Below are 72,089 nucleotides of genomic sequence, written 5' to 3'. Positions count from 1 at the left end.
ATTGTATATTTTCCTTTAGAGCCAATGGTGAGAGCTTTTTTGGGAGCCATAAAGATTAGCATGACCAAGACCTTTTTCTTCCATATGCTTTTCACTCCTTCAAAAAATCCAACAGTCTGTAAGTCTGGACTTCCCCTTCAGAGGGTGTGTTGATTTTTCTTTTCCTGTTTGTGCAGCAGTCCATCTGTTTCTTGATAATGCTTCTACTCCTTTTCCTGGCAGGTTTATTAATTTGAAGTTTCATAGATGTCAGATCCTCAAATCCTTCTGATATTTGGCCACATCCCAGTAACCCAATGGGGATGCAAAGAAATGATAGAATACTATTAGTAGCAAGGGTATTTTATTCTTAAAATTCTACCTAGAGTTCTGCCTAAGGTGCAGCTGAAGAACCTGACAATTTGCTGCTGTTCATTTATTGTATTCAGTCCACAACCTATTCTGTCTGCACTTTGATTTGATTCAGAGCTTCTGCTGAGAAAGACTAGAGTGAGATCCAAATTACAAAATTTATAATAAAAAACACAATGCATAAAAAAAAATTTCATCTTTCTGATCTTACCTTATATTTTCCCAGTTCTGGCCCCCAGATGTTCTTCACATATTTCTTCTTTGATATGTTTTAGGAAAGGATCTATTGTTTTTGTGATGATATGAAGGAACCAATGATCTAGGTGTTCTTAAAGTAGCGTAGGTTTAATATAACACTTCTTTCTCAATTCTTCATTATAAGGACTCTTTTACTAGCAGTTTGTCTGACCAAAAAATAAAAATATAGGGCTTGCAGATATTTGTGAGATCATGCGCGTTACTGCAAAAGAAAAAATGAGTGCTTCTCCATGTTCATATTCTAGTAGTTAATCTATTTGTGAATGAAGTGTCAGCAATGATGAGGGTCTCTTTCTCAGACATGTTGGAGAAATGTGCATCACACTCATTTTGTGTTCATATTGTTCTTCTCGTTGTGTTTCTCAGCCCAGACAGTTGTTCTCAGCTATTTGGTAAACCCAAGGGAAACTTGGATTCCCTCTTCTCAGTGGAGAAGAATACATTAAGTTTATTTTCAGCATAGTTTGGCACACCTTTTGAGTTACATGTCCTACAAGTCCTGAAACGTGCCTTGCCAATTTACCCAGGTAACCATGACATGCAGAATCTCCCTGGATTTTAAAATTTACTCACATGGTGGGTGATTCTTCTCCTACCTTCCCAGGCTGGGTGAGCCCCTTGAGGGAGCTCCTGTTTGGCACCACAGCAAAATAGCACCCATGAACCAATGAGTTGTGCAGGTTTCCATGAACACAGGTCATTTTGCCATGCTGGAAACTACAACACAGATTCACAGAATCATGACTTCGGCTGGAAAAGACTTCTAAAGATTATCTAGTCCAACCCTACTCTCTTGAGAGTTCATGTTAAGGAAGAATAGATTTGATTCTTTTATTGACCCTTTAATATATAAGAAAATAATGTATTTGAGGAATACAGTTTCTTGCCTATATCATACAATTGTCCTGTTTTTCTGCTTCAAAGAAAGGCTAGATTTTCTCACAGCTGCTTTCTGTAATGGAAAGGCTCAGATTTTAGAGAACTGTTTTCTTTTTCCTTTGCTGTAGTTAAATTACTCAAATTGACACCTTTCAGAATATATTTCTCCTATTTGAGTGTCCTGTGGTAGTTCTTTGTTTCGTGTGTGAGCATTAGCCCAGATTTACTGTAGACATTTTAACAAAGAGTAGGCAGCTGTAGCTGTGCCTTTCTAATGTCAAACAATCTCTGTCAGCATGCCTGTTCTTCCTGTATAGATTATTTTAGTTTGTGTTTGGTTTTCTGTGGAGCCACAAGGGATATAACACTATCCCACCTGCAATGTCTAAACCCTTACATAGTCGAGTTTCTCAATGTGCCTGTAGAAAACCAAAACATGCAAATCCCATATTGGAAGGCTAGCACAAATAAGGTTGGTTTCCACAGCACAGCTTTGAATAATTCTAAGTATTCCTGTCATGTTGCATTTTACATAACATTGCCATTATACACGGAATTCATTTAGACATCTCAGAGGTGAACATAATGGATGTCATGATGAGGAATTAGAAACCATTAGGAATGCTTGCTGGCCCTAGTGAGATCAGAAATACAAAGAATCAATTAATAGCTCTGCCAGTCAGTCTATCGTGCAGATCTCAGTAAGGGAGATAAAGCTTTTTTGTCCAGGTAACAATCACACCTCCTCTGGGACAGCCTGATAAAAATTCTGCTTACATTTTTCTTCTTAAATGAACTATATGTTTCACATGTTTGCTTTCTCATTACTTTACTAATTAAATTTTAAAAACCAAACCTACTTAAAAAAAGCAAAACCACACACAACCCTCCCCCTCAAACAATCAAATTTTCCTCTAGAGAAGGTTTCCCCAGTCTGCACATGGCTTCTGGTGAGTTGGTGGGTTTTTGCTTTTGCTGAGGGTCAGGCTTCTCTTGAGACCTGAGGCCAAGTGGGAAGAAGGAGCAGGACTTCTGCTTTTCTATAATTTTCTCTGCTAAATCTGAAGTTCTCATGATTTGTGGATCCCAGCTCTGTAAACAGACAGAATTTATGCTTGCAGGAGAGGTAGCAGTTCCTGCCCCTGCTCTGATGCAGGCGAGTGGGATCACAGAGCTGGGAGATAACTTCCCGCAGAGCCAAGTCAGCAGCCAGGAGGTACCAGGAGCCTGTTTTTTCTGGGGAAAATAGGATTCTAGTCCCTGCAGGGAACAGGACATTTAGCTGAGTGCTGAGGTCAGCAGGAGCTGAGAAACAGAAGCAGGTACTTTTCAGAGAGATGAGAGGCTGCAATCACAGCTGACTCCCAGGAGAGGCCCTTCCAAAGCACCTGTATGATGGCACCTACAGCACTATTCCCCAAATGAGTGGTGGCACTGCAAAGTAAAAAACTCCAATTCACATCCTGAAAGAGGTAGTACCCACATAATGGCTTCCTAAAAACACCTTGTTCTCTATACTCTGATTCATACACTGCTTCTTGTTTAAAATGAAAGGCAAGTTAATGATAAACCATGAAAAAGAAGTGAAATGGTGTGAGTGATTTATGTTTCCAAAGCAAATGGTGACTTTTTATACACATAGGAACCTCAAAGTATTCCATACAGATTTTAAAAGGATTTGGGTCTGTATATAGATATTGAAGTGGCTGTGCTATCCTCTCTCCCTTCCTCTGGCCATGCATAATATTTCCACAGTTGAAAAGCATCTTGAAGTGATATCCAGAAGCTTGACATCTGTGATGATCTCTGATTCAGGCAGGTTGTCCTTCCAAATCAGGGTTTCTCAGCAGGGTAAGATGGTTCTGCAAATCTTGTCATGGTATTGAAAGCTGTAAGTAATAAAAGCTAAGCTGTGAGGCAGAGACTGTTCAGAGGATGGATGTTTTATATTTTTTTGTTTAATCTGATATGCTGAATTGAATGGAGCTCAGAATTGTGCCCTTATAAATCACACCAGGGCACCAGTTGCCCCAGCTGCTGGCAGGTGACACCTAATGCTGGTGCAGTGGTTAGGCTGGTCCCTTCCTGATGCTGCAGTGATGTTCACACCACTGGTAAGTAATTTTGTGCAATCAAATGTCATTTTGAAATTAAGCAGGAAGGTAAATTTAGCTTTAAGCTGGAAAAAAATTCATATTGCCTTGAGTGCATAGATTTTTTTAGAATAGGATTTAAAAAAAGTAGGTCAGTATGCTTCACAAATATTCGTGTAGTTCCCCTGCAGAACCTTTCATAGCAGTCTTTTTTAAGGAACTTTATCAATTTTTTCATATTGGATGGTGATTTTTGTAGTTATCACTTAGAAGAATTCATAAACATTCACGGCAATCAATAGGAAAACTCATTTCAATGCCCACTCTTTGGTAAATGGTCACTTGCTAGTATAGGAAAGGGAAATATGTATTTTAATATTGTTTGTTGGCTTTCAAATAATCACCCTGGTAATATTTGAAGGTGACTTTCAAATCTTTATATAGCAGTGGATTTTGTATGTTCTTTTGGTGATTAATCTTGAGGATCTATATGAAAACATCAATAGCTATTCTTCAGCCTTTTACTGAAAACTTTTTCCTCCTTTTTACTGTAGGTATGAAAGATTGACCTAAATAACTCCTTCATGGGAAACTGTAGAATGTGAGACATGCAGTGCCCATTGCAGCATTTCTTAGGTATTCTGAATTGAATCAAATAAGCCTCAAAGACCAAAATAATCAGATATGATCTTAGCCCAAATAATAAAATGAAAATGAACTCTAACTACATAATCAAATGTCTTGCCAAGACCATTATAATAAGAAATACTTTTGCTTTGAATGATATATTTAATTCTAAAATACTTTCACTTAGAATATTCCAGTGGTGAGTATCCTAGATTCCACCTTAAAACTTTCATTTTATCTTTCTCTATGTAGGTTATAGAGTGAACAGCACTTGGATCAGAAGTCTCACTGTGCATATGAATCTGAGGGGGATATTTTCACTGCTCATACATGGGTTTTGAGGCAATGATTTAAAAAGGGATGGGATTTTTCCTGTGTCCTCTATGGGCAGTTACTATAATTGCCATGAATTTGGCCAGGTGTAGCTAAATAATGTTTCAGGCAAAGAACTAAGAGCAAAGCTTTTTACACAATAATTTCCTGGGTGAGGTTCAACAAAATGAAAACTCATCAGAAACCCTGCTGGGATTCCATCAGCAAGCATTTATTTGCAGTTGCTGGTACACCTGCTTACACAGTAATAATACACCAGTGAGTTAAGTCTCTATGCCAATGCAAATTAGCTTTATTTTGAATCAAGCACTAGATTTTAAAACATATGATGAAAAAAAACCAAAAAAAACCCAAACCAACTCTTTTGCAATGCCACTAGATGCATGCAGGAGACTGATGGGACTCAACAAAAACCTCCAAAACCTGCACATTTATTCTGGCCTTTTCTTCTGCTGCTGTTTTGAATGTTGATATATCCCATAAGAGTACCTAGTCTATTTATAGGATGTATCTGGAACATATGTTTTCCTCCTCTGTTATAACTAGATTTTCTTTAGCCGGAGCCTTGCCATCTGTGATATTTTTTTTTTCAAAGTTAGTCCTGTATTTCAGCCTGGGGACATATTGTTCAAAGTGGCCTTCTCTGTTTATTTAATACTCTCTCCCCTTACCCTCAGATGGACTGTGATTTTCATAAGAGCAGTATGTCCTGTGTGTGCTTGTGTGTTTGGTGGTGCAGTTGTTAATCTAAAAAGGGATCTAACATCAACAATTAATTTCTCAGCACCATGGACTGATTTCTGGTGTTTGAACCCTAACTACTTAAAAAAAAAAAATCAGAATAAAATAGGAGCTAATTAAAACATAAAAAAAACCTTATTTTGTGTACTGGCATTATCAAGGTATCATGGGAGAATCAGCTGCCCAAATCTCACTGAAATTCATCCTCCTCTACAGTCCTTTGAAAATCTCAACCTGTGCCAACAAGCAGTCAGCGATCACAATGAGGTGGGGGATTTTGAACCTGAATAGAATAGCAAGAATTCAGATGTCAAGCTATGTAACAACAATAGAGATCTAAATTTTATCCTGTATTTCAGTCTCCAGCACGTTTCAAATTTATTCAAACATTCTTTTCCCTTAAGTGCTTTTCCTTTGTTTCCAGGAACTAAGCACAGATCCACCCCGGATTGTGCCAGCATAGCTATTTCAGTCAGGAGTGTGAAGGCAAAGCTGTGGTGACAGAAGAGCAAGCAAGACACTTGTTCTGGCACAGAGGCCCCTGGCATCTTGTGTGAGCACACACGGAGGGTAACAAATGCTCAGGAAGCATCAAGCTCACACAGAGCTCAGTCAGAGTGAGAAAAGCCCTTTTTGCAGAGGAAGCTGAGTGCTGGTGCATTAGCAGGACTCTGTCATGCATCCCCACGAGTCTGTGGGGTAAAATCACAGAGCTCTGTCATCACCCCTAGGTTTTGAAGCCCATGTTTTTTGCTCCACAGACACCAGTTCATTCCAGAATGGCTCTTGAAGGAATCCAGGTTTGTTCCAGTGACAGGCTGGGTCACTCTTCAAGAGCACTTCTTTGCTGGATAATACAGATGAGGCTGTCAGGTTTTACTCTCTCTTCTCAAGCTTCCAATACCGTCCTTGCAGACTCTACACTCAGGTATTTATTTTTTTCTCATGAAAGTATCCTGCATTACTTGTTTAAAAAAAAGAAAAAAAACCCACAAAAATCCCTGAGACAACAAAAAATCCCAAGATGACCTTGCTTTAGCAGGGGTTTGAACTAACTGATTTCAAGAGGTCCCTTCCAGCCCCAACTATTCTTCGATTCTGTGCCATGCTCTCTCTACCCACATATAAAGGTGTCTAATAGAACAATAAAACTGCTGTTCTATCCACTCTGGAATGTTTTTTTCTATTGGTGGCAGGACTAGTGTAGGGTTAGGCACAGTATGGATTTGAAGGCAATATAAGCATTGGATGCAAAGTGATACCAGCTCTCTGACTTCAGGAGAAGTGAAGAGACATTCCTCTCCCATTTTCCTTTGTGGTGCTCCTCAAGCTGTGACAGCTTGTCACTATTCATTTCTACTTTGTAAAGGTAAAGTTTTCAGATGCTGAGGATGTGTGTTTTGTACTGCTTTTTTTAGTCCTACTAGGAAGCTGCAATTGGCCTCAGTGCTGATTACTCATGTCAAAGAATGCCAGATCTGGACTTCAATTTATACTCAAAATCTGCCCACTGAAAAATAATTTGTCCATAGCTAAATAAATAGAAGGATTTGCAGTGTATGTGCAGACAGATTTTTAATTTTTTTTTGTGGCACAGGGCTGCCTATGTCATCAGGAAACCAAGTGAACCACAGGACAATTCGTGTTTTGACCTGGTTTCATTTTATGCTGCTGTCAGAAAGTTCTTGATTCCATGGGAAAACCATTATCATCACCTCATGGCAACAATGCACTGGAGCAATTTCTCCTTGCCGGGGCTATAAGCTTCCCTTATTTGGCAGACTGTGGTAGAGTTTTCCCTCTGCACACCAAGATACTGAATAGCAAGTAATGACCCAGTATAGTATCACTTGTAGTCAGCAGGTTGGATCCTGTGTTAAAATCTAGCAAGCCAAAATAATAATTTTTAAGACACTGGAAATCCCTTGGTTGGGTCAAATTCTTCAGGGGAGCAGCATGCTTGGCTTCCATCCTGCCTTTCCCCCAAGTGCATTACTCAAGCAACAGGAATATTTTTAGCTTAGGAGATACATGATCATAAACATTTTGACAATAAGAAGCAAACATTGTTCAAAAATGTCTTCGACTGTATTGGTTGTCTCCAGATAAAATTTTCCAGGCTTTTTTGTTTCCCATGGAAGGTATGCATGCACCATAGAGCATGTATCCATAAAAGGTGAGCTCCTGAGGGTGATTGTGGCTCCATTGTGCTTCTCAGGACACCTGTTTGGTAAAATCCCTGTATGATTTGTTTCTTTGTTCTTGCCTTTTATTGTACACATTTTCAGTATTCACTAAAACTTTATTGCCATAACTGGTAAATAGCTGGTTTAAGTAAAATATTTGTATTCAACTCATTAAATAAATTAGTTTGACAACACAGTAAATTCATCATCTTTCACTGTATTTGGGGATGTTAGCTATGGAAAAATGTTAGCACTCACATGCTGCATTTCCACTAATGAATGGACCTAAGGACAAGATAGCTGACAGCTGGATCTAAGCTTTTTGGAGGTTGTCACCAGCAGATATAAAATAGCCAGCTTGGTGAAAATAAAAATAAAAAAATCTTTTTCATGCTCATTGTTCAAATATGAGTGGAACAGTTCATCCCAGCATTGTTTGCAAAGAGTAGGATTGTCAGAAAAATTACTAACACAGCTGGAAAGCCAAAGGTAGAATGGACAAAGGTTGAGCGAGTTCCTCCCAAGTAAGAAGCAAAGAGAAAATCTACTTGGGAATCCTGCATCTCCACTGATTAGAGACGTATTTTGTTGAAGATTATAAGCTGAGCTGAATCTATTGACACAAACCTGAAAATGTTAACAAGGAAATTTTACAAGTATGTTTAGGTTAAGATTGGTTATATTTACAATAGCTGTGCTTGCCATCAAACAAGGGTGAGATCCCCATCTTAATGTAAAACACTTGTCTAGAATCAAGGCTTGACAAACCAAACAAAACAGTGGCAAAAAAATTGACAAACAAACAAAGCAACAACCCCCCTGCTACAACTGCCCCCCCAGAAAAACCAGACAGAGCCACTTGTGGGTGTGTCTGGGTTTTTTCATGCATTGGTATACCTGTATGGTCAGAATTTAAGAGGTAGGATAAAATCAAGCCAGGATCGCTGTCATCTGGATGAATGGGGAAAAACTCTTCTCTCACTGAACCCCTACCCTGATCCCAGGGTAGGGACTTGTTGACTGACAGATTGCTTGTTCCAAAAATGATTATTATGTGAAGGATGACGGTTGTAGGTTCATGAGGTGAAGGGATTCAAGGAGTCAGAGAGCAGCAACCAATGTAAACTCTTGCTTTACAACTATGGGGAAATTAGAAATGAGCTCATCCTGATCTAAAAATCAGGCACACTTTGTTATTAGGATCTGTAGGGTCGTGGCCACATTAAGGAGCCAGACAAAAAAATATCTCTAATCCAAAAGAAATATTTTCATGCTTCTGAGCCAGATTTTGGCAATAAGACTTGATGAACAGGATTTAGTTCTAGATTTGAACCAAAAAGCTCTGTATATTTTAAATACTAGGTGGGCTTTTTTAATGCTTTCTCTATTTAATGCTCTTTCAAAGAAATTTAATGGTAGTATCTGCTCAGCAAATTGCTGTCTGAAAGAGAATCCAAGGTGTGGATCTTGATGTGTTGATGAACAGAATGTATAAAAGTCTGGCATATCTGCCTGAAAAGGAGTGTGCATCAACTACAGTAACATTTAATGTTTTAAATAGCACACGAGCTATATGAAGCTAATAGCTCATTTTTAGGATCTTATAGGCAATGAAATAGTAAAAAAAAAAAACAAAACAAAAAAAAACCAACAAAAAACCAAAAACCAAAAAAAACCAAACGAACTGAAACTACTATACAGTTTTACTGCACATGTTCTGTTGATAAATGTCCTTTGTGTATAATACTTCCAAATGATTTAATGACAATATTGCTCCTGCTACAGTTTACCCTTCTGAAAAAGTTTTCTTTCCTTCACATAAGATTATTTAGCATTAGACAAGAAATAAATAATTCAAATAATCCCTTTGTTCATGTGTGTGAAAGTGTGATGGTAAAAGTAGCAAATTATCAACAGGATGACACAAATAGCTGATATTCAAATGTTTTTTTCTGAGATGTTGCATTCTCTTCAAAGCAGGAATATTGGAAACATATATTTAGAGTGAATAAATTTAACAGGGAAAAACAACCCCTAGGTGATCTGATTTTTATAAAATACATAAATAGTTTCTGAGAATTAGTAGAAACAATATGTCTTATTCCTCTGTTTCCCTTATGTAATAACATTGTGGTCCTGAGGGGTGACAAGAAAAAATAGTTTCATTTACTAGGGCTTGAATTTTAGTGGTTTTAAATCTATAATTTTGTGACTATTTTCTATTTGCAATTTTTGTCCAAGACAATAAGAAAAAGTCCATCAGCATTGTTGAATCTATACATCTTTCCATGGTTGTTTGTATTTTGCTATTCATTCTCAAGATTTCCTTCCATAAATAATTGATATTGTAGCATTAACATATTGAAATTGGTAGTAATGTTTTCCTGAGCAACTGGTCAAGTCTATGCTTTGAAATAAAAACCTCTGGATGTATATATTGACAGTGTCTACAGATACAAGTCTCATCAACCGTTACAAATACTACAAAACAACTAACCCTGTATAAAGACTTTACAAGACAGGCATTTTTGCAAGAATTGTGGTGATTTAATTCTAATTTTCTTCAAAGATGGAAGGTGCTGAGAAGTAATAATCTGAACATTCACTACTATTTCTGCATATACCTGTTGTACAACCAAATCCAGTGTTTAGATGTTGCAGAACATTTTTAATGTATTGGTGTTGTTAATCTTATTTCATAAGCCTCAGAAGTATTTAGTCTGGTAGGAAGGGAAAGGCGGTTTAAATCTATTTGCTCATCATATGATGTTTGATGGTTGTTAGCTTGTACTTACTGAGGAAACTGCATCTACAAAGGGAAGTGATGCCATGCTTGGGAACTTTGAAATAGCAAAAAGAAGAGGGGACTGGGATCTTTGTAAACCAGGAATAGAAATATAAACAAACTGTGCTGCAACATATTAAATTGTAATATTTAAATTTCCCATTGTATTTTACTGTTTAACAATCCTTTTGTGTTGCACACTACTCACACACTGAAAAATAGACAGATCATGTTCTAAAGAAATTATAATATGTATCTCTCTTTTTTTTTCTTTTTTTTTTTTTTTTTTGTCTGTGTGTGTCTGTGTGTGTCAAATAACCAGATACTATTTTTATTTTTCCAGTGCTTTAGTAAGCATTCAACTCCCTGTATGAAGAATATTGTATTGTTTATAGCTAAAATGCTATTAGATTTTAGTGAAATATTAGCTATGAGTAAGGAGTGGAGGGAACCTAATTTAATATATATATCCCAGGAATCACTTTTTATGGTTTTATATATAAAGAATCCAAGAGAACCTCAGCATAACCTCCACAAAGAAAACTCTTATTGTTATGTTTCATCATTGAGAAATGTTTATGAGTCCCATAAGACTTAACTCACATGTTTAAATAATTTGTGTAACCTTTTGGCCATGTAATTTATTTGATTTATCTGAAATGATTGTAGACAAGAAATTTCACCAGCTCTGCTTTGTTTGAGAGTCTTTTCATAAAGCAGTGGAAAGAAAATAGTTATCAAATTATGTTAGGCTTGAAATTATTGTAACCAGCCCCCACAAAAGCTGGGTAAATTATGGGGTTTTCTCCTGATTTCATCCATATTATGTATGAGGCCTAAACACTTGGTATAACTTGATATGAAGAGACAGGGTGAGGATTTGCCTGCAAAAAAAAAAAAAAAAAAAAAGAAATCACATCTTCTTTTTAAGTGAAGGAAATTTGCAACAGCACCTGCATGAATCCACAAGGAGATTGCATCAAAACTCCTTTGGGAACCCCCATGTCACGGACAGGCACAGATGCATCCATGTGCTCTCTCAAGTATGGGAGCTTCAGACTGTTTCTCAACATGGTTTTTTACACAAAGAGTTCCTGGGTAAGCCTTTTCCCTTTATGTTTACATTAAATGCTTTGGCATTAATATGCAGCCCTGTTACAATTTGGTTAATATCAATACTACCCTATACATGTACTCATCAAGCATGAATGTGGTTAGCAAGCTGTTGTATGCAGTCCTGAATATAGTCTGAAAAGTTCCCTTTCTCTGTGCTGGCACTTGAGGTGCCTGGGTATATTTTGGGTATGGCATTGCCTGCAGTACCTCCTATAGGTACTTTTTTTTTTTTTCCTCTTCAGGTGCATATGTACAAAGCAGCAAAGCAGAGAAATTTTGCAGGCATGTAACTGCAGAGTTGGCAGAATCTGACTGTCTCTGTCCTCAACAGCTCCTTGGATGAGTTTTTTACTTACATGAGAGGACAGAAGGCACTGATTAAAGGATTGCTTAGTACTAATGAAAGGCCTTAAACAAGTTAGAGAGACATCTTCCAAAAAGCAGCCCTAAATTGTAACCCTTCTTGTCAAGCCATCAAGGGAGTTTGTATAGTGCATAACTTAATTTTTCCATTCAAAAGAGCACATACAAACCAAGGGTGGTCCCAGTCCCCATTCCTTCAGGATTTCCTAAAATGTGTAAGAAAAGTGAGGACATTGCTGGAATAAAAGAATTTGGATATGATTAGTTCCAAAATCTGGTACAAAGCAGAAGCAATCTCAGTGAAGTCAGAGGAATTATTTTGATATAAAATAAGTGTGAAGAGGACTGAAGGCAGAACTGTCAAATTAGTTCTCTTTAGTCTCACAGTGATAAAAGCTTATGACTACTCATTATGCTCTGAAGAAAGATATTCCTAGTGAATTTATTAGTGTAAAGCAGGTGCTTCAATTTGTGATCTTTGCTTGGCAAACATTTTTTGCTAAAATTCCTGGAGGACTCACAGCTGAAAGAATTCATCCTGGTAATAACATACTAATGTACATGGCAATGATGATCATTTTGGATTGTTAAGAGTTTATGAGGATTAACAGGACAAATACTTCAAAAGAAGCCAGCATATTTCATCTATGGCAAATAAAATCCTTTTGCCCCTTTTAAAATGAATTATTACAAATAGGAGAATATAGGTGGTGGTACCAAACTTGGATGCTACCTTTGATTTTCTTTCACCCATAAGCACATTTTTTGCCTTGAAAACCTATCCAACTGTGTGCTTTTGTACTGTTTGCATTTCCTCCCCATCTTTTAGCACAGTCTTTCTTTGGTGTCTCTGCACATAATTGAAAGTTCCTACTCTGGTGTAGGGCACAGAAGCAGTGAAAACTCTCCTACGTACAGGGCATTTAAATTCTGCAGAGATGCTGTAGGAGGGAATAACTCATGGGGCCACGAACAGCTAGTAAAAATAGAGTAAATCTTGATATCCTCTTCTTTTGATTGGCCAGGGCAAAATACCATATAGTTTTAGTATACAGGAGAGGAAGTAAACTTTACTTCAGTTGCACTTAGAGGACAGCAGTTTGCTGTTCCTTCGTCTGCTCAGCTTTACCTTCTTATCTGAATTGTGTCTACACAGATCCACATAGATCTGTTGAAAGTGAAGCCTGATAACTAAACTAGGAGCTCAAACTTGATTTGTCTTTGGTGCATCTGTTTCGTGGTAAGTGTTTTGATGAGTGGGAATGGGAAATGTTAACACCTTGTAAGATGATTTGCTATGTGAGAAAACTCTCCTTCACAACAAGATAAATAGCAGCCCATCCAACTCTGCAACTGCTAAAGAAGTATCCCAATAGCCTGGAGAGCAGAGAGGGTAGGTTGAACTCCAGTGAGCCTAAAAATAAGGCAGGAGAGCTGACAATTTGTCACAATGCCTATGGATTACCAAAAGTTTCATTCATGGCCAAAAAGCCTTTGAGACTGAAGTGGTTATAGTTGTCTCTTAGAAGTACCTGTCAAAGACACTGAAGTCTATTTATCTTTTACTACATTTTAGGAACATCTTGAATTGTCATATTCCACCTGTTCTCACAACCACAATGTTTTTCACTAATCAAAAACCATCAGATTTGTAGCCTCAAGGCACGATCAAGGTGTCAAACAGAATTTGATTTTTACCACTATATATTCCTCTGAAGTGCAGATGACTCTGACTTGGCAGCAATATTCCATACAGAAGCAAATTCTCATGGCTCTCAGGTGCAATAAATGGTCCTCATCAGAGAGTCTGTGCAATACATCTGGACATAACATTAAGGAAGTAAGCCAGAAAGATTGCAATCACAATGTGTGTTTGATGTGAGAAGATAAGGAGATAAAAGAATATTTAAGATAACAAAGACCAGTTACACTCAGAATAAAATAGCATTTATTAATGTCATTGTGTTTTGATAATCAAATATGTCCTTATAAGTAGTACAGGTTATGCTCTTGTTCAGCTGTCTGTAAATTTTATTTTGAAAATCCAGTTAAGCCTCAACTCAATAAGCCACCTGACAAAGAGCCAGGAATTTTTTGGCTTTGACTGTTGAAAGACAGAGGGGATCTCTTCTGACAGGCTGTAGAAAATACCTGTGGTCATAGGCTATCTATCATCATAGGCTATGATACAGGACAAAGTCTTTAACTTCTAGGAGTCTTGAAAAAACCAAAGACAAGGTATGCCTCCAAATTCATTGACTGCAGCTATTTCAAAGTAATTAGACATGCACAAATTTTCTTTTAAGGTTTTTGACAACTTCCATTATTATAGCCAATTTTGATGAAAATTACTGTTGTTGAATCTTTTGTGCTTTCCACCTACTTCATAGCTCGCATAAAACCTGCAATTTGAAATTTTGAAAATCCACTGCAGTTCCCTGTCTATCACCAGTATGTTGGCAAAAAATAATTTCTGATAACAATGTATTTGCTGTAGTTGATCTTACTACTGCCTATATTCAAATTCATTAATTATTCCTTTTTCTTGACACTTAATTTCTGGAGGGTAAAATTTCATAGGAGGTGTTATTATCAGCATATTGCATTTGTTCTCTTGTTTGATATTTGTTGGTGCCATTTTCTGCCTCTTTCACGAGAATACCGGAGGTGGTATTTTGCTTCAGTTATTTGTTCATTTTTGTGCTACCTAAATGTTTAATCTTTACAGAAGAAAAAGAAATGTCTTCAAATAGCTTAATTGATAGTATAAGTGTATCTCAATAACCCTTATTCCTGTCCCTAGCATTTTGCCTGAATGTGTATTTTTGGCTATGTGCAGCAATTGAATTCCTGCTTTCATCAGAGTTTTCCAGTACGAAGTGTCTAGATGTTAATGATGGAGCACTACAGGAATCTTTCTTCCAGAAGGTATAGCCCTCAAACAGCTTTGAATCATACATTTTAATCTTTCTGGGTTCAGGTGGTCAGCAGGCTATCTATTTCAGCCCCCACGCTTCATTATCTGAACATTAGAGTAGTGCTGGAAAAAGGTAGACCCCCAATGAATCTTATGAAAATATTGTGGTGTTCAAATACATTATACTATTGGTATTAATAAGATAAAAAATTACACAGTACAAAGCACGCGATGACATTTTTCAATTCGCAAAAAAAGGCTTTCTTCAGAATATATCTAAAGGAAAATATGACAGCAGGGAAATAGATCTAAAGAGGGTTCTTTTTAAGCTTGTGAACCAAAGAATGATGGTAAAGAATGTAGAACCTGGGTTAAAATACATAGGTGAAATAGCTGCATATTTCACATAAACAGAAGAAAAGTCTGCATCAAGGTTGCCAAATGATATGTTTTTATATGGAGATGGTCTTCTAAAGGAAATTCCAGCATGTTAGAGAGGTGCAAAAGAATCAAAGAATAATTGAAGTATTTCTATTTATGAAAGTACCTAGAATTTCACTCTCTTTAGAAAAGGCTGGAGCTCTCTTTAGGGGGAGGGATCATATTGCAACAAAGAAAAAAATTGTCAGAGAACTCAAGTCAGAAAATGGAACTACACACTATAAAAAGAAATGGATTCAGTTTACCACAGCGCATATAATGCAAAAGAGAGGAAAATATGTATGGTTATTATGGTTTGAATAATGAGTTTCTGGATATTTGTATTAGGTAGCAGTAAGGTGGTGTGTAATTTGTTTCTTCTGGTGAAGGCAGAGTGGCTCTGCCACCCTGTACTGGGAACAGGGTCACTGCTGAAGCTGGAACCTTCCCCATCCATGGAAAAAGGCCAGTTCTTTAGTATGTGTTTTGACTTTGTAAATCCTGCTGTTAAAGGCAACTCATGGAGCACAAAGGCAAAATCTTCAGCATATTAGCAAAACATCCACTGTTTCAATGGCCGTAGGCCATTTCAATGGCACCAAGTCCTGTGTCACCAGCTTTCTTGCATTCTTCTGTACGACCAAGGGTGATGAAAATGTTTTCTTATGGATTGCCCTAACACAGAAAGGTTTATGGTTGAATCACTTAAACATATATTTCTTCACAATTATTCTCTAACAGTGGAAGCCTCCATGTTGAAGCCACTGGGGCATTTTTGAGAAATGTGTAAGCAATATTAAGGGAAGATGGTTATTGTCAACAGGAGTTGTGAGAGCAGCACAATGTTCTGTTTGTATATCTGTAACAGTAAATCATGCCTGACTTCAAGTAATGAGGAGACTTCTCCTAACCAGCATTTCTCCTTATACCAAATATTTATTAAGAGTTTTTCAAAACTCTTAAATCACTTAGGAGGCAAAAGTATACATATAAAATTTCAAAGCAGTTTAGGCATATTTATAAATGATATATTTTCAGCTATATGATTTGGTATTAAAATGCTACTGTTTTATCTGAAAAAGGCACCAACACTGCAGAAAAGCTAGTATTCTCCAATTATACATGAGGATAATATTTTAGTTATTGCAATCCATTCTCATTTCAATCTCTTACCTGTCCTTTCTGCTTCATACGCTAGGAGAAAAAGAAAAGACAAACAGCGCAAAAAAAGACAAAGAGCACAGAAGCTACCAGAAACTACCTTAAACAAACCTCAGGTCCCTAATTTTACTGTTCATAGGTAGGTATTCTTTTCTTCAATGGTGCAATGAAGAAAATAATGCATGTGATAAAGTAGGGGAATATTTTATGATATGCTAATAGGACTGATTCAGATAAAGAATTGTACCAAGTGGTACAGTTGCTCATATTTTAATATCCTTGGGGAGAATTTTACCAAAGCAACTTAGTCCACAGAGTTACTGCAAAATCAGATTAGCACAGTGAGGCCCTGCAAATAAGTCCTTTGCACTTCAGAGTCTACAGCAAGTACACATACTCCTACATACCAACCACGGACTGGACTGGAGACTGGACAAAAAAAGTCACTATTGGCATTAGAAATTGAAAATATTTTTTTTTTTTTTTGGATACTTGTTGAGTGGTAACATGGGAATAGCTACTAATCTCGCTGCTGTGCTGAATTGGGAGTAAAACAGGAATGGCTTTGATCAACATAAGTAATATTTTGATGTATTTGTGCATCAAAATACAGAAGTAGAGAGAAGACAGGGAGATAAATCTGCCCTGTTTGTGGATCGTAGAGAAGAAAATTCTCATGTAAAAGAGATTGTTATTGCTGCAGTTGGAGAAAGAGGGCTGTTCTCTAACACAGAAGCTGTAAAGAAACAGCCATGGAAATGGTTAGGAAGGAAACTGTTTTCCTTCTTGCTATCTAGTTCTGGGGAAATAATTAGTTTTGTGAGTTTTCTTTTTATAAATGGCTAAACTAAATACATTTCACCTAAAAAAATAATGAACTGTTGTTATATGTGATTCTTCTCAGCAGTTAAGCTACAGTGTCACATTTTTTTTTAATTGAACTATGTTGTGAAAACATGGCTTAACAAAATTCACTGGTGATATTACCATTATGGTATTGCACAATCATTTGAACAAGACAAAAATCAAAAGTAGACAAAGATAAAATCATAGTGCACTACAATACAAGTTTACTAATTATACTGATCACTTACCCAAGTTTTGCTGTTGCTAAATGGTCCCTCTGCCTCAAGGAGAACCCTGAGAGGTCTCTGAGCTCAAGGGGAGATCACTGGTGCAGCCAGACAGCTTAGCAGGGAAAGAAGAAGGCTTGCTTAGATTGTCATAATTATGGAATAAAGTGCTTGTCTTGAAGTCAGATTACATGGGGTGGAAAAGGTATGCATGAGACTCCTTGTATCCACAAGTTGCTTTGTTCCTTGATCAATGAGTCTGGGAAAAGCCACCCGCTATTTATGTGCTAATGGCGTGATCCTGTTCCAAGCTCATCTACATTGATGCTCCCTGTGTCACTCTGCTCCTGAGAGGGTTTTCAGACAACAGATTGGAACTGGAGAAGTTCTTGGCCTGGTTACAGCTCAGCCCTTTGCCTCCTTTAGATCTTATACCAAACTGCTCCTATTTTGGTTAAGGAGTTGACTGTATCCACCACAGAAGACAATATTTAACTGGTTGAGCCAAAGGACAGAAGTATCAGTAGGATGGGACATAATTTTCCTTCTGAATAGCATATTCAGACCCCAAAGGTATGGCATAAAATACTATAAACACAAAGGAAGCCAGTCAAAAGTCAGAACACTTTAGGTTTTGTTGCACCCTCTCAAACGTGGTAACAGAAAGAAGGGATAAAAGAGCTTTAACACTGATATTATATAAAATAAATGCTCTATATGTCAAGTATAAAGTTGTAACAAAAAATGTTTAGATTTCAGTGACTTGGTAAAAAATCTTTATTTTGATTTATTCCCAGACAGCTTTCAATCTGTCTGTGAACAATAAACCCATAGTATTAATAGGACACTACACAATGTGTTTTCTTCTTTATAACAGTGTAAAAGAATACAGAAGCATTTGGGGGTAAAAAATGAACTTAAGTTTTGAGTGTTTTATCTGGCTCCACTCCAAAACAAATGGAGCACATGGAGGGCAGTTACTCTGGGGTGCTGAGAATATCTGTCAGGCTTAGAGTACTGAATAGTCTTTGTTCACCTCTTAGAAGAAATAGTGCAGTGAGATTACATAGGGTATATAGGATATATTTGTATGTTATGCATGTATATTCACTGCTGGTTGTTCCAGGAGCACATTAAAAAGTGAGAAAAGCAGAAGGTGACATTATCTTATTTTCCACTGAATGTTTCTAAATTAAGTCAGCATTTCCTGAGGTACAAATTGGTGGTCATACATTTTTGAAGTTCCCACCTGTTCCAATTCTGTCTGAAGTTGATTGTGAGGCTGTTGCATATAAAACCACAAAGTAACATCTGTGGCTTCCACGATGGAAGGAGGAAAATTTCTATATTAGCCCAGTATTCATGTTTACTGTATCACTGAAGTTAAAATTTCTGTGTTATGGATTCTGAGGCAGAAACAGGTTAGTGGGCTTTAAATGAAGGTTATCTACAAGGAGAATGGGACGTTGTTCCTGACACCTCTATGCCTCTTATTGCTTTCCATGATTTTTCTAGTTGACTGCAGAGATCCCACAATGAGTGCCACTGTTGGTCTTCTGCTGTGGGCTCGAGTCTTACACCCTGATTTTTTTTCTTTTTATTGATTTTTGCTTTTCACCTCTGTGTTGTTGGGTAAGGGTGATACACTGGCTTCAGCCAGGTTGTGTTAGTGTAAAATGGGGTTGTGCTAGTGCAGCAACCTGTATGTAACATATTGCTGTCCCTGCTCAATAAAATGCATGGGCTTTGCTCTCCTTTTTAATGGCTTGTCCATTAGAATGGCCTTAATATTCTTCATGGGTCTTATTTGAGATAGTTTTAAAAATCCAAGTAGGAGAAAATGTATTCCCTTCTTGATCTGCTTTAATGGGAGTTGTGCCTGGGGATGAGAGGACAATAGATCTTCCCATGTCTGAGTGAGATTACTTCTTTGGAGATTCAGAAAGGTGATTTGTCTTTAAAATGATGTTGTTTAAAACTGCTTTGTTTATTTCTTAAATGCAGTAAACCAGAGCTGCCGGCTACATAGGAGTAACCAGAATCTTAGAAAAATACTCAGGTACTTGGAAATTATTTCTAGTAATCTTGGAATATGGGATTTACAGTTTTATGGTATGTGCAAAAAGAAAATCTTAGAGCTGTAAAGTAAGCCAGGCACAATCAGCTTCTGTCTACTTTCAAGTGTTTATTTCCTGTGTCCTTCTAGCATCTGACAATGAAATAAATTCTTAAGATTGAAAAGCAGCATCAGGGCTTAATTTTTCAGAATTAATGTAGTTTGAGTTGCTGTAAATGCATTGGAATGAACAGCAAAAAAACATAAATATTAACTAACTGCTTACTAGGATGGATCTGCTCCCATGCTCTCTCTGCCATAAAGTATCAAGCCTAGAAACCATCTTTTACTGTGGTAGCTAAGGAGGGCCTGTTGTGTTCCATTGTTTGGGAATTTTTAATGTCTGGGGTATTCAGAAGTGTTCAGGCCTCCCTTTTTGTTGTTTATTCTTTGCTCATTTGTCCCCTGTACTGGGCAAAGGTGAGGCAGCACCCTGAATCCCTTGTTTTATTCTGGAAAAACATTGAAGTGAGGATCAACATGCAGGTCCAGAGGAGGGGAATGGAGCTGGGGAAGGGCCTGGAGGACAAATCCAGTGAGGGGCAGCTTGAGGAAGCTGGTGGGGCCGAGCCTGGAGAAAAGGAGGCTCAAGGGGAACCTTATTGTTCTCTAAACCCCCTGAAAGGAGGATGGAGTCAGGTGGGGATTGGTCTCTTCTCCCAGTAATAGAACAAGGGTGAATCACCTCAGGTTGTGCCAGGGAAGATTTAGATCAGATTTTATGGAAAATTTCTTCATAGAACGGGTTGTCAAGCATTGGAAGAGTCTACCCAGGGAAGTGGTAGAGTTGCCAGCCTTGGAGGTATCTAAAGGAGGCGTAGATGTGGCACCGGGGGACGTGATTTAGTGTTGGACTTGGCACTGTTACACTTATGGTTGAACTCGATGACCTTACAGGTCGTTTCCAACCTAAATGATTCTATAATTCTGTACTTAACAAACATTCATTTTTCAGAAGAGTGCCTGATTGATTCCCTGAATATTGAACTCAAAGGAGATTGAAAGATTTCTGGAACACTGATTCCGTTAAAATACTGATTCTTAAACTCTCAGTTGTTATTACCTCCTGCTCTGAGAAGGAAGCAACTTTTGTTTAGTGAGACAAATGCAAGTGGCTACAGCACTCAGTATCATGGGGTACACACCAGTAGCTGCCCTGAATAAGATGTGGTGCAGATGCATCAAAGAGTAAGCAGACCAAATGTTAGTATTAAATAGGTAAAATATTTCCTGTGGTGAGAGAACCAGTCCCATGTCAGTAAAGGACTGCTATATACCAGCTTTGGTGGCCTTCCTTTTAAAATATTCTGTGTTAAATAAGTGATTTTTTAATCAAAGATAAAAACCAAAATGGGAAACCATTTACTTGACCAGCCAACTACTTCCAAGAAATGCATCCACCATAACAGTTTAGTGTAGTTGCTTCACAATACAGGATTGTTGTACACATTTTTTCTACCTAAAGTTTAAAGTTCCAATTTCAGTTCTGTTGGCCTGTCTAGTTTTCATTGCTTACTTTTTTATGTATTATTGTTATTCTATAATCTGTAGGGTGCAGTTAGTTTTATTCTCCAGATACCTTATCTCTACTCATTCCCCAGCCTAAACACTCTACATAAAACTTTTTTCAGACCACTTCCCCTGAGATGTAAAAATACTGTTTATAAAAAGAGCAGGGGGAGAACATAAGGTCTATCATTGTATAAATAATTTCAGCCATGACATGGGAAATATTTTTAAAAGGAAGACATACCAATAACTGAATAGATTTTGGGGGGGAAAAGTGTTTCTAATAGGAAGCTTTTAAAGCCTTAAGCCTGAAGTTAAGGGGGCAATGTTCCTGGAGCCTCATTTAGCAGCTAGTATAGAATAAGTCTCATTTCACATGCATGAAATCTACTGCTCATTCACCACATAATCGCTTTGCTAGGTGGAAAAGTCAGGATGCAGATTCCAGCCTGCCTGAAATAAGAGTCACAGAGCCCTCTCTGCGTGTGTGCGTCTTGCCTCCGTAAACCCGGCTTGTGCAGGCAGGGCTTTTGTAGCTACAAACTGAGACATCAGATGGAAGCTGACATTTTCCTCTCACACTGTCTGTGCAAATGCTAAGGCCCATGGCACAGTACTTCCCAAGCAGGTGGTACAAGGATGCCAGTAGGAGCACATCCCAAAGGCATTTCTGCAGCATGGAATAACTCACTCAACCTGCTGGAGGTTTCTAAATGAAAGATGAAGATATTCTGTTTTGGACAGCTGTTGCCACAGATTCCTATTTTGGGGTTTGTTCCATTCCATTTTAATAATTTATCAATATGGTCTGTATCATTTACGTAGCTGATGGCTTTGGAAAAAAAAAAAAAGAAAAACCCAAATGAAATTCTTCCAGTCAGCATCATTTTTGTACTAAAAAAGAATGCTCAGAGAATGATAAATTACACCTCTTTTTCTTCTACTTCTTAGTCTCCTTTGAGAATAGCAAGTGATTACTATATCACGGAGTTCTAGTTTTAAAGTCACAGTTTCAGTGTTTCTGCTAACTCACATGTTTTTCTCCAGCTACATTATTTCAGGTCTGTAGGTAGTTCTGTTTACTAAGTGCAGTGCAGCCCAGTGAAACATTATGCTGTGCTAAACTAAACTTTTCTTGTCAAAAGCCTATTTATTCATTACACTTCACTATGAACTGCATTTACAGCCGAGTATTTTAAGCCATTTTCCATTCAATAACAAAAATTTACTACTGGGGTTTTTTTTTTGTTTTTTTTTTTTTTTTTTTGGTTTTGTTTTTTTTTTTTTTTAATTTGGTTGTGATTTGTCATCTCTGGTAGAAGAATCACAAATCCAGCCAGCTAAGCCATATTTTTTCCACTGTAATACTGGTATCCTTTCTCCTTAAGGATACTTAATAGCTTTAATTATGCCCATTGTTTACTGAGGAAACAGCAGCATGACACTTAAAAAGCCCCTGTGCCTTATAGTTAAAGGACAAAGTTCATGCAGTTGATGAAGGAGACTCTGAATGCAGGTGTGAAACTTCAGTGCAGCTATTGCTTTGTTTTTACAGCTGTTGATCTTTCACACCTCTCAAGCAGACCATACTGTGCAGGAATTGATATTTAGAAAATAACTGGGCACCGTGATCAAGTATCACCACCCTTGTAATTCTTCTGCAGCATTTCAGGATGGTGTTTATGTTTTCTTTCCACTTGTTTTATATTAGGTACAAAAGGAATGAAATTGGTCTGATTATTTCAGGTGAAAAAGAGTCTTAGTGCCTGCTCTATACACGGTTATGGTTTGGTTTTTGCTTTTGTTGCTTGGGGTTTTTTTCTCCTTTTAATTTTGCTTATTATTATTCCAGTTGTGCAATTTTTGTTTCTAAGAAGATGAAATTCAGGTAATGATCTCAGAATATTTTACTCAAACCTTGATGAAGACACTTCAAAATTCCAGAAGAGAAACCTCTTTGAAATAATTAATTCCAGATCTTTACATAGCCCTGATGAATATTGTGACAATGCTAAGAATGAGATATTAGCAGCTCTGTTGCCTATTTGGTAGAGGCTTTTCTCATTAAAATGGCTCATTGCATCATTCTGGGGTGGTGCTGAGGCCAAATACAGAGTCTTCAAGACAGCATTTCATCAGAAACAGTGATGTCTAATTAGTCAAATGGGAGTAGGAAAAAAAAAAACAAGTGTGGAACCAGATAATTTTTAAATATGACATTGTATAGAAGGAAAAAAAAAAAAAAGCTGTGAGCAGGTTTCCAAACCAGACTGAAAGTGGTACTGGAGGAGGGGGAGGATGGCCCAAAAGTGGCTGTGAAGGTCACAGCCTCTGCAGTCTCTTGGGGAGAATAGGCCAACAACTGGCCCAGATTCTGTGAGGTGATTTCCATCACCCGGGTTAAGACCTGACCTGAATCTTAGTCCTGGAATTAAACAGAATATTTCCCCTCTTTCTCTGGAAGCTGAGGCTCCTTTCTCATGGCTCTAGCCATTCAAAAGTCACTGCAGAAACGAGGACAGGGTTTATTTTCTGTAATATATTACCAATAATAAGCTGCAGTTCATGAGAAAGCATAGTAGCATCTCTGGTGTAAATGATTATCAGGCAACTGGGTGCATTCTAAAATTAGACCCTAATGCTGCCAGATCTGATCTCTCTCTCTGGCTTTGGGATGTTATAAACATAATTCATAGATGTTGTAATTTTCACAGAGGGAACTAGGACACAGCTGTACATCATCACCCTGAACTCTCAGAACACTTAAGCATATACATCCCATTAAAAACACATTTTTCAGCATATCACAAGGAAAATATTCCCTGAAACTACCTTTCTCTTACAAAATTGAATGAAATTAATAATGTAAGTAGTTTTTGTGCTATTCCTTGTCCATTTTATTTTAAAGGAAGAATTAATTTGTCTTAGGGTATCCTTAAAGAAAGAAAATTATTATCATAGAAAGGATGGAATTTACCTACTCTTTCCAACAAGAAGTCTGGGTTTGATGCTTTCATTCTTATTCATGCCATAATATTTTATGTGGCTTTCTAAACTATGCAATCTTGGATATGGAAGTATCTCTACCCTAGGGGTGGTGGGCTGGTAGCTGAGGTTGAAATGAAACTTAAATCTTTTTCTCTTTCTGTAATGCACACTATTCATGCTTCATGAAACTGTGCTATTTGATGTGTCATGCTTCATTATGTTAGCAAGCTCTGTTCCTTAAAGTTAATCAAAATGCCACTGGAATTTTCTCATGTCTTTTTAGGCAAGTTTCTTTGCTGAAGGAAGATCTTTTATATCCCTCTGAAATTGTTTTTAAGAGCAATTCTGTAAGTGCTGAAGAGCATGATAAGGTCAGAGCTGTGGGATGCAGCAAGAAGGTGGCCTGGTTCTCCAGTTGTTTACACAGGTGCTCTGCTAATGTGATCCTGTTGTCCTTGGGGGCCTTGTGTCTGTCTTGGGATGAGGCTGGTTTTCAGTTATGCCACCAAAGGAGAGCTCCCCAGTTGATCTCTGCAGCTGTGGCCGATGTAGAAGGACTGCACGGATGCAGTTCCAGAGCAGGAGTAGTAGCCTTAGAAAGAAAGGACAAAGTAGTACAGTTATGCATGTTCTGGTAGAGGAATATTATTTTATAGCTTTAAGACCATAAGAATGTATTCAAACATCAAGCTTTGGTGCCTTAGAACATTACAAGTTCCCAGTGAGGAAGTTGGGGTTATATATGTCACTGATGTTTATGCATGTACTTTCCTTATTTCACTTTGTATTTACAATGCATATTTTCCCTTGAGTTATTGCTGGAACCAAAGCCCATATTTAATCAGATATAAAAAAATCTACTGATACAATTTTTATGTGAGAAAGGTTAGCTTCTGTTCTTCTGAAAGTTAAGAGGTGCTTCATTCAGTATAAATCAAATCTATGTCATCTCAAAAATCCCATTGGGCTTCTGATCTCTTTTCATTTTTTACCAAAAAGATTAATGAGGTCACCTACTACTCTGACATCACTCCTTCCTCTTCCTGCAGGAACTACAGCAGAAGAACCATTGCTGTGTGAGAGGAATTATCCCTCAATATAGTACCTGTGGATGCTGTGAAGGGCAGAAAAATCTTTCTTTGCACCAAAGCCAGAACACTAGAGAATCATAGAATGACTTAGGTTGGCAGGGACCTTAAGGACCTTCCAATCCCACTGCCATGGACTAAACCAGGTTGTTCAGGCCCTCATCCAGCCTGGTCTTGAACACTTCAACCCATCTCAAACTCATTTGTTTTTCCTGTAAACCAAACGAGTACAAATTTCCTTTTTATGAAAACACTATTTTATTTCTTTTATCTTTCAAATTATTTTTAATAGGAAATCTTTTCTATTTACATTCTCTGAGCATGAGTGTTAAATCCTTAATTCTACTTGGCTAGTAAGTCTACCTGAGGCCTAATCAATCATTAGCTTAGACTGAGACTGAAAATCTTTAGCAACAAGTATTTGGGGAGAATTTGTCAATTGAATTTGTTACTCAGTCTCATAGCCTTGCCCCAAGCAACAGCCAGGAGGGGATTTTTCCAAGGTTCCCTGTAGTTCAACAAACATTAGAAATTATTTTTCTATCAATCTTAAAGAGAGAAATGGACTTTTCTTCTAAAAGCGAACTAAAATACATATTGCCTTTCTAGTTCACTTGTTTAATAAGCTACATAAAAAACCATGCTGAAAGTCAGAGTTTGCTATTTCTGCTTCTTCATCACTGAATTTTGTCAAATACCAGAGCTCTGGATATGGCATTCATCAGCTACCTGCTGCTCCAGAACAGCAGAGGGAGCATGAAACACTTTGTTTCCTTTTAATTTCTTGGTGATGGTGAGATTAACTTGAAAATTACAGTCACAAAGGTTCTTAAAACCCATAGGTCTTCATCAAGTTATATATTTTTCTAGTTGTCTGATCAGAACTGTTCCTGATGGTATCTCTCATCTCCCAGAAAATCAAACACAACTTGCAGGTACTGCTTGTTTTCATCATGAAATCTGTCTAATCTCTTTATATTGGCTTTGACTTTTATTTTTCAGCTGAACTTTAGATACCATATCTTTTCATCACTACCCAAAGGTCCAAATAAGTGGCAAAATAGTTAGAACTGTGTGCAATTTTCTACTTCAAAATAGACTACCTTGGCTGATGTAATTCAGGACCAAGTAAGCATCACGATCTTGTCAATTCAGTTTTTATATCTTTTCTGTGCTATACAGCTATGTGTGTGTTCTGCAGCTCTTGAAATATCTTCTTCCAGCTTCACTGCCTGAGGCCACAAGTGTGCAGAGCAGTTCTGTCTCCCAAAGAATGTCAAACATAATGAAAAAATGAACTTGCAAAAGAGCTGATTTTTCTGTGTCTTCCTGCTTGTTTCTTCTGCCTGCTCTTTTTGCTTTTCCCCTGTCCTCCTAGGTTTTATTTTCTGCTTTTGGAACTGTATCCAAATCTCCCTCAGAATGAACTGCTTTTAAAAAGCTTCCTCATAATGAGGCTTGTCACACAAATGAATGGAGCATTGCTGAACGCTCACAGTGTGGCACAGGCTGACTCAACCTTTCGATGCTCGCTCTCAGAATTAGCATTCTTGGCTAACAATGCTTTTCATCCCTTCTCTTTCTGCTGCCGAAGACTGTGACCTGATATATTCAAGAAATCACACTCACAGAAATGAATGGAAAGTATGAGGATTAAAGTGAAGGTTAATCTCACAGAACAGGAGACCTTTAAAGTCAGGCTAGCTTCCTTATCCGTTGGACCTAAGCATTATAGGAGAAGCAGGAGAATGAGTGATCTTGAATTCAGTGCCAAAGGTGAAGGCAGCTTTCCTCACAATGGGCAAAGCCTGTGTGTTTTAAGGGTAACTTCAATGGAACTGCTGCTTGGCTGAGGCAAACGGGGCTGGGCCACAGCTGCACACGCTTCTGCTTCACCAGGGAGGGCAGAAGTGCTCAGCATCGGCTGAGCTACCCGTGCCCCTTCAGACCCCTGAGCACCCGAATCCTGGAGGAGAAAAGGTGTGAGACACCTGCTTTGAACTGATGGATGCTGGGAGAGTGTAGGCTAGGCTTGAAAGCCTTTCTGTCAACTCACTGAAGACATTAGAAGAAAATAGAATAAAAGAGAGCAGCCTCACTGTTGGAGTTCTGAGACCTGAACAGCTCTTGCTGGAGCTCACGCCCAAATTGCTGGTGCTGAGCAGCCCTAGGCACTGTGTCTGCCCCAGAGTGCAGTGAGTCTTACAGGTTCTGGAGAGTTTTTGAGAGAAGTCTTCTTCCCAAAGGAGACACAGTGAAGAAGGAAAAAGAGCGGGAATTTATCTGCAATCCTGAATTTCCACTTTGCAGGTAATATTAACCTTGTAAAGAAAGGAAAGAGGCAAAGGGAGGAGGGGAACAGAAAGGGAAAAAGGAAAGATTATCAAGACTTCAGCTCAGCATTGCTGAAATGTCCAGTAGAATGGAAATTAGAAATTCTTTTTTTATTTAAATAACCACAATAACTTTTCTATTTAAACCTTTAGAAATTATGTGTTACTCCCCAAGCTGATCTGGCAAATTTGCCCTTAGGCTTTCAGCCAGTTATCATGAGTGCCAGGAAAGGCCTAGTAACCCCACCTCAGCTAGGAGTCTCTGCTGTGCTATACAGGATGCATGACGTCCTCTGCTGTCAGTGTAAAAGTCTGACGGCTACACAAGATCTTTTCGTGTCTTGGCTTCTTCTGCTTAATCTTTTGCAAAAGCAAGCACTCTAGAGGCAACTGTGTACAGCAGACAGCATTACATTTCTTCCATGAAGTTTTAATCCCAGTTTGCACTGGTGACCTTGCACAATCTTTGAAAACCTTCACTGCTTCACTGATTAAGCTGATGGACTGATGTTTTTCTGCTTTCTATGCAAAAAATGCATAACACCTTGCTTGATTAGAGATACAATTGCACAGGATTATTAGCATTATGGAGTAGAAATTATGGAAGTGCAATTTATGATCATCTGGCTCCCAGACTACTGCACTTTATTAAAACAAGAGAATATTTTGGAGAAGAAAAATAGGATGCAGGATCAGGGTTGCTGATGATCTCATATTCAATTCCACTTTAGGCAAAAACAAAGCATGGAAAATTTAACCCAGAATGATTAACATTCCTGGGGTTATAAACTATACCAAAACCCAAATGCTACGGAGGAAATTATTAGACAACCTTAATTAAAAACATCACTACCAGCTCTCCACATAATAAACGCACTTGATCTGAGTGAAAGAAAATGAAGTTAATGGTGAATAAACATTGGAAATAAAAGGAAGATTTTACAACCTAGTGCTGGGGGAGGTCTTCATCCCTCCCCATAGTCCATGCAGCCCCATTTCAGCTAGTGGTGGTGGATAATCATGAAACCACTGAATTTGGGGAAGATAGATGTATCCACCCTGTTACACAGAGGAAAAAGCAAAGCAGAAATTCCCATTATCTCTAAATTAGATGAGGAAGGAGAGGGACAGAAGAGGCAGAAAGGCTGGACTCCCTGCCAGCTGGAGGAGGCAGATGAGAGGCTGGGCAGGGAGGGGAGCTGACCTGGCACCCCTGTTTGGGAGGGAGCCAAGCCTGCCTGCAGCGGTGAGCAGGAGCCCGACTGGGAGCACCAGGCAGGTGTAGCCTCAGACAGCTCCAGCCTGGCTGAAGCAGAGGTCAGGCTGAACAAATCTGATTAACTTCTCCTGAGAAGGGACAATGACAGCTGACAGGAGTGCCACAGCAGACACAATCTCCTTGGACTTCAAGAAGCCTTTTGCTGTGTCATGGCTTTGAAGGCTGGATGTTAAAACTTGTATTGCTGGACAGATTTTATTAGTTAAATCAGCATCAGAGTGAAGCAGGGATGTTGAAAGCTCATTTAGATTTCATGCTAATCACCTTGGCAGTGACCCTTTAAAATCAAAAATAGTTTTAAAATAGACTTTATCCTGCTTGCAACTCTAAGTACTGCATATACTTATCTAAGCAGAGGAGGTTGACTTTAGTCAGAAAGATGAGCTTGATAGCTTTAATTAATTCTTAAAAAAAAAGAAAAATAAAACAGATGAAAGCAGCCAGCACAAGAACTTAGAAGAAAGCCAAGATTTTCATTCTTAGGGTCTGGGTCTTGTAAGCACAAGCATCAGAGTAGATTTATTTCCATGTGTGAAAATCAATGATCTTTGTCATTGTAATTAAAACTGTACCTAAAGGTATGACTATTTCCATTGTGGGATGTTTTGCCTGCCTGTTTCAGTAAGAGTTATACCACCACTGGCAGGGAAGGTCTCAGGCTGCACATAGATTATAAAGGCACAGTGGCATTGTTCTCTTATCAAGGTTTGGGCTGCCCAAGCACATCCTGTGTCAGGACAGCATCTTGCAGCTGTTTTCACAGAATCAAATGTCCAAAACACCACTGGAAAGGAAAGGGAGCATTGAAGGTCTTTTAGTCAAAATCCCAGCACAAAGCAGGACTGTAGCCACTGTAGGATCAGGTCAGTTCTCTCTTAGTTTAGCTGGGCTGTGAAAAACTAATTTGCAGATTTGACAGCCTCCCTGTGCAATGTGCTCCTATGCTGCACGGCTGACACGGCTTTGCTGTTATTGCTTTGATTTGGGTTTTTTGTTTTGTTTTGTTTTGGTTTTTTATTATTTTAATTATTTACCTATAGTTCTTGATGTCCAGGGATCCCTGAAAATTAATTCAAAGGAGAGAAGCCTCTATAAAAACCAGACCCATCTTCGTGTATTGTTCTCTACCTCAGAAGTATGTTAAGGCTGGATTGTCAGCACTGAATAGAATTTGTTGCCTTTTGTTGATTTCATCCAGCCTATTAATATTGTTGGTGGGCTTTTCTTGGTTGGGTTGGTTTTTTATGTTGTTCCTCCTTAATTAATACAGTGCATTGTCTTGAGGCTATTTGAGGATGAAAAACAAGACTTTAATGATAAAATACAGGAAAAAAAGACAGACTACTCTTGTCAATGTCAGCAAATAAATAGCATTAATCTGTCTTCATTACTGCCATGGATGGTGTAACACAAGAGCCCAGCAGGTGGGAAGAGTAGAATGTCTTCTAACTACTCCACGAGTGCTAAGAATTAAGCTGAAACTTACACTGTAAATTTTTCTTTGATCAGCAAAGAATTATGACAGTCACTTTGTCTCCAGAAGCTTTCTGACATCTCTCCATACTGAGGGAGTGCAGAATGTCTGACCTGACCTGTTGTCACCAGTTCTCAATGGGAGGTGCCTCGCTGCCATTTGTGCCTTTGGAAACTCTGCCCCGTCTGCACTGTGGAGTGGGATGCTCATTCCAGCTGGAGTTACATCTCTTCCCTGCTATATTATTTAAAAATATGAAGTTTTAATTAGCACGTAGTTAGGTTTTAGAGTGCTTCCAAATATGTCATATCCTTAAAGGCTTTCAGCAAACGGATGTTTGGTTCCCCCCTCCCCACCTCAAAAATGAGTTATCCAAGCAATCTGTGTCAAGTGTTTTTGAGAATAAAGGTTGAACACACACAAATAGATTATGAGGAAGTGTAAATCAGAACTGTACAATTCACTTCAGTGATTTACATTATCTGAAGATATGGACTAATAATTATTGGAAGCCTACCTTTTTAAAAGCAGCTTTTTAGTCACTGTGACATCTAACCATCTGGCTCCAGTTTCCCTCGGTATGTACTTTCAGGCATAAATACTAGGAAGCTTTGTTAACTATGCAGATTACCCAGGCAGCATGCAGGGGATGGTGATAGACAAAGCTTTGTTTGCACAGCTCATTTCTTTGCAAAGTTGTCTTGGTTAAACTTCATATACCAATCAGTAATGGAATTGGTTTGCTGGTGTCTTTCCTATGGCTTTTACTACAGTTGAAGATTTTAACTGATGGGACAAGGGAAAGCATATCCTGGCTGTTGTGATCATCTGCTACAGCAGCCAGTCTCACTGTGGAGGCAACAGGAGAGATTTATTGAGTGCTTATGAGCTTGACCCCTTTTGACAGTTTATTGCTCTGGTACACCTCTGTAACATTTAGGTGTGGTCTGTTTTGGGAAGAATAATGGCTATTAAAGAACTAGCCCAAAAAACTGCACATCGTGGCCTATTTGGAACTCTGTTGTTGGAGAGTGCACATGTTGGCATTGTCTCTTCCAGGCTCACAGATCACAGCTCTGGCACCACTGGGCATCTCATTCCCAGAGCAGATGCTTTGGCCCCCATGGCTGCCATTGCTCCACCTGATAAGGAGGTTGAATCAGCATCCTCACCCTGCAGGGCTGATATTCCAGAGTATTATCACTGAGTCAAAAGCAGAAGCTCTGAACCCACAGAGATCTCAGTTACCTCTAACAGGCTGCTTGCCAGGGTCAGCAGAGCTCCTCATACCCAGTCTGAAATTCATAACATGCTCTTTCAAAGAGCTCCTACACAGAGACTGTAATTTTCTTTACTGCCACAGAACTGCCTCATTTATAAACTAAGATCTAGTGTTTGAACACAGAGGTCTGTTCTCCCGAGGATATGATTTTACCAAGCACAATATTTCCTGAGGCAACAAAGTTATTGACTGCAATACTTTATGTTGCTGCAGAAAGGAAGCCTCTGTAAAATAACCTTTAATTGTCACCCTGCCGTGTCTTTTTGGTATCTTCAGGTATGCATTTAGAAAGGGCTACAGGATACAGAAGAACCTCGAGGAGCTTTGCAACCAGTCCATTACTTTTTACTTTGTTCCTGCTGAGATTTCTCCATTCATCAGATGGGGAGACAATCTGTAATCCTGGAAAGGGATATGTGCTTCTCCATCTCTACAGTCCCAAGAAACTGTCTCCTGTCCCCCAAAGCAGGACTCTTGCCATCTGCCATCCCTGTAGCAGAAAATGCCCTAAAGTTTCTCTGCTATCTCAGCTGCAAGGATGTCACCACTCTTGTTGATATAGACTGAAGTCAACTCAACTTGATTAGGAATTGAGGGATGATTTTTAAATGTTGCTAATGAAAAATAAAAATAAGGTATCTGCAAAGTTTTTCCCATAACCTCAGTTTTGTAATGTCTGTGATATTCAGTTAGTCTTAACCATCTCATCAAGGCTAATGGCATACAAAGTTCCTTAAGACTGTTCTTAGAAAGTGCATTTCCTATTGCCATTGTAATTTTTCTCTTACTCCAGTGTAAAACAGTTATTGAGTTTCTGTAGCTTAGATTCTTACATATGTCTTATTAATTCAGTGAAAGAGACATAACTTTGTGTGAAGAAAAATACTTTAGATCCTGTTAAGACCCTCTTCACCCAAAACCTGTGACACTGTTGAAAAATCTCTGGTCGTGGTGTGTGAAACTAAGCTTCCCAACTCAGCATGTGCATCTAACAAAACCCATCATCAGCCAATTGGAAGTCTGATTTTTGAGGACCATTGAACACTGAACATTTCAGGGAGCTGCAATTACAGAAACAATTGAGTTAAATAACTTTGGACTGATGGTGTGTGAACATCAGCCCTCCCAACTTCCTCTTTCTTATTTTGGTTGGAATCTGACAGTGCACAGGGTTATGTTAGGAACACTTTAGGGAGTGTTGATATGCTTCAGAAATTCTGTCATTTCTTCATCTATCTGTGATTTATGCTTGTGTTTTATTACTCTGTAGGCTGAATAGCCTCATATTTGCAGTTCTAGTTGATGTTGAGAAGAAAAAGGGCAGGGTATGTTTTAATGGAGGTAAAGCATCTTAAACTCCCCTCACATAATTCCAATTCCACTTTCAGTCATAGTTGTACAAGTCAGGAGGCACAGCATGTTTCACATTTCTGTAGTGCTGGACATATGTCAAATATAAGAAGCAGTTTACTTAAGACAAATAACAGACTGTATTAGAAAATCTGCCTTTGATTATTAACCATGTAAATTGTTTATTTTGCATTTTTATTTGGTACAGTGGAAAGTCATAAAATTTGTATTACGGTGAGACCAAAGCTTTCTACCGCTCCTTAGGAGGCCTGTAAACCGTGTGAACAACATTAAGTTTTTGTTCTGAAACTGGCCAGTTGATGCCTGATGCCAGTGCACAGGTTGTGCTCTTTTGCTCTTGATCACTGTCACAGGTGTGCTCAGGATCATCTCACCCAGGCATTTGAAGTCTCAACACAGGCAGATGGGATGAGCAGATCAACAACAGAGCAGCAGAGAAGCAACAGGGGATAAGCAGATCAAAAGCAGTCACTGAGAAAGACTAGGGGGTGCTGGTGGGTGAGAGGCTGGACATGAGCCAGCAAAGTGCATTTGCAGCCCAGAAAGCAAAATGTGCACTGGGCTGCATCCAAAGCCCCGTGGGCAGCAGGGCAGGGAGGGGATTCTGCCCCTCTGCCCCGCTCTGCTGAGACCCCACCTGCAGGGCTGCATCCAGCTCTGGGCTCCCAGCACAGGAAGGACAGGGAGCTGCTGGAGCCAGGCCAGAGGAGGCACCAAGGTGATCAGAGGGATGGAGCAGCTCTGCTTTGGAGAAAGGCTGGGAGAACTGGGATTGTTCAACATGGGAAAAAAAAAAAGGGCTTCAGGGTGACCTAATTGCAATCTTTTCAGTAACTGAAGGGAACCCACAAGAAAGATGGAGGGACTATTTACAAGAGCCTGGAGTGACAGGACAAGGGGGAATGGCTTCAAACCGAGAGCAGGTCTAGATTGGATATCTAGGAAGAATTTTTTTTACTGTGAGATTGGTGAGGCCTTGACACAGGTTGTCCAGAGAATCTGTGGATGTGCCATCCCTGGAAGTGATCAAGGCCAGGTTGGATAAGCTCTGAGAAGCCTGGTCTAGGAAAAGTGTCCCTGTCCATGGCAGGTGTGTTTGAATGAGATGATCTTTAAGGTCACCTCCAACTTAAGATATTCCATGATTCTATGATATTTTATACAGGTCTTGTTCTTGTCTCTGCTAGTACTCTGGATCAAATGCTACACACTGATCCTGGTGTAAGTTTTTAACATATGATGATTCTTCAAATGTATGTAAATATCTCAGCGGTCTCCCTTAAATGCACAGATGAGCCTACACATGGTACAGCTGAGTGCACCTGACTGAGCCAAAGAGCTGCCAGTGGTTTGGTTGTCTTGCCATGCTTGCAGGTAACCCATCCCAGTTGTCTACCCAAGTGAAAATATAATGCAAACATTGCCTAAACCCTGCAAGCAGCCAGGTGATCCCTGTTTTAGAACTGCAAACTTGCTACCTGCAGTGAGCACAGAAGAGGCTTGAAATATTTGATATGTAATATGAATATTAAATGTAATTATTTAAACCAGCTATGTAAACACAAGGTAATACAGTAGCTTTAACAGGCACTTCTCTAATCCTGCCCAAGTACAGTGGAAACACAGGTGAAATTGTGCAGACCAAACCTCCACAAAATAATACATAATTGGTGATGTATTGTGACAAGGTAGTTAACAAAGTGCAAAGACGAACACCTGTCTCCTGCATATGGATTGGCAGGTACAAGGGAGACCCTTGGAGTACATGAGGGCTTATGGAGAAGTTTGCAGAATATTCACTGTGTAAAACCTCTCCCCAGTCCTATTTCTAAAACTGAACCTTTTCCTACTGCTATTCTAAAAGGATGAAGGATGAACTGATTGAGGAGGACAAGGTAGTTTCTTGTATGACTGTTTGGCAGTACAGAGAATTTATATGCTGATCACAGAGTGGAAATTATTATGATTTAAAGTTAAGATGTCTAGAAGTGAGAATTGGAAGGCCCACAGGGAAAACAGTGAAGGAATGTGAAAAGAGAGGCTGTCATTCTAACAAGAAATATGTAGCTAATAAATAAATAAATATAAAATAAAATCTATTACATTTGGATGTGTTCTATCATCAATTATTAGACCTAAAACCAACATATACTGTAATGTGATGAAAGAGGTGTTCTGTGTTGGGTTTTTTTGTTTGTTTTCCATCTCTGATATTGCAGAAATAAATGCTTATTCAAAAGAGGGGGAGAGAGATATTTTAAGAAATTGCTCTCAAATTTCCTTGGAATTATATCCAGACATTTGAATAGAAAACAGAAAACAACATCTTTCTCTCTTTTTGACAATGGTAATATGTCTTTCATGTGTGTATAACAGTAGAAGTGAGCTACTGGTGAATCAAAGATATTTAAATTTAAGAGTACCAACATTTCAAATTAAGAGTACCTCTAGTGAAGCCTTTGGATGAAGAGACAGTCAGCGTAATAGAATAGTAATTTGTTGGGCTGAATTTCTATTCTCGTGCTTGAATGCTATTGCATATTTTGAAAAACTCACATGAGAAAGACTTGAAATTAGAGAACTTCTAAGCCCTGTACAAATAATTTAAATAGTATCCACAACCAATAATAACATTTTCACACTTCTGGTGACCCTTTTCTCTTAAGTTCTCAGGTGCAACATGAGAGAAGGGAGGAGATTTTCTCAGCAACAGGAACACCAGAAAATTCTCTCTGCCAATACCAGCACTCCTGCTTTAGTTCATCTCCAGTTCACACTAGAACATCAAGGTGGGCTTGGGGGAAAACTTTCTACCTCTGCTCTCTATAAATAAGGTTTCAAAGGTTTTTCAAAGGTTTCAAAGGTTTCAAAGGTTCTTAGAGGGATGGGATCAAGTGGTTGAGTGCACTGGTAACAAAGTCGAAAACTTTTCTAAATATAAGGAGTTAGAGCTATGAAATTCATCATCCATTTAAACCCTTCCTTTCTTCTCCCCTATACAGAATTAGATGCGTTGCCAGCTGAGCTGCATGTGACTGTGCACAGGATTTCCAGTGCTAGGCTATGGTCAAGACACATGCAAATTACTGTTTGGCAAAACCACTGGAATATTTGCAGAGTAGGATTACCCTTGATTCTGAGTGAAAATAGATGCCTGCAAAGAACAATGGGGCTTTGAGCCGTACAAACCTATTTGTTTTCAAGTAGGTCATAGATGGATTTTTCCTTTTTTTTTTTTTTCATGGTAGAAGAGCACAGCAATATGGACCATCTAGGTGCTAGTTGCTACGGTAACCATAAAATCACATCCTCCAAAACCTTTCTATTTAATTATATACATCACTGACTAGCTAGTGAAGTAAATTTCTTTTTCTTTTTCTTTTTTTTTCCTTTCCAAAAGTCCAGATTGAAAAGGAAAAAATGTATGTTCGTTGCAGTTTAACCTTTTCTTGGTCACTGATATTTTTGGGAAGAGAATTTTTTCCTTCTTAGGCATTTTTTCCTTCTTAGGCATTTTTAGCTGATGTTCCATACAGTTTTATTGACATCATAAATTATTGTATTGGGCTGTAGTGCTACACAGTTAAGGGTTAGAGGTTTGTCATTGTTTCTGTGTATTTATAGCCTAATTCTCCAGACTTCTCCTTGATATACATGATTTGTTTCCAACCTCACAATATTGGGGCTATATTTCACCTGTGGAAATATCTACACTGGGTTGAAATCCATATCTGCTAGAACACTGCATGAAAAACACCCCCTGTGTACAGAAAACTTTACATTTCGGCAATCAAAACAAAGCCAAGATACTGAAATCAAAACTAAGATTGTCTCAGATGGACTTCCTGAACTGCTTTCATGCACCAGGATGAATGGACATTAAAAGCCTGTAAACAAGTAATTCAGATTCCTCTTCTATTCCTAAGATACCTTCCTTATAAAACAGCAATAACTAAGGCTAACTTTAATACCTAGGAAAAAAAAAAAAAAAGGTAACTATTTTAATTTATTTTGTTTCCCTACTTCTGTATATTTTATGGCATATCTCTTTAAATGTTAGCAGAAGATATATATTTTGCTATCCTGGAAACAGAAATCATAGTTTTCCTGCTCTTTTTACAGTATATGTAATGTGTAAGTTTAATTTTTATTTTCTGTCTTTCAATATTTTTCTTTAAAATACGTTGGTTAAAAAAAAGTAAGGAGGAGTGATCTCCACAAAGGTTTTAGACAGTCGTGTTTAATTCATAATATTCTTTGTTCATTCTTCTGATACTGCCACACCTTACCAAAAGGAAGCTTTTCATATAAATATGAATATTTTAATAATTAAAAAAAATCCAAGCCCCACACAAATTTGTTTCATGAAGTCAAACTGCACCTAATTTTGGGGGTTTTCCAGGCAAGAGGTCACGTGCTAATAATTGTGTTTATTAGCTACACTAGTTTCACCAGTGTAATCAAAATTGCACATTGCAAGTCATGATTATAATTTTGATAAATAAGTGATAGAATTGGAAGGTCACTTAGGATGATTCAAAAAGGCAAACTCTGAAATCAATATACAGAATCCCTAAACAGCAGTCACCTTTATCCAGGTAATGAATAAGTACACTGCATGAACTTTACAGAGTGGTTTACAGCCAATCTGAATAATATGTTTAAACCTAATTAATAATATTCTTTCTGTTGGAAAAAAATAATTCAGTATAAGCATAATGAAAAAAAAAACTTCAGGTCGGGAAGTTTAAAGCTACAGTGTTAGCAATATAACAAGAGAAATTTATCAAAATTACTACCAATGAGTTTATTTTCTGCCAGAAATTAGCCTGTTGCTGTGATTAACTGTTTTTCTTTCTAATGCTAAAGTTAATTATATTAAAAACTTATAAGTGTTCTGAAATGTATGCTTGTACAATTTGGTTAGCATTTTATGAATATAGGAATTTGTGATATACAGATGGATGGTTCTAAGCACTTCTCAGTCCAGCATCATGCTTTGAGCTGAAGATGCCGATGGCAGCAGTTGTACATCTATTATGAAATTTGGAGAACCTTAAATTTTGGTTTTCATTATTATCCTACTTCCAAACCAAGGGGAATTCTTGGTTAATTTGGAAAGATGACTTCTCACTATGTATGGAATTTATATGATTTTTATCTCTTAAAATGGCTTAATAACTTGGTGGGGATGTGTCTTTTCACGTTTTTGAAACACTTGTCATTAGCCCACATGTAATTGTATTGACACTCATAGTTCAAATTGCAGTTAAGGCTGGTATACATAAACAGTCTAGTATCTTCATGTTTCTCTGGAATTACTGTCAACCTTACACTGTTTTTCTGGGTCCTAAGGTTCAGGCATTGGTTCAGGGAAAGAGAGAAGGATTGCAGAGAGAAGAATCAGCATCACAATCTCTTTTTTGGGGGGATGTTAATGTAGGTTTTCTTCTTCTTCACATTTGGGTCTGGCTGGAGAAATTTTATGTGTTTTACATGATCTTTGCCCTGCTGATTCTTCAGTGGTTCATATTTCCACATTACTGTGTGTAGCACATTTAACTTTTATGATAGAGATGTGGTCATTATCTTCTTTGTTATCCTTAAAGCTATCTTTACCCTGCTCCCATGGTTGCATTCCTTTAATTAGGGTTACCTGACCACTGGTGACATGTTTATAGCCCTGTGGCCACTGGTGTCATCCTGTACCCATGGTTTCAACACCCCTGCAATCACCCCCTGTCAGTATTCTTTTTTCCTTTGTTTTATTCTAAAGTCATAAATGGCTGCTTCTGCACCTAGTACTTGCTTGCTATTACCCCATACAGCTGTTCACAAGCTAAAAACAAGGAGGTAATAGTGACCATATTATCCCATCATTATTGTTCCTGCTAAACAAGACTAAATATGGCTCTAGCTAGGCCAAAAGAAGTCCAGGCAGAGCCTGATGGGTGCTGAGCTGTGTTATTGTCCTAGCACAAAACCTGTCACAAACAACACTGTACAGGACAGCAAGGCTGTCCTAACCCCAAAGCCCTCACTTCAAGGAGCCATGCAAGCCTGAATGAAGTACCTACTTGTTGGTTAGGAGGGAAACATCTATAATACAGAGCACAGAGTCAAGTATCCTGTTTACTTACAGTTCTGAAGTGTGGAATACAGTTATAAAGGAATGGGACAACAAAAGACATTGCTCCAGCCACACTTACCAAGAATTATCTTAAATACTCCAGTTTTTCTCAGGCTCTTATGTTAGTTTCTGTCAGCCGTCCCCAGTCTGGCACACTAGAGAGAGCTCTTAGGTCTGAATGTTTTCTACTTGAACAGCTAATGTTGGTTAGAGAGGCCATTTGGAACAGTTTCTTCTTTGGCCCACAATCAAAGGACCTGTTTTTTTTTTTTTTTTTTTCTCTCTTGTTTACCCACTTATCATTTTTCTGTGTGAGAGCAGTGAGACATTATACGGTGCCAAGTGGATTATGTAATCGCTTTCCCCCATCCTCCATAAGTTTACTTGATTAACATTTTTATGGCATATCTTAATTAGTAGATTCCTAGCTTTAGGCTTCAGGCTGCTTTCCTCTCCTGACAGCCTCTGTTGAATGCACAGTTTTAATTTTAAAACTTCTGTAACATGAGAAATTTTAGCGGTTTAAATATTTGGTTTGTTACAAGTTTGTATATAGAATGCTATAACACATTGAAAATTATTTGAGAATTTACTTCCTAGAAGGAACAGCTTCTTCCTTTACATTCTATTAGATTTCAGGAAACTCATTTATATGAGTTTATACAAGCAAAAAATTAGAATAAAAATTGGATAGTCTTAACGTGAAAGGTTTAGAAACAGCTTTTGTCATTGGGACATTAGAGATATATTCTTGCAAGTATAAAAGGAAACAGAGGGCAAGATTGATCCCTTTCTAGCTCAAGAGTTGCAAATGTAGATGCTTCTTTGTGTGGGCCACTTGAGGAATTGATCCAGCAAGCAGTGTCCAAACAATTTCAAATCTGCAGAAAGCAAAGCTGAGGTGAGCATAGTGTCACCTTTTTAGCCATCAGTTCACTGATTATAGAACCTATCTGTAAAATTATATTGCAGTTACTTCACCATATTGCAACATATTCTGGTTCAAGGCTCTTGCAATCTGTCTCGCTGAATCCTTTGAACATTTTATAAAAAACTTAACTGTCTTTGATGGAGCAGAAATTTGAATTCTACTGTGACAACAGTAATATATTAGTGACAACATTAATAAATTCGTTTTCATTCTTGTATTGTCTCTTTCTTTGTCTCTCAATATTTCATGACTTGGAGGACAGAACAACTTCAAAAGGATTGTATTTCTTGGTTCCTTTTTAAATGTACAGAAAATGTACAGAATTCTTCACACTTGTACTGTTTAGTGAACTTAAAAGTTCTTTTTCATCTGTTTTCCCTTTCTAAATATGGTTGAGGAAGCACATTTTGCTTCCTACAAAGGTACAGAGCAAAAGTATATGCTGTGATCTGTAGGTGAGTGTGAGAGAAACCGCCTGTGTCTCTTGTTTCTTTCTACACTACAAATCAGGCAGCCACAAATATATTTATCCCTAAATCACTATGAGTAATTTCTCATATTCTTAGGCCTTTAAAGGAATTCTGGTACTCTGCATATCCTTGATCCTAGGAACGGCTCCTCCTTTGCAAAGCTTTCTGGTTTGTTTTGCATGTAAATTATCTCATGGGATGGAATGAGACCAAAAGTTGCACTGACCAAAATATGAGGTGATGAGTATAATTGGGGCTTTATTTATTATGTGACTTGGCAGTATGATATCTGAATCATCTACACAGGCCTATACAAGCCATGCAAGAAAATGAGCCTTCTGGCTGGATTTTGTGCCTGAATTTAATCATCCATTTATTGATTTTCTCTCCTCTCCTCTCCTCTCCTCTCCTCTCCTCTCCTCTCCTCTCCTCTCCTCTCCTCTCCTCTCCTCTCCTCTCCTCTCCTCTCCTCTCCTCTCCTCTCCTCTCCTCTCCTCTCCTCTCCTCTCCTCTCCTCTCCTCTCCTCTCCTCTCCTCTCCTCTCCTCTCCTCTCCTCTCCTCTCCTCTCCTCTCCTCTCCTCTCCTCTCCTCTCCTCTCCTCTCCTCTCCTCTCCTCTCCTCTCCTCTCCTCTCCTCTCCTCTCCTCTCCTCTCCTCTCCTCTCCTCTCCTCTCCTCTCCTCTCCTCTCCTCTCCTCCTGTACAGATGTTTGTAGGTGATTGGCGGAAGGGAGACCTGGTGGTACTTACTTAGTCCATCCATCCATCCATCCACTCCTCTCTGTGCAAGGAAGCTTGTACATCTCTCCAGAGCCCAATTCCTGTGTTATGCAGCAGAATGGGCAAGGGATGGGCTTGCAAATCACTGAAGGTTCCATTTTTTTTCCAGTTGAATTTATGGATCTATTTGGTAAAGGTTAGCAGCCTGACTTTCCCCTTTGGGATATGTTTGTGGTGAGTCCAGTTGCCTATCAGCTCATTTGGTGTGTGGGTTTATTGTCCTAGGATGCCAGAATTAGGATTTTGTTCCTTCAGTTCACATTTTGAATTTAACTGTTTCCATTTCTTTGGATTCATCATTGCTGGCCTGTCTAGATACCTTCAACATGTGGCATGGGAAATATAATTCTATGTAGAACCAGAGGGAAGAATATAATGATTGTAAATAATTACAAAAGAACCATTTCCATAAGCTGCAATTTACTTTGTCAGCTAATTCCACATATGATAGATTCAAGAGAGGAAGCATATGAAGTCTCTTGTTGACATGACTGTGAATCAAAACCACTGCTTTTTGTACTGATTTTGGATCATGAAAAGTGCAAAATCCTTTGTGCATGTATTTTTTTGCATGAGCACAGAAACACATATTCAATAGAACTGCAGAACTGTTATGTTGGGAAATAATGTATTCACAGGATTAATAATATCAAATATTAGTTCTGTGCAAAAAAACCCTGCAATAAATAATTCAATGAAATATCTTTTCTCTTCATGTAGTTTATGGCAACACTGGCTTGCAAAAACCATTTGGCTTTTCAGAGTAAATCTGGCTTTTCAGAGTGCTTAATATTCAGTATTCATCTATTCTTCTAAATTCCTTAATTTAACAATTGTAATTTGTGAATCTTCTTTGTAATAATATTGTACACACTAAAACTGATATAATTATACTGGTAGAAGTAGTGATATGGTTACAATTCTATGAAAATACCATGTTTTTCTATTAAATCATGAACTATCTATTAAAATGTAACAGACCTCTTAGGTTTACTAAATTAGAAACAACTGGAAATCTAACCCATACCAACTTAAACACAGATTTTACTGCAGGCTCTACACACAGTCACAGCACTTGAGGCTGAGAGAAGCTTTCTAATGCACTGCACAATTTTAGTCCCAACAGAGAGTCTAAAAATAAAACTGTCGAAATATCTTAGTGCCTCCCACAAAGTGCTGCAGATACTTTAGTAGCAGGGCTCAGAGTAAAGGCATTCAGTCCTGATCCCTAACCCAGTGATGACAATGAGATTTTGCATGTTACTTGTGCTTGAAAGTATGTGGAAATACCAGCACAGCTCATCAGCATTTCTACTGGGAAAGGACAAGGAAGACAGAGAAGGAAGTGAGATAGGGAGGGAGAACTACAATTATTGACTTTGAACAAAGAATTCTGAAACTACCTGTAAAAAAATCATTGCTGGAAGATTGAGTAAAATTATGAATTATAAAAGCAGAGAACACTGACTATATTTTATCTTCTCTTATTTAGGAAGGATAAAATATAAAGCAGAAAAGTCCATTTTAAATAATGTGAAATTGAACCAACTATAATATTTTACATTTTTTATTATTAAAATTATATGGAAAGAGACACCACTCAGCAGTACCCTGAACTCCAAGAAATCTGGATGTTTTTAGACACAGATCAGTGAGAACTGGGAATTCATGTCTCCTACAAATATATATAATGGAATTATTTAGCAAAAGAACTCAGGTTGTTTTGAACCTTGACAGTAAAAAAGGGAGAGAAGGAGAAAAACTTGAATTTGATATCCAGATTAATAACATAAATATTTAGTGCACAAATTCATGCGGTGTACTGAGACTGAGGTGTGATCAGCTCATGGTAATTTGATGAGAACTGGATCCAAGAAAATGTGTATGCGTCTTAAAGTTCATTCCTTCAGAAAGAAAGGCAGAACACTTCCTCCTTTCTAATTTAAATTTGTTCTTGCGTAAGTGAAAAGTTCTTAGATTAAGAAAAAGAAGAGAAAACAACTCTTAGTTTACTAGACCTAATAAAGAGCAAGAGGAACTTTCTCTTAAGAGCATTCATGAGGATGAAAGGGAACATCCCTTCTCTTTGTCCTTTAGCCCAGCAGGATTATCCATTGGGTAGTATGCGACCACCTGTCCATAGAACACTTCAGGGAATCCATTCTACCAGGTCTGGGGAAAAAAAAAACCACAAACAAACAAAAACTGACAGAATTACAAAGGCTGGTAATTCTTCTCTTTGAGTGTTATGTTTGAAAGTAAATTGTCTCCTTATTATTTGATAATTATTAGATAGATTATTAGGTGCTACAACATCTGATAGAGAGCATCACAGTATGTCTTCAGCCCTTAGTGAAATATAGTAGAAAAAGAGTAATAGTAAGAACTTCAGGAATTAGAACTTGTCTGCTCCTACAAACATAATTTTCCTTAGGGTAGACTGGCAAACCTCTCTGGTTTCACTGATCTTGCCAGTTAAAAATTTATAGTAATAGCCTGAATATCTGTATGCCAGTTTTTAAATTTATTATTTATTAAATATTTTCCAAGCATTTTGCATGTATAAGCCAGTGCTTTTTCCATTTTCAAACTTTAACTGAAAGAGAAAGCTCTCTACATAAATTGCATTATCTGGAAGCTGTCTTCTAATATTCAGCCTTTGCTGCTGTATTTCCCTGAAAAGGGTTGTCACCTATACTGTAAATCCTTTTTAAGCCAAATCGCTAAGTTCACAGAATGCACATAACTCCAATTAACTGCAGCCTGCTGGCTCAAAAGCAATTTGGTCTTTCATTAATTACTCAGGTAAACACAGAAAAAGCTTTTTTAGCTTGCCTGAATTCACAAAACAAACAAGCTCCCCCACTCCATCTTTGATGATCCAAGACAATCTTGTCTTTTGATGCTTATCACTTGGTTGTTCAATAAAATGTAATTAAAAACAAAAGCAACATCTCCCTATCACCAGCCCTGAGTTGCAGTTAATTGTCAGGCTTTCCAACTTACTCTCACAGTGCAAAGCTTATTGCACTTTAGGTCACAAGACTATTTGCTTAATCTCTTTCCTTGTGGATTGACTCTTGAGTCTCACAATGGGATTTCTGCAGGTGAAATTCAGTTATAGCTGCCAGGAGATTTTTTTTTCTCTTGGTCTTGTACTGAACAAATGCAAAATGGAAAAGATTATGCATGTTTTTATTCAAAGAAAATCTTCTAGAAATCCAGAACTATTTATGATGCTTAGCAAGCCATTTGATTGATTCATTCTGCCTTTCAAGATCAAAAAAAAAAGAAAAACCTAAATTATTACTTTCAATTTAAGGTTATTCAAATTTCCCATAGAAGAAGAGGGGTGGAGGATTATTAAATATAAATATGCAAAAATCCAAGTAAATCAAATCTACTAACCAGTGAAAGACAACTCAAGTATCCAGTGTGATCATGCCAAGAAGCCAATCTGAAGCTACCAAGGGCTTCAGAAACTAAATTGAGCAATGATATGGGCATGCAAGAAGTAATTATAAAAATTAATGGACTGTTATTCATCTAGGGTTTTTTTTTTAATGTTAATGAACAAATTAGTCTTGCATGTGCGTGTAGCACATCTGTTTGTGCCTACATACAGAGAAACACATCCACATGTCACGCAAGCTGGCTCGCTTGCACTTTGCAGGACATATTTGTATACATTTTATCACCGTTTCTGTAAACAGCAGTTTCTTTCAGTATGTTCCATGCTCTCTGCCTAGGACTTAATGGAAGTGTTAATTAGAAGCGCAGTAGGGAAACAATTTATGCTTCTAAACATGTCTTGTGTATGGAGTTTGAGTAATGAGGAAAAACAGGCCGGAACATTTGTATGAACAGATACTAATTACGGTTTCTGAGTGTAACATGCTCACTGCTTTTGCCAAGAGCATAGCACAGAATTATGAAAAAGACAGATGATAAGAGATTTCAAATAATCAAAAAAGGGGCCAAAGTCACAAATTTTCATAAAAGTAATTTTGCATGTTTAGCTGAAAGAAGAATGATGGTTTGCTATCATGAAACCTCATTATGCAGTGTCTTTAATTTGCTTCATGTTCAGTATCTACTAAAGTCTCTGTAGACTCACCCTGATGAAATTCTGAGATATCTGTGCCAGGATTTTACCTGATCACAACTATTGTTCCTCATATGTAGCTTGCATGTAGCCAAAAGCATCCTTCCACTGCCAAAAATCAGGTTCAGAAGTGCTCAGCAAAAATTCCTGCCTTGTCTTATACTCATGGAAATAACTGAGAATCTGTCTGGTTAACAGGATAGACTTTCATATGATTCACTATAGAAAACTCAGTGATGTGTTTGTGTGGCTAACTAACTTTATAAACCAAAGCAAGCTTAAACATGAAAGTAAATTTGTTGAACATTGTCAGAATCCCAGAAGGGGGAGAAAAAAAGGAACAGTATGCAAATATTAGTAATAAAAATGGCAAAAAATGAAGGACAGTAGAAAATAAAAGGCACCAACACTGCAAGTGGCTTCTTATTGCTTTCAAAATGGCAGAATAAATACCTAGGCTAATGAAGAGTATAGTTTGATTATTTACCACCTGGTTTCATTTCTTTTTTTTTTACTGGAGCTCACTGTACTTCATATATCACACACAGCTGGAGTGGAAAGTAATAATATAATTTTCTGCTGCTTAAGTACAGTGTTCACTATAAATTGAAAACTTTCAGCTTGCTTTAACTTTCTGTACAGCCAGACAAAGTGATCAACTGTTCAGTCATCCAGGAGTGCAGTGAGTTCCTTCATAATTATATTTTCTTTTTAGTTGCCTGCTGCCTGTAAACTGCTTTTATGGAGTGAGCTGATACAAGCTTTTTTCTCTTTCCTCAGAGCTGTAGTCAAACACATGATTATTTACAACTAGAAATAACACAGATTACCTTTAATTTTTGCTATGATTCTTTATTTTTGTAGGGTGCAGTTGACATCATCAGAAACCTCTAGCTGAAAGGGAAATGAAATTTAAGACTTAGATGCGGCGTTTGCCTATTTAAATGCATACATACATATGCATATATAATGAATGAACACTATAATATTGTTAATAACTCTACACATTATTATTTTCTGCTTGGGTACAGCAATTATATTCTTCTAATTTGGTCACTGTCCTGTTAACATGGAAGCCAACAGTAAAACCACTGGCCAGATTTGGACCAGCTAAAAGTTATTCTGAGGTCCCATCAAGGAGTTTGTTATCTTGCTTGTAAGGACGCTAGATGAATTTAAAACTTAAAATATTGCATATGGAACTCACAGGAGGCCCTTGAAGGGCAAGACATAAATAAAATGAGGTTAGGGTTCCTGGAATAGTTGATTTCAATACTTCAAAGGGAGGTCTGGGTCCAGAAAATAAATTTAAAAATGGCGGGCAATGAAAGTAGAATCTCAGGGTTAAAGTCTGAAAAAACAGCAATCCTTGCTTGGAGCCACATCTAATGTAATTTCCTACTGAGGGTACAGTTTGCCAATTTGGGAGAATTCCCATATCCTACTATGCACAAGTGCTCATGGTCTTTAAAGTGTTCCCTTTCCTTTTCCAGCGGTGATGAAAGACAGACAGCAGATGACAGAAGCAGGTGGACACTGTCAACAATAGATACTGAAGCTGTGTTGTTTGAAGAAAGAGAGAGAGAAGATGGATGGATAAAACAGGAAGATAAGAGCTTTAAATGAAACAAAAGATAAAACCCAAGGACAAACACAGGAAAATAAGTAGATCATGAAATGTTGAATGCCAAAGTAAGCAAAAGGAATTTATGTCCTCTCCACTGGTCCATCTTTCCAGCTTCTGGACTCAGATTTTAGGGCTTTCATATCTAAATTATAATTTTTTTGTGAATTATTAAAATACAGAAATTCATCTCACTCCACTGTTGACATTGATAAGGTAGAAGGCTACACCAGCACTAGTCACCTGTTTCCCTGCTAGTCAGTGAAGAGAAATGGACATTTTAAAGACATGATTGATCTGACCTATTTTAGGCATTTACATCAGCAGGAGACAAATTGTGGCGTGGAAGTGCCTGCACCTTTCTCACATTACTGCTTCATGCACAAGCAGTTAAAATAGATCAGATTACTTAGCTCTTTACTACCTTTGCATTTAAACTGTTTGGTGGCTTGTAATAGTTGACTGTGAGTAGCTGAGGGTTCTGGTTCACTGTCAGCATTTCTCGAAGTTGGTTTAGTCTCAAGCTATTTTTTGTTCTTCCATTCTCTGGGCAAAATGAAGCACTCACAATAAAGGTATGTTTAAGGTACACCAAACATTCTAAAGAGAACTCTCTGGTTTTAACTTTTATCTAATCTTATAAACATTATTATGGCAGCTCTAAAATATATAAGAAATCCAATATTTTTAAAATTGAGGAGACATTCTACTGTCTTTTGAAATGTCTTCTTTGTTCTTTGAAACTGTGTGGCAAATTTGTCTTAATTTTGGCTGGACCTAAAAAATATTTTTGGCTAGTAAAAGATGTGTAGAGGAAAAAAAAAATGACCAGCTCTAATGTCCAGATTAATCATGCCTTTTTTTTTTTTTTTCCAAGCTTGATCCTTTTTTTGCAAAGCTCTCAGTTGTATGTCTGTGAAATGATTGTTTGCCCTTGCTGTGAGTCATGGCCAAGTGCTGTGCACCAATTTGCCTGTGCAGGAGCTGGCAGCCAGGCTGGCTGCAGAATGTCTGTGTGGAGGAGCCCAGAGCCCTGCTAGGCAGGGTGCTAATTGCAGGCTGGCAGAGGGCAGGAGAACAGGGGTGTTCAGTGCTTGCAAAAAGCAGATTCAGTGAGTTCATTTGAAGTAGCAATGAACCATCCCCTCATCTCCTGTACTTGCAGTACACTTTGGATTGTTGCTGGGATGTGTGACACCTGTAGCTGACACTTAGAAGGAAAGCCTACAAATCCTTCCCTTAGAAGAGAGCAGATGTTGTGCTGGAGCAATAGCAGTGGGCTGGGGAACAGGAGGAAGCTGTGGGAGTGCAGTGGGAATCCCAGACTGTGGGGAGGAAATCTCACACAGCAAGGAGATTTCTGCCAGGGTAAACCCAGGCAGAAAGGTCCACCAGTGAAGAGCCATATGACAGAGTTTAGACAAAGATAAATACGTAGATGTGCCTTGTCTCCACTAACAGCTGACTGCTCTGAAAAACTAAGCATTTTTATTAAGAGATACAGTATAAGGTATTTATTTCTATTTATTCTAATCCTAATATTCTTTGGAAAATCACCTCTATTTATTTTCTTTGCAAACAGGACTGAGATGTCATTCTTTTGCCCATATTTTTTCCTCTAACAGTGTCTGCCAGGTAAATACCATAATGACTCATTATTTCTGTTGAGTCTTGGGCTTCCCCAGTTTTGCTGGCACTCAGATGTTATTAGCATAATGTATTTTTAGTGAACTCTGTCAGCAGAGCACGGTATGGCTAATCAAGCACTCATTGGGGATAAATGGTAGACTTAATATTCTTATCAGGCTACTGGGGCTTAGAAGTTACCGACCCTTGTTCCACTTATATCAAAGCCACTTACAATGCTACTAGCTTGTAGCAAATTCATTTTCTGTTCATGTCTGGTTGCCTATGATGGTGCCTAGGAACAGAAAACAGAAAATGGGAAATGGAAAGGAATGAAGGCTCCTGATGCCTGGGGCCTTAATGCGATTGCAAGATATTGATCATATGGGATACTTCAGCCTAATCCTCACAGTTTCACAGGCTTTGCAAAAAATGTTTCTCATAAGCACATTCTCAATTACATTTCAACCTTACTGATTCAGAAACACTATTCTTTAAGAGGATCTATTTAATAACAGTAGTAGCTGCCAATTAAGCTAGGGATTTTATTAATTTCTCTAGTGTTTAATCTTGTCTGCTGTTTTTGTGAAAGCTGGATAGTCTAGGTCAAGGTAATGCCATGGATCAAACCCAGGACCTGCTTCCCTCTGGTGCTCTGCCTTTTCCCTAGGAAAGAGAAGGAATGGTTGGAAGGGCAATGACATCTGCCCAAACACTGAAACTCATACCATGTGCTGCTTACTGTGTCCTGCTACATTTTCCCATTTCTGTGAGTTTCCCCAGTCCTGCCATAGTTTCCCCATTTCTGCCATTTCTGCTTCAGTTCTGCCTGGGCTCCTGGTCCCTGCAGCACAGCAGAAAGGAAACCCTGCCTAAACTTGCAAAGGTGATGTCACTGGCCACATAACCTTTACTGATCTGTGTGTTGGGCAGTAGATTAGGCATGAGATTTAGTTTTCCTCTGAGAAGAGAAAGCACAGCCAAAGGCAAAGCAAGTAATTTTTTTCATACTCAAATGAAGAATACTAAAGGAAGGAATTGCACAGGCTCACACAGAGATCACTAAAAAGAAAATTCACTTGGGACAGCCACTAGAAATAGTTTAAAAATGGGAAAAACAAGTGCCACGCTTATAACTTTGGTTTTATTTCTTGGCACAAAAGGAACTGTAGCTTTCTACTGGTTTTAGGCCAGCTAGATGTTGTTCAGAATTCTTCTGTGGTAGATCCAGAACGCCTCCTGCCTTTCTGGATGGGAGAATTGTTTGTGCATCTGTGTGCATGAGTCTCTGTGCATTTTTGGTCACGCACACATGTGCACGTGTTTGTGCCTTCATCTATGACTCTGCATGTCTGCCCAGGTTTGTGCACATATCTTTGTGTGTTTTCCAAAGCCTGGGCTCTGTCCCTGCAGCTGCTTGTGCTGGATAACAGCAGCTCACATGGAGAATCTCTGCTAGTGTCTTGCCACCTACCCACCACAATATGGTTTTGCTGTGTTCCAAAGTCAATCTTTCAATTTATCTGAGCTTCAGTGAAATTTAAACCTATACATTTTGCAGAGAAAATGGTTCTAGGAGCAAATATTTCAGATATGTCATGATGAGAATTTTTTTGTGAAACCTTTCTAAAATAAGTTAATTGATCACCAGGTGACTTAAGGTAGTTAACACAGCAGCCTGCTTAAAGGCTAGAGGACAAGACACATATTTCTGCTGCAGGCTCTGGATGTTTCTGCTTTGTCCTAAGCAAATATAATGTTAAAAAACTGGCAAATTTTCAAATATTGATTGTGTTGCTGGTGAATGTAAGTTTGATTCTCCTAAAGAGAAGTCATTCCTGTGAAGAATGGGAGAAGCACAGCAGTAATTGTCTGTTAGCTTTTATCCAGCACTATTTGCTGCTGTTAGTTATACAGTAATCAAATAAATGTCCTAGTGCTCTAAAGGTAAGGATACTTTAGAAGAAATCTTAAAGATTTCTGAGAATTAAAGAAACAAAAATTATATACTTGTAAAGTGTTCTGTCTTAGAAGTATTACTATATCTGATCTTTGTTTCAGTTTATGTTAGTGAAAAAAATTTCTATATAGCTTTAAACCTGATTTTATCTAGGAAGTGAACAAAACTAAAGGAAACTCAGTTAAAATGGATATTTTAAGTTAGCAGTGAATGCTTAATGAGATTTATCAAAGCCACAGTAAAGGTATTTCATTTCTTTTGATCAATCTTTTTGAGTGATCTCCACTAGACAAACTAGCAAAACTGTTCTAAACTAGGCTGAGCAAGTCACCACAGGATAAACAAGTTACAGATTCAGTGACTTTGAAACAACTGTGTGCATGCTACTATCCTAAGCAAATAAATCAGGTAACTTACTCAGATTTTTTTTGTAGGGTAAACATCTGCAAACTGAAAACTTGAGAAATTTCAATGGAATAGCTAGCACAACATGAATACCTAGTCCAGCTTACTGCACAGTGACTGGTATCTTGAACTAATCAGAAAATTTCATTTTTTATTTTAACACTTGTTGATTTCCCAAGTACTGCAGTCAGTATAGAATCTTTTGTTTTGATACAAGGAACGAACTCTTCTCTTCTCTTCTCTCTTCTCTTCTCTTCTCTTCTCTTCTCTTCTCTTCTCTTCTCTTCTCTTCTCTTTTCTCTTCTCGAGTCTGTGCTGCTGATATACATAAGAAAATATATTCATAGTATAGGTTCAAGAATCATGATCTCAGGAAGCTAAAAATATTTAGAATAGTTGTGGTGTTATTTGGCTATTGTCTTTCATTAGTGTTGATCTTTTAGAAATAGCAATATTTCTCAGAGAAACACTTTTCCCTTATTGATTATGTGACATTTGGGGAAAAAAGAAAATAATTTCTTACAATTGTATCACGCCGTCCACCCAAATGATTCCTTAGTTTTCACCAGTTTTAAACTGCATGATGTTACAAACATCTAGAGAAACAGTTGCCTAAGGTAAAGGCCAGAAATAAACTCAGACATTTATACCTCTTTTTCAAAAGACTGCAGTGTTGCATTTGTTGTTGAAGCACCTGTGGCTCCTGTTGACCACGATGGCAGCAGCTGCCCCCCCTGGGAAAAGGAGTGAAGTTGTACTTACATATAAAACCTCTGGTCTCCAGTCCTGACTGAAGTCCTGTGGTTGCTTGTAAGAATCATGGAGCATTCATTAAACATATTGAAAAATAAAAGAGTTTTAGTATGCTGGAAAAGTGGGTGTTGGCTGCCAGTTGCCCTTGCAGGAGGTTGCTGGTCTCTGCCTGTGGAGGGGAATTCCACCCCAGAGCCTGGTACCAGCAGGACCAGCCTCCACCCTCTCTACACACCTTGGCACAAAAAACTATTCCCCCTCCACATCCTGGGCTGCCAGTCGCCCCCAGGGATCAACTGTTCCTGCATCTATGATGGGATTTCTTATCTTCAAAGCATTGCAACATCCTAAATTTATTTCTAGAAGCAAACCCTTTCACTTAGTCACATCTTGCCAAGCATATGTGCCAGAGGTTTATTGTTCCCTTTCATGGCAGGTGAGACATTCAGAACTTAGCTATAAGTAATTATCTTTCATCTTTAAAGCATTCATTATAAGTCTGTTTCCAAATCATTCTTACCTTTCTTCCTAAAGTGTGCTGCATTAAACTTTTTACCCACTCTTTCCCCTCAGAAAGCATTAAAATCAAATATAAAATATTTCCTGATATTTCAAATGCAAAATATATTAAATGGGAAACAACTGGGTTTAGCTTATAATTTTTGGTATACCACAACTTTTCTATAAAGACTGCATATGATGATTCAAGAGTGCAGTTTGCAGATTGGGTAAATAGCTGCTTGGTCTGTAGCCTTTCTTCATTTTCAGGCACTTTTTTTTTCTCATTAGCATTTTTTTTCTCATTAGCATGTATCACTTCAGGAAGATATCCTGCAATTCCCATGCAAGGAGAAATATCTTATTTCTTCATAAACATGCAAAAATGGGACAACAAAGCCACCTGAAGACGTGCATTAGGTCTTTCCCTGTCACGCCCTAAGCAGTAGTTTTCAGGAAAATTATGCTGTTTTACAGGTTGTACACAAAGAAATATCTTTCAAAATGGTTGCCATCTCCCATTTTCAACAATACAAGTAATGTTACCAGCTTGCTTTCAGGAGGTTATTTTAGAAGGATAGGCAATTTTGCTGTTTTCCTTAAACCACTGGGAGCTAGACTTTGTGATAATCTCCTGGAGAAGAGATTATGCAACCACTCCTGCTGATTGGTGAACTTTTAGCTATTATAAATAATAGCAAAAAATTACTGTTTCAGTAAGGGTCACACTGCAGGAAAATAGGAGGATTTGGGCTGAAATATATTCCAGTGAGGTGTTGTGACCACAAAAAGCAGAGGGTTTGGGCATATGTATGCTCAAACATGCACATTCCTGCAGAGTGGAAGGAACACTGAGAAGACAATGGGGAGGTTAAAGCAGTCAAGAAAATAAAAGAAAATATTTGGGAATTTATACTTGCTCATGCCCTCCACCTCTGGAAAAAAAGGGTTGGGTTTTTTTTGGTGGTTTTTAATAGGGCTACTTTAAGAAATTTGGCGCTTTTTTTATGTTAGATTTTTTGAATAATAAAACAACACAAGCTTTGCAAGCTTGCTCTGTAGTTTGAGCCATGCTAAATCTTTGGTGTAGAGTATGTGACAATTTTTGGTTTAGAGACTAGATTTTAGTGAACACTTTTACCTGTAAATCTTCCAACAAAAATTGTCCTTCACTCAAAATGAGTGGAAATTTGATAGGAGAGTTTGTATGTCTTGTGTATGATAAAAGGATTGAATTCCAACTTTAGCTTGCACATAAAGCTTCAACTGGCACCTCCACAATGCATGTCCTAAATTCTGTTTGATGTGTGTATCAATGTCCTTCAAATACCACAAGCTAAGAAAACCACTGCAAGCTGCCAGGTTTTAAAATTGCCTAGTGCTGGCTGACTGATTAAAGCTACCTTGTCTCTCTGCTGCTATCATTTATGCTATTTAAAACCTGGTCCCTTTTTCACTCCCTGTTTTCAGTGCTATTATCCATCTATCCTGTTTGACTGGAAAATAATCAACATGAGAAATTCCTTTCATGGCAGACGGGTGGGTTTTTTTCAACTATTGCTGTGAGTATCAAGATTTGGCAGTGGATTTTTTTTCTTTTGTGCTTGAAAATATGATATATACAGCTGTATTCATATATTTTATGTATGTTAATTCTTGCTGTTGTTAGCCAGACTTTATGTTTGGTAATTGGAATATTTAAATAGAAAAAAACATTTAAACAGAAAACAAAAGATTGTAAAGAACCAAGTAGTAATCAAATGGAATATTAGGTAGAATGTAGGGCCAGATGCACAACTGTAGCTGATGAAAAATATTCTTTCCTATATGGAAAGAAGCGGTTATAAATAAACATATCTATATATATATATAAAAGTATAAAATAGGGTAATATTTCATACAGACCTTTTCATTTAATAGGAAATTAGAGAATTTGGCACTTCACCATGTTGTGGGAGGTTGAAATGTGCATTCATCCCAAATATTGCCCCCTTCTCAAACACCAGACTAGGCCTCAAATGTGGCCACATCTTGCATCTCTTAGGAGCCATCCCTCCAATTACAGCCTTACTAACTTAATAAAACATGACAAGTACACAGCCTGGTTAACACGTTTGAAATCATGTCACAGTGCACATGAAATATCACAGAGAGAAGCACAGAGTCACATGGGCAAATTCTCCGTGGAAATCCATCTTTTTGGTATTTAAGGGTAAATTTCAGCAGGCCAAAGGAGTTGGTCATGTTAGGTTGTAGCTGCTGGGAGTTCTTGTTAAGATATTAAATACTCTTACTATTCAAGTTACCAAAGAGAAAATGCTCTTACATGGCATGTCTGTTAGAGATAAAGGGTAGGAAGGCCAATTCTTTAAGAGCTGTTTAATAATGTTGAAATCATATTCTGGAATATTTTGATAAGCTCATATAAGTGCATTCCTTAAGATTCACAATTCATATCTGGTATTTTACTGGTATTTTTAGAGAAGAATTTAGCCCAGAGTTTTCAACTCCAGTGTCTTGTAGCATTCACTACAAAAAACAATGTTGTGCATACATGGTTGGTTTTTTGTTTTTTTTTTTTGTTTCATAAAGTCACCATCAATAATATATCAACCAGAGACCCCAGATGATCTGGTCTTAGAAAAAAAAGGTCTTTTTAACCTTGCTTACATAAAGCATTACAGATCAAAACCAGATCATGAGGATAATTGTGAAATGACAGTGAGCCTCTAAAGACTCATTACTGCAAGAAATTAACTACAATCTCCACAACAACTCTTAACTAAAGGAAGTTCATTTTAAGCTTTCCTTCTGTGAACTTTTCATGTACTCGGACACATGAACTTCCAGGGAAGAGGCGTGAGATGAGGTTAACAAGAGAGGGAGTGAAAGTGGTCCATGAATGGGCCTGTATGTTAGAAGAAGGTTACTCACAATAAGGAAAATGTTAAAAAGCTGTCTAAAGTCCAAAGAAATGTTTCTTTTGCTCTATGCAACTGATGAAAAAGACACTAAAGCCGCAAACTTGATATGCAGCAACAGTAGAATGCATCTCTAAATATATGAAAGGCACTGGGCTGAAACTGGACAAAGCCTTTCAAAAGTCTCACCTTTCAGTTTATTCCCAAGGGGATTGCTGTTTCAGAAACTGAAAGATACTTTTCCATATTAAAAAGCCTTTTTTAAACTAGTGTCTTAGTTTATTGTTGACTCATTCAAGTGGCACCCAATAGAGCAACTGAATTTTATTTGGAAACCCACTTAGGGCTTAACAGTTTTGGCAGTATAACTTTCCTCTGCCTTTGGGAGATTTTTCTACAGCTTTTTGCCATGTAAATGTGCCCACTGAGTGATTCAGTGAGAAATTTCCATGAGAATGCACCCTGACAGCAAGAGCCTTAGCTATGTCCCAGCATACACTTTCACACAGGATGGGCTGAAAAGCTTTCTGGGAATCACTAAGCATGCAAACTGATTATTTAAACCTTTTTCTTTCTGCATTAGATTTTCAAGGTGAGCATTTGTTTCTAAGTATACCTTGTCAGTTTTAGCTACCAATGGTTTGAAGCCATTTTCTCACTGATACTGTCTTGATTGATACACACTTAGGGTTTTTCTCACATAGAACTGCTCATGATTGTCATACTTTGTTCTTAAACAGTAGGAAGTCTGTGGTTTTATTTCCTCCAAGATAGCAGCCTTTCTATCATTTATGTCTGGGGCTGAAAAGTTTCTTTCACACTGTCTGGTAGTTAATAGAGACCTGTTTCTTCTAGTTGATTAATTTTGCCATGCTTTTAAGAAGCTAAATGCCATTTAAATCTTATGTAGTTTGAGAGTATATGTATTTTTAGAGTTAGTTTCAGTTTCACTTCCTTCTTGATGCCTGGTATTCTAGTTTTATCTCACTGAATAGAACTACTTACATGAGCAAAGTTTTCATAGGTGGGAGTTTTCAATGCTGACTTTTCTGGGAACAGGCAGCCTTGGATATAATTATATGAGGAGGGATAGGGAGCTGGAAGAACTGACAGATTGAACTGGCTGAGAATTACTGAATGCTGGGGACAGAACTGAACATTTTATTTGGGGTCAGAATGGGTTGTCTGGAATGTGATAGAGGAATTTGTTTTGAAACCAACTGATTAAGAAATGTGGTTTTGTTAAGGATCCTTTGAATAGTAAATTTGGGGTTTGGGATAGCAGAGTTTGGAAGAGAATGACAGCTTTATTCTGCATTTCATTATTAGGAGGAAATAAGTGGCATTGACTGGGCAGCAATTTGTTGGCTATGGTACATAAAGTTATAATGAAACAAAAATTTTTGTTTGTTTTGCATGCGAATGGTTTGCCAGGTGGAAACAATCAGCATAAACTCAAGAGCCAGGTATTTCAGGTGCTCTTCAGGTGAAGATAAATAAGGCAAAAAAAAATATTTTCTTCTGACTGCAGAATAGTTCATATTGCTATTTGTTCTTCTTGTAAGCTGATCTTTTTCTGCCACTCCTGATGGTTTTCCTGCTGTTTTGTTCACTGTCAGAACTATTTCGCCAAACCTGTATCAAGGTGTGGCCTGTATTTTACGTTACATGGCTACTTATGTAATTCTAGCTTGTGTATGTGTTAAAATACATCAGATGCAAGCAGTGTGTTAAAAATACATGCCTAACCTACTTGAGACTGAGAATTAACAGTAACATTTTGGAATGGCAAAGAACATTCTGCAGTATGAGAAGGAGGAGACCTTCTACAGTATATTCCTTTCAATACCATTCAGGTATAAGCCAAAGGCATCCGTCTATTCTCAGGAGATCAGGATTTAGATATATTTGGTTCAAGTGTTTCTCTATTAAACTATTTTTGCACATCATTCATGCAAATGTTAAAACGTTTTCAGCCAAGCATGACAGTTGTCTCTGTTATTGTTGCTAAAATAACTGCAGCAATGTTCGAGTAATGTCTGCGTGAAAGTCACCTGAAGTGCTTTCACTTAACCTTGTAGGAACCACAGTTGAAATCCTATATGCATGAATTTCAAATTTGAACTCCAAGGTCTGAGAATACTCACTTTGAATGCTTTTTCAGTCCTTTGTGGAAGTGGAATTACTATTTGCACTCAAGTGCAGAAATTAAACTACGTGTGCAGTTCAGACATGTTTGGATCCTTTGTATTTTTATTTGGTTAATGTCCACTTCTCACCACACTGACTTAACAATTCTAATTTGTCACCTGACTTGATTCTGAGAAATTGTTTCCACAAACACAATTATTAGATCAGTGACACATTTACACTGATCAAAGTATCTGTCAAAATGTGTTGTCATGATGACAGTAAGGCCAGAGAGCTTTGTGAGACAAAATTAGATATTTTAAGGTGTTCTTGAGAGTGGTCACAAAGGCATCTTGTGACATTGTATATTTGCTTTGTGGGTGTCTTTTTGGTTGGTTAGTTGGTTTGGCTTTTTTTTTTTTTTTTTTTTTTTTTTTTTTTTTTTGTGGGGAAATAAATCCCTCCTGTGCTTCCAGGCATAAAACACATAACACAGACTAGAGTAAGCCTTGTCTAAGGCAAGTCATTCTGTTGCTGAGCTTTTAGCCTGAGAAACTGGACAGTGTTAAAGAAGAGTTCCCTGGGATCCAGTCCAAGAGGAGCCATTGATATGCCAGTTAATTTCTTATTCTGAGTATTAGTTGTACAGCTAAGGAGAAAGACGCTCATTTATGTTTGCTTCTAATAGTAAAAAAAATAGAAAATTTGTGGTACTTTGTTCTGGTGAACTTTTTTACAATAGTTGTTGCCAAACCACACAACTAATAAATAAGCAAAGGAAAAAAAACCATTTTGTTAATGAAAAGATGTGCTACAAAGTGTCACTAAAATGATCTCTCAGCAATGATGAATTTTGTAGTACCATGTCCAAGGACATAAATTTTGCTTTCAACATTTGCAGATTATTTGCAAGCTCTCATTTCCATTGTGACTTTAGTATTCTGACTGTTGTCACTTCTGTTTGATTGTTCCTGTTTTGTTACAAAAAAAAAAAAAGTCTTCAAAATGGGCTTTCTTTCAACTGTGTTTTGCTGTAAGTGAAACATTTTTCTCTTGTGAGCATACTGACAATGAACCATTTTTTGTTTTTTTTTAATAACAGCAGCTCAATTTCTGTGCATTGACAGAGCAGTAAGATGAGCCTTACTATGGCAGGACAGATTCAAAAGAATTTAATGAAACTTTAAACAGAAAAAAAGATTGCCAGTTGGATTTTGAAGTTTGGTTCTTATGCCCTTCCTGGATTTTTCAATCATTTTCTTTGCAACATTTATTTTGTTTAATACTGTTTAATACTAGGTGGTTAATCAGCTTGTCTTCCTGCCCTCTGCAATCTCTGCCAGTGAAAGTTTGGCTTCAAACCAATCCTCATCTCCAGTAGTAAATTAGCCAGTTTTGTCTATTTGCCTAAGGCTACCCTTTATTATTCTTTTTTTCTTTTCCTTTTGTCTAATGAGTCCCAAAGAAAAAAAAAAAAAATCCTTCTCTCACTGACGCCTGTGGTAGTGCATTCCTACAACTGTGATTTTCAGTCCAGGAAATGAAGCCTAGTTTGGTGCTTGTCTTCATAAAAACAAACTGTTTAGCAGAAACTGATATTTCAGATTTTCTATTGCTCCAACCAGAGGTATTTGCATAATCAAAATTTACTTCGGGTAGCTCTTATAATAATAAATCCAAAATGCCATTTTTCCTAATTGGAAGGGGCAATAAATTTTTAATACCACATGTAAAGTTTAAACGGAATAATAGTGTACATTTTGAGACAATATTTTAATCAGTATTAAGTTCACAGAGAATTTATAGACCAGTTGTAAATTCATTAAGTAAATCTACTGGGTTAATGAGTCATAAACCTAAGTGTAGTTCTTAGAGGTATTTTATTGTGTTGCTATCTCAGAATCACAGAGTGGGTCAGGTTGGAAGGGATCACAACTGGTCATCAGGTCCAACCTCCTTGCTCAGGCAGAGTCATCCCAGAGCACGTGGCACAGGATTGTGTCCAGATGGTTCTGGAATGTCTCCACTGAGGGAGCCTCTCTGGGTGATCTGCTCCAGTGTTTGGTCACTGCACAGTGAAGAGGCTCTTCCTCGTGTCCAGGTGGAATTTCCTGTGTATCCGTTTCTGCTCATGGCCTCTTGTCTTATTAATTGGCACTTACAGTTTTCCTCTCTGAAAAAAAAAATACTACAATTAAATATCTGAGAGTATTTTGTGAAACCTTGACATGCTAAAGAATACTAGATGTTCTTTATTTTGCAGCTTGAGTACTGTTTCTTGAGTATGGTGCATCTGCCATTGGAAATTCACTGTACTGAAGGGTGGAAGAGAAAGGTGTGGGTAGCTTGGTATGTGCACGAATGCCGTTGGTTGCAGCTAAGGATCAAATCCACAAAGGAAGAAAGCAAAGAGAACATTTGGAAGAGAACAGAGTTACGTTCAGATCCCTCAGATCACATCCCTCTTCGGGGAAGTAGCAGGTGGACCTTCTTACCTATTTTGTGTATGCTCTTTCCATCCTTTATGTTGTTTTTACTTCAATAGTATCTGGAGACCTTTAAGATTAAGTTGCAGCTGCTTTCTGCTAGCTCTACATGAGACACTGAAGAACTATTTCCTTGTAAACCTTGGCCATGTAAAGCAGAGTGTTTGCCCAGACTCCTTGGAGGTGCAAACTTTGGTGATTTTAATGGAGCTACTAGCCCAGAGAAACAGGGTTCAGGCACTGTATGTGGGATCTGAAAACTGGACAGAAAGGACTGGGGATGAAGAACAGCAGAAAAAAAAGGCAAAACAACTATATAATGCAGGGTATATATTCATAGTTGTCTAAAAGTAACAGCAGAAGTAATTACAAAAGAAACAGCAATTTGTAGCGACAGACCTGAAAAATCTTCAAGCTAGAAATCTTGGAAGTGATCCTTTAAAATAAGAACTAGACAACACTTCTTGGCTATTCATAGTGGGAAACCTTGTACCATCTGATGGCTGTTGTATGATTCAAATAATATTCCACTGTCTGGGACAGCAATTGTAAGAGATCATTGTACATTTGAGTTTAACTTTATATGACCTCAAACAGCTTTCAGCAAAAGCAGCAGAATCTGTAAAGACAGATTCCACACCAGAAAGAGAGTAAACAAACAAACCAGTACCAGAACACAATGATTCATACAACCATGGCATCTTGTTGCATCTTCATCAAAACTAAAAGAGGAAAAAAACCAAGGAAAGACAACCCTTATGAAAAATAAGAGCAGCAGTAAGAAAGCAGGCTGAAAAAAATGAAGCATTCTTTAAAATAAACTGCAGCACAGAGGGTAGAAAAGATGTGACACACAGGCTTTTAAGAAATAGACAAGGAATAACAAATGTGCAGTGTTTTGCCCTCAATAAATTAATTTGTCAGGAGCTTGAAGAGTTCTTGTGTTTTGTGGGGATTTTTTTTTGTTGCTTTTGGTTTTATCTTTTGGAAAGAAGGTTGTTTTTATAGAATACACTATGTGTGCATAACAAGTCAGTTAAATCAATGTTAGACATTGTCTTTAGGCAATTATTTTCTCTGCTATTTGTCAAAGGTAAGAAGTAAATTCCAAGCAGTTTTGAACTGCTATTTTGTTGTAATTATCTTCCCTTTTTAAAAAGATACTGTGATTTATGATGCAAAATGAGTGCTTCAGGGTTACATTCTGGCATTCATTATGTCAAAGAAAGAAACAATTAAAACCCAGGTACATAAGAAAGTGGTAGACGCAAGAGTGTGCAGCGCAGCCTGAGATTAATTTGAAAACTGAAGATTTATTAAATGCACTTTGTGTACTTGATGGCAGCATTAGATCTATTGGCTTCCATCTGAGCACAAATGTCTGCCTCTCCTAAAAAATTTTAAACTTTGCCCACATTGTTTGAACAGCCTTGTAAGAGCGTGTGTGCCTGTGAACAGTGGCTGTGTGTACACGTGCATGTATGTGTGCTCTGCTCTCTGCCAGCCAGCAAGGGATCAGATTCCTGGGATACAAGAAGGTTAATGGTGCTCCACTAAGTGTAGCTCAGGGGGAACAACATTAATATTGTTGTCCAGGGACGTGAAAAAATGCGTAGCAATAAGAGATATCTTAAAAGTAGTAATTGAATCCGCTCTTAGGGTTATGTTTTCTGCGTTTCTCTGTTTGGAAGGAACCAGCTGTGTGATTTCCATTCATATCCCCCAAGAATTTTTACAGCTTCTGGACTACTGCTACCATAAATCCCACTAGAAACACTTTAACTGTGCCTGTCATCAGCATCTTAGCCTATAATATCCATACTAGTTTGTTTTCCCCACTTGACATATCTTCTCTGGAATTCCTGGTACATGGAACCACTGTACAGTGCAGTCTTATAAAAAATTAAGGAGGCCACAAATTTCCTCTAATTGGCTTTACTTGAATATTAGCATACTCTCCAATTTGGAGCTTGGGGATATGAAATTAGTAATGAAATTAGTTTATTTTAAAAAAACCCTTTTATTTAAGAATAAGGTTTTTTGTGGATTTTTTTTGCTTGTTTTAAGAAATGAAAACAATAAATAGTTTGAAAACTACTTTTTTTCTGAAATTCTCAAAATGTTAGGAATGAGGAAGCATTCACAAAGATTTGTTTTAGTCATTAAGGGACTAAACTCTAATTTACGATAGACCTTTTAGAGACAGGTGGGAATAAATAAAAGCAAGACCTATTTTGACTGAAAGGAGTGTCCTCTCTCTCATTTGCACTCTCACTCTCTTTTTCCTGCATTGAATACAGTTTTCTTAGGAAGATCTTGTCTCCAAAAATGTAATCAATTATTTATTGAAGATGACTTTGCCTGAAGTGGTGGAGCAGGACCCAATGACTTACTGAATCTGACTGTATTATTTTATTATTCTGTTTTGATCTAACTTCACTGAGAGTATGGGTTGTGATCTTCTTATTGATGATGGTGTCCATTCTGTATTATACCTTACCCTTCTAAACTTCTCTGATTTAGGAGAGGAAACTTATTGTTTAAATATCAAAAACAGCACAATACTTTTCTGCTGCCAAGTATCCTGAAGATGTTTTGGATACTTTGGAAAGCAGTCAAAAGAAAGTACACGTGCATTTAAAACACCATCATGATTCCCTTCTCCACACAAGTCATCACTCAAATAATTTTGTGCACTTCTGTGCATCTTATCATTAATTTTTGATGGGTACAGTTGGTAGCCTGCACATTTCTGTACACTTGAATCCATTACTAATCAGTATAAATTCACTGATTATACAAGTTGCTTTTCACAAACTCCAGGACAGCTTGGAGAGCTGATGACATCAAAATGAAACAAAGCATTTCCTTTTGATGTTAACTGTCCTGCCACAGCTCGTTGGACTGGTGTTCTGTGCTTGTCTGAGCTGGGCTCCTTTTTTCCAAGTTCTAGTGCTCTCTGATTTTCCTTATTTAAAAGACTATCAGCAGTAGAGTGATCCCAGAAGTCACACTGGTCCACAATGCACTCTATATTCTAAGCTCAAGTAAGGATATTACTTTATTAAATCTAATAAATTTGGGTCAGATTTTTGTATTACCTTGTCAGCATGTTGGATATAAGAATAGGACTGCTAAATTCAATTATATCAGACTTCCATATTGGTGGTATGCAGTTTGTATCTGCTTTTAAAGCACTGAGTGCAGGCAAAATAATTCACATCCTTCTCCTCAATCAATATTTGATTGACTGATTTCTTTATTTTGGTCTTTGGTTAAGGGATACTATGCTTCATGTAGTTAGAGTTGCATAGTGAAGAGATTATTTTCATTGTAATTCAGGTCAGTAAGGTGTTGGTTTGGGGTTTTTTTTTTTTTGCATTGTGTGACCAAGAATCTGAAGAGAGTAGGCTGCCATTCGTCAGGCAGCACAGCCTTTCTTTCTGTTGTTGGAATTCACCACATAAAATTTATGCATTTGAAATTAATGTTTATACTAGATCTCCACCAAAATTTAAAAGGCAACATACCAGGAAAAAATATTTTGACATTATAGAAATTCTAAATCTTTCTCTATACTATTTAAGCATGAATGAGGAGCTTCCTTTATAAACATTTTGTTGAGCACATTCTCTATGGGAATATCAGCCATACAGCTGGATGACATACAGAAGGTTAGTGAGTCCTATTGCTCTGTTCTCTGCTCTTGTAGTTTTCTGAGTTTTTTGTTCTATATTTTTTAATGATCTTCCAATATTTACAGTCCCTATGCAATATGTCCAGGTGAGTGCATTAATTCCACCTTTGTTCATACTCTTCTCTTGCCTCTACTCTGCTTTGAGTCACAGAGCACCACTTCAAGCACCCCTTCATCCTTGTGCATATCTGTCTGTACCTCAGTCAACACTTCAGAAACCCTTTATCTTTCCATATTTTTTTCTGACTAAAGGTAGATTTTGCTCTATGTTGCTCCACCTTGCTCTTTTCATAGCCTTAGACTTGGGCTTGAGGGTTTGTCTTTCTCCTGAGATCTTGTCTTGTGCCATAGATCATAAATGTCCAGCTTGATAGAGACACCAGCTCCTGGTTGAGAATGGCCTCCTACAGATTTGAAGCTCTTTATTCAATGTACTGGTCAAGAAAACAATTTAAACAAATAATCTTGATTCTATTTTCTTTTGTAAGACATGCCCCTCTTCTTTCATGAACATGATTGAATCTAAACTATACCATCTCACACCACTAGAAAATTTCAGAGGAAGATAGTCTCTGGGGTTCCCTACTAATGAAAATATCTTTCAAATAGAGACTTAATAATCAAAGTTTAGAGAATATGAAAGTATGGAAGCCCCTAGTACAGAAAGAAAGAGTTCTTAATTGTTTGGAAATAATTTTAATTTTTTATGGGTGGAGATATAGATGATAATTCAAGTAGAAAATGGAAGTTGAAATCTAACCATGCTTATGCAACAATGAAAACTGAATTTGGGTGTTATTTTCCCATGGTGGGACCTGTCTACACAAATGAGATTTCCTTCAGGTTGTGTCAGCATGAGTCTTAAATGAACGCCATTCCCTCACTTTTCTTAACAGATAAGCAGTTCTAGTTCAGGCTGATAACATTTTATTGCATATCACAAATGGGAACTGGAAAAAAAAAAAGGTGAATACCATTCTCTGAAATAATATTTACTTTGTCAGTTTGAATAACATCTGCACTTGCTGCTTCAGTATTTCTACCAGTATTTGACCTCCATTTCCTCATCTATCTCTACTGATTATGAGTTATTTTTTAAGATCTGGTTTTGACCTTGGTCATTCATGTATCTTCTATATCAAGGTCTCACACTTACCTGTCCTCTCATAAATTAAACTGGATTTCATATTTATCAGGCAGTCGGAAATACAGCTACAGCACAGCTGGCTCTTGACTTTTGACAGACATTAAATAATCCATAATGAAAAAGGCAAAGTATTTACAGAAAAGACAATATGAAATATGTTCAATTATAGGAGGCCTCTGGTTTTCTACATTTACCTTCTGGATACCTTCCTATGAATTTGATGCAGGCTCTCTTGAACCAAGAAAATGTATCGCTTTTACAGAAGCAACATTCTAGTGAAAATATACAAACAGCCAGCTAACCCTCAAAATTCAGGATCAGGTCTATGCTACTGGAAGTAGATTTTCCTGCTGTTGCTATTTCTGGTCTTGGAAGTACATTGCAAAAAAGCACGCATGAGCTTTAGAGTCACAGTAAAAACTGTACCTATTGTACCAACTAGGAGGAGGAAACTAATGAGGAGGAAACTACTAACTAGGAGGAGGGCACATGGAAAGAGGAAATGGGTCTGGGAAGTTTTCTAAGCTTCTCTTTGAGGATGAAGTATGTGAAAATTTCAAAATATTCACCCTCAAAGAGAAGTTGTCTTGATTAATCTGAAGGAAGATGACTGTGCTTGTGGGAGAGGCATCTGAAGAAAGACAGGCACATAAGCCCAGACATTTTCAGGCAGGTCTGTACTCCTTGTGTTTGCACTCTCCCCTCCAGGTATGCTGTGGTTTGGCCAGCCTAGCCACTGGTTTGAGCTTGCCCAGGCAGAGGAAGCTGGGAGTCTAAGTCCCCTCTCATTCTGCTGCAGAGTGTGTGAGAGGCCCCAGGAACAAAACTCCTTCCCCTCCCTTTCTTCCCAAACTTCCAGGTCCTGAAGTGAGAGAGAAACATCTGAGCAATATGAAGCAATGAGATTTGGCAATTGGCATTGTTAGTCAAACAAAATTTTTGTATCATCTTTATAGAACTAGCTTCACTCCTTCATGTATGGCAGAAGTTTGTACAGTTAGTAGTTTCTCAGGACAGCAGGATAGCTGTTCTGCTCTACTTGCAATGTGTAAGTGATGAATTCATTAAGACTTATCCCGAAAAATCACCTATCCTCTTTTTGAAGTTTCATACAGCAGTCTTGTAATGTTCATGTGAATGATTGAAAGCCATCTTTTGAGCATACTAATGTGATTTCATACATTAAATTGTCTCTTAATAGCAGTAAAACCATGTTTTCTCTCATGCAGGGTTTATACATTTGCTTTAATAATTATAAGAGCAGGCCATTTCCTAGATAATTGCAAACATTCACAATTCACATTTAAGTTTATGCATAAGGGTGTAATAGGTACTGTAAATTTCATGCTTTATGAAAGGTTCAGTCTGATACATATCTTTTTTGCACAGCCATTGATTGATGTGCCAGAGACTAATAAATTTCGTCTGAAGACTTTGACTGCAATCTGATTCCCATTCATTTGCATAAAAATTCATTTTCTGAGCAGTGTGAGAGTGCAAGTATTTCTCAGTAGCATTAAACTGACCTAAATGTGACATGGAGAGAAGGAAGGTGGAAGGTGACAGAGCACAGGTATGTAAGCACCACTGATAGTACTGAGAGAAGTCAGGCATATCTGTGTGTGCTGCAACTGATTTTGTAGTTAACACAGAACCACCCACACAATAGGGTATATTTTTTTTTATTCTAAAATTAGAGAATACTTTTATTCCTAATCTCTGAATTCTGATGCTATTTCCAGCTGTGAAGATGTGTTGTGGTATGGTTTATGAAGTACTTGGATGCTAGGTTAAAGATCAGATCAGAAAAAACTACACAGGGCAATTAACATTTCTGATTTCAAAAAAGGATTTTTATCACAGTACAGTAAATAAATCCTATAGACATGTATTGGGCACTCATGATAAAAGAGATCTTGAATTATTGCTCATTATGTGAATGCAGCAACAAACAGAACTCATAGAAGACAAATGAAAATATGACCATGCAGTTTAGACTGTGTCATATAATTTATGTCATAATACCAGAAACTTTCACCAGAATTTTATATCATTACTTTCTAGTCTTTAAATGTTTCATACTAAGACCTTAATAATATGTTAAAGTTGTTTTTATTGCAATTGTTTATTGGGGGGGGGGGAATTGATAAAAACATCTTTCAGAGACGTAGTTTTAGGTCAGTTTGATTAGACTGAGTCCTGTAATCAACAGAGATAGAGCTAACAAATGAAAGAATACTCCAAAAGTTATTTCGTCACATTTATATTAGGCCTAGGTTAGTTTAGCAGGTAAAATCTCTTGTGACTACTGAATGTGCTCAGACAGTACATTTAGGGAGACTATTCATTTTATTAGATTCTCTCTTCTCTGGAAACAGCCCAGCAATATCTGCCATGGTCCAAAATATTTATTAATAGAGAAAACCTTCAGGGAAAATAGCAAGAATAATATAAGAACTCAGTATTTATTAATATAATAGTATGTAAATTATTATCTGAGTTATGAGAAGTTAAAAGTTGGTATAAAAAGTGATGGAAACAAAATTACTTTAATAGGAAAGTCCTTATAACTTATGACTCATTCTGCAAACAGTACCTTTGATAAATATGTGAAGAACAACAAATGGTTAAATTGTTGTTTGAATACAAGGACTCTTTAGGGTAGGCCCATATCTTTGCAGAGAAGCTACTTTCTAACTACTGGGCAAATATCTATTCCTTACTTTCATTTGTTGAGGTTTTCTTCTTTCTTTTTCCTCCCGATCCTTACTTATAACATCTTTAAGATTTGGATAATTCAGTTGTCAAATTAAGTATGAAAGTTAAAAAAATAAGTTCATCTTCCCCTACAGCCTCTGTTCATGTTTATTGAATGCTATCAAGCTAGAACTGGGCAGGTTTTGGGCAACTACTGTAATTTCAGTGTGAGGATCAATTCACCTTTCTCCATTGTCACAATGAACAGGAGGTTAGTTAATGTTAATGTTAATGTAGCAGTTTATTAAAGGAAACTATCTTAAATTATCTGAAATAACTATTCATGCTCATCCCACCACAGCACTTGGTTCTGTTCATACATCTGCTAAAGCTTTAGCTCATTTTCTTTGCTAGTTTAATTTTTATGTGTAACAAGCAGCCACCCCTCACCTTTCTAGTCTGTGAACTGATTTATGTATGTTCCTCCTCCTCTAGTTCTGAATGAGATTCGTTTCCTAGCAAAGAAGAGTCTCTCTGCTTTGTTCTTCCTAAAAAACCATTGTGGCCAGTATTTTTGTGGTTTGTTTGTTTTTTTTTTTTCCCATTACAACCATACAACCCTTCTCACTGTCTTTCAGCACAGTAAGTTAGAACAGGTCACCTCTCTATAAGGAGAATTTCCAGTTCTTTGTGCTCATTACTTTGATGTTTAGAACCAATAAATAAGCAATTCATTTCCTTGTTCTTTTCCACCTCTATACAACCCCAAGTATCACCTTGAGTCTGACACATATTTGTCTTCCCTCCCACCACCATAGTTAGCAGGTGATGTTTAAGAATAAAAACAGGACATGTAGGACTGAAACCATCATACAAAGCATAATTTGTGGCAAGAATGGACCATGTGATTACTGCAATGAATCTGAAGGACAAACCTATGAGAACAGATCCTCTTCCTGTGCTTTTTTTGCCAAGCCCACATTTTCCTTGCAGGCTGAAGAACAGGGAAGAAAAATGGTGGTGGTCTATTTACCAGTTTCATCAGAGGAAGTATTACAGCTCTGGTTCCTCAGGCTCTCGGGTGCCCTGAGTATCAGTGACACATGACCAGTGACACTGTGGTCACTGTAAATGCACTACACAGTCACTCTCACGGTAAAACCTGGCCCAGGGCTCAGAAACCACAGAGATATTCTGTTCCTTTTTGGAGGAATATGCTATGGGCACAATTTCATGTCATTTGTTTACAGAGTCTGACCCTGTTTTCCTGCACTGGAAAACAATTGTGACTACAGTAAGAAACAGGCAAGGCGGCAGCACCTCCTCTGGTGCTAGGTGAAAAAGGACCTGGAGATCCAAGAAAACATCAGGAATATATGGAGGAGCTCAGAATGAAAAAAAAAAAAAAAAGGCAAAAAAAGCTGGTATCATTTTCTAGAGCTTCAAAGGCTTCATTTAACACACTGCTAAGAAACAGAATGTTAAGTTATAACAAAAATACCTGCTTGAAAGCTGAGTAGGAAAGTGTTGTCTCCAATTTACACCTAGGACAGGGAAAGGTGACAATAGTTGTCAGAGATCACGGTGTGTGTGACAGGAGGAGTCTTGCTTTCCTTTGATAGACTATCTTGAGCTGTTAAGAAAAGTGAGCCCCAGGAATTCAGTCATCTGATGAAAAGGATACTAGAAATCCTTACTTTAAACCAGATAGCTCAGCTCAAATGTGACACATCGGAGCCTTGCAGGGAAGTGCCCTGAAATGAGATGCTGGCCGGGATAGTTAATAGGAACTATTCAACAAGTGTATTTATGAGAATCATAAATAACTCACAAACAGGGAGGAGGGAGTGAAATTAACCCAATCAGCAATTCATTATGAATTATTTGCTCACTCTTACAGGAGAATAACAAGCACCAGGGTCTCCTCCAGTGTCAACAGCAAGGTGAGGTGCAGTCAGTCAGCACAGAGAGCCTGGGGAACAGAAGCTGTAACAGGGGCAGGCTCTGTAAGGGACCTACTACAGCCTGGTTTCCTTGTGTGGCACAGGGAAATACCCAGAAAAATGGGGAAGAAAGGAAGCAAAAAGGGAAAGGTGAGAACAAGCAAACTAGCAAATAAAATTCAAAGTCAGACCAAAATGCCCATGGAATTATTTTCAAATATTAAGGAGTTTTTTTTATTAATTTTTCCCCTGATATTTTAGTTCAGTGTCCTTCAACTTCTCGAACTCCATAACAAAATGCTCAGTCTAAATACCATTTTTTCTCTTGCTTTTTGGACCTCTGGGGTCAAACTCTTCCAAACTAAATTTTGGGGAGGGAGATGTTATTTGCTGCATATCTTATGACAAGTTTTATAAATGTAGTGACAAACTTTTGCTGCTATCCAGTTCTGTACAAATCATTTTCTTACCCAGTTTGTTCTGCAGAGCTAAATTCAAGTCTGTAGCCAGTTGACTTGGATGTTAACCCTCAGCATTGTCTATTCGCTAGAGGCCAATGATCCTGAGGCTCAAGCAAGCTACCAAGCTGATTTTTATAAAAATACAACAAATTAAAACACTGGAAGTTGATGAGGACCCTATTTTTTTTCTATTTTTCTCCTTACATTAACATAATTAAAAATATTCTCTTCAGTTACAGCCAGCTTCTGGAGATTCCAGTCTTGATATAAAATCAGCAGAAGGTAGAGTGTTCACCATTTTCACTGCTAATTTTCATTAATTTTTATCTTTCCAGCTAAAAATATATATAGTATTTTTTTATTTTCAGTTTCAGCTTGCAGTCATCAATTCCTTCTACATTTCTTTTTTCCTCCAGCAGGTTAAAGAATCCTTTGTTCCCTGGTGTTTTTTTCCCTATGCATATGGTTATAAACCATTATCAAATCACCTTTCAATCTTTCTTTTTATAAGCTTAACAAAATGACTGCTTTAAATTTCTCACTGTAAGTCATTACACCTCCAGCCATTAAATACTTTTTATGGCTCTTTTTAACACCCTTGCCAACATCCTTTAAAAGTACAGAGGCCAGAGCAGCACAGAGCATTGCAATAACAACCACACAGAGGAAACCTCACCTCCCTCTCCTCCTGTGTTTACCCACGCATGGATGGCATTAACCCTTTTCCCACAGCTCTGAAAAAAGCCTTTTGGAGTCATATATCTACTGTGACCCCAAAATTCCTCTCAGAGTCACTGTTTTCTGAGGCAAACTGCTCCATTCTCCAGGTTTCACTTGTACTTCTCAGTCGGTTATCTGACATTTGGTGAGACAGAATGAGACACGTTTTGATTGAAGGGTACCCATTTGCCAAGTAAAGTAGCTCCTGCAGTCTTATTTTTTTTTCCTGTGCCATCATTCCTCACCTCTTCTGCAAGATTATCAGAAGTGATTTTTTATTCACTTCCATGTAGTTGCTGTAAATGTTTCCAAAGTTTGCTGCTAAGTTCCTTCTTAAATCTCAGGCAATACAAGCAGGGAGAGGTTGGCACCGCAGGCTGAGAGTGAGCTTTGTTTCAGACATATACAAGTTATCTACTTACAAATGCATCCCAGCACATCCCCCAAGTACATCTCTGCTTTCCACACAGCTAAATGAAGGCAGAAAGAACAATGTTGGTAGAGAAAAAGAGGTGTAGAGAAGTCAGTGGGCTCACAATTCTGAATTGCTCACAATTCTGCTCAAAATTGAGGAATGGAATTCCCATTTCTGTGTCTTATTATTTGTACTTCTTGCCTAAACAGCCATAACCAGTCTAGAATTTTTGCTTTTTTCTCTGTGGGTTTTCCCTTCTCCTCAGATATGAAAAAAAAAAAAACAAACCTAAAAAAAAAAAAAAAAAAAAAAAAAAAAACCTAAAAAAAAAAAGAAAGAAAGAAAATAAAATTGCCATCAGTTTGTTCCATCTGTCTGGCTTTCTAATGGGAATATGCTACCTGAGTAAGAATTCACAGTTAGTAGTAGTTGTATGCTTAAATTCTGGAAGTTGCTTTGAGTAGACTATAGTTACTCCTTCTGCCTTTAAACAAACATTTATTTGTGCTGCTTTTAAGGAGAATTTGGAGGCATTTGCTAGTGGTAATTTTTTGATAGATTTTTGTGTGTTTTGAGTTTTCTGGTCCACAGCAAAATAGACTGGTTTGGATATAAAGCCACCAGGAGTTGTATGGATATCCAAGAGTTGCCTGTTCCAGCAGCAGCACTGTTTTCACAAATAAATACAAAGAGTGTAAAGGTCGTGAGATGGAACATCTGACTTGGAGCCAGGTCTGCTGGGAGATTTATGGACAAAAAGTAGAAAAATTCCTGGGGAGGATGAATCATTCCAGACCAGGAAAGAGGTAGGTCAGCCTCTGAGAGGAGATCTTAGGGGAAGCAAGGCAGATCTGTGTAAATGATGGTGCAGATATCCCAATGGGATTAGAGTGCCAGGCTCTGAAACAAAGAGGCTAAGATTAGATTTGGTGCTTATGGTCTCCCCTCCAGTATCGAGTTCATTAAAGCTGCAGGAACTGATTCAGTGAGTGGAGGTTTCCTGACCTCGAGGTCACACAATAAGCTTGTTTCATATGGCACTTTCCATCTCTGCTTTCTCATTCACTTTCTCTCTTGCTCTTCCCTTCCCCATGCTCTTTGTAGCCTCCAGCCCCAGACTTTCCCTTTGGGACCCTTATCCATCTCACTGTGCTCATGTCTCAGGCTTTGTCCCATCAGCAGCAGCCTTGCAGGCCCTTGCTCCTCTCCCATTGCTGGCTTTAAATCACAGTCCTTTCCACACAGGACTGCCATTGCCATCACTGTCTCTCCCTATTTGACCCTGGGATCCTTCCTCTCATCCTGCTGCTACACTTGATCTTCCCTGCATTTGGATCTGGGAGGTTTCCTTGAGCCCTTACCAGGATGTCACTGAGACCAACAGAACAGATTCAGATTTCAGACATTGGCTGCACCAGGTATGACTGAAGTGTCTTAGGAGACAATCC

This window comes from Vidua chalybeata, chromosome 2 (genome assembly GCF_026979565.1).
Source record: "Vidua chalybeata isolate OUT-0048 chromosome 2, bVidCha1 merged haplotype, whole genome shotgun sequence".
NCBI lineage: Eukaryota > Metazoa > Chordata > Aves > Passeriformes > Viduidae > Vidua > Vidua chalybeata.
This window is presented reverse-complemented; position numbering follows the sequence as displayed.